Source organism: Passer montanus, unplaced genomic scaffold, assembly GCF_014805655.1.
Source record: "Passer montanus isolate IOZ18808 unplaced genomic scaffold, ASM1480565v1 scaffold24, whole genome shotgun sequence".
NCBI classification, from domain to species: domain Eukaryota; kingdom Metazoa; phylum Chordata; class Aves; order Passeriformes; family Passeridae; genus Passer; species Passer montanus.
Window position 1 is genome coordinate 4357655 of NW_024367037.1, and position 72089 is coordinate 4429743.

At 38.9% G+C, this 72089-nt stretch overlaps 1 protein-coding gene across 1 annotated transcript; it reads right to left on the reverse strand.

Moving 5' to 3' along the window:
• Positions 1-9935: 9935 nt before the first annotated feature.
• ELP2 (elongator acetyltransferase complex subunit 2) lies at positions 9936-47963 on the reverse strand. Its single transcript, XM_039711159.1, has 22 exons — positions 47808-47963; positions 47646-47724; positions 45853-45938; positions 43907-44057; positions 42627-42704; positions 38338-38402; positions 32362-32428; positions 31377-31511; positions 30390-30485; positions 28580-28680; positions 26475-26606; positions 25859-26008; positions 22957-23145; positions 20739-20805; positions 19048-19143; positions 18870-18927; positions 15168-15240; positions 14577-14763; positions 12883-13004; positions 12246-12388; positions 11599-11712; positions 9936-10643 (listed from the first exon to the last, which is right to left on the reverse strand). The coding sequence occupies exons 1-22, from the start codon at positions 47937-47939 to the stop codon at positions 10487-10489; spliced, it is 2478 nt and encodes an 825-aa protein (XP_039567093.1). The 5' UTR covers positions 47940-47963; the 3' UTR covers positions 9936-10486.
• Between the last annotated feature and the right edge of the window lie 24126 nt (positions 47964-72089).

Here is a 72089-nt window from a genome sequence, read left to right on the forward strand (position 1 = left end):
GCAACAGACCTCAATATATCAGGCAGCCTTTTCATCTGACAAAGTAAAGACTGTGGAGTTCCATGTATTCTAGTGAGTGTTTTTTACCTTGTGTGGAAGGCTGTATACACTGACACAAGACTTTATCCTAGTTTGAAGACAGAAGAATCTGATTGTTTTGCTACAGCTTTGTTCATCCCATCACAACATGATTCCCCAGAAGACTTCACTAGGAATGATGCACTGTTCTGTTTGTGTCCTGACACAAACATCTCAGAGATGCTGCAACATGTCACTGGCTTGGTGTTTGTAAAAGGCTCCACAGCAGCCAGACAAGCCAAGGGCTTTAGGAAGCAGAATAACACTGCAGGGGCCAACTAATCCTGTGGCAACCTGGAGAGCACTGTTGCCTGAAGCTGTTAAAGAAGCACCAATCATTGATCTGGGCCTGCAGTGGATCTCCCAAAATAGCCTGGTACTGACTATCCTACTGGAAAAGGGAATAGCTCAGCCAAAAGCCTGCAAGCATCTGGCACCAACATGCCTCCACATGTTGTGAATGCCTGCTAGCAAATCTTCATATGGCCATTATCCTATGAAAGGTTCATTTGCATATCTGTGCCACTTGGGAAGTGAATATTGTTTATATCAGCCAAGAACTGATGACAAAAAAGGGAACGTCTGCCTGGGACACGGTGTGCTTTCAGAAACCAAAGTGCATTAGTCTGCCAACATATTGCCATGAGACATGGCAAACAGCTCACAATTTGAGCACGGGAATGGCACCACAGCCAAAGTCACACTGGCCAGTGTCAGATGTCGACACAATATTGTACATGCTTGAAACAGGGTCTCCACCTGGCTGCATCACAAGGTTGGAAGATGTCTGGAAGAAAAAGACCACAAAGAACAGCCCCAAGCTGCTGCAGCCCAGCTGTAGGAAGACTGGGCTTGTCACCACTGCCAGCTGGGGAGATGGTGCAGAATATGAATCTCAGATCTAAAAGCACGTTGACCTCTACATTGACCTCAGAGCCTACTGCACCTGTCAAGAGCTACTCCCATCACAGGGTAAACTACATCCTGGTGACTCAGAGAGCACATATGGCACCTTTAGAAGGAAACAGGGATATGACAGCTTCTTCAAAAGCATATGTTCACCTTTCTCCCATGCCTACGCAGAAGCACAAGGTGCAGAACATGTTCCACGCACGCATCGTCGTCACAGCCACAGCAGAATAGTCTGCTCCCAGGAGGGGCAGGGGTGCTGCAAATATTGAGCCCTTAGGTAAATCTCAAACTCTGCAGTATCTTCATCTGTTGTGGTTCTACCCATGCTGAAGCTGTGCTCGGGCTGAGACCAACTATTTTTTGTTTGCTTTGGGCTGGCTCTTCAGCTGGGTCTGGGGCACCAGTTCCTATCCTCAATCAACAGCTGCTGGGGAAAATGGGGGTAAGGGACAATTCTGGACAACATTTTTCTAACCTTTGTTTCCTCTTAGAGACATATCAAACACAAGACGTGTTTTCTCTATATGTCTTGTTCCTCAAGACATATAGAGAAAAGCAGGTACTACTTTTTTCACACAACTTCTCTTATTGGTTAAGAGATCACATTTTGGTGTCTTACAGATGACCAGTCAACCCCATCATCACCATAACAGAAGAAGACTCCGAGACCAACAGCACAACCTTGCAAGCCCTTTTTTGCTTTTGGAGAACATCTTTTAGCCATATTATAGTGAGTGAATTGTGGAGGAGCAAGGAGATGTTTCCAGCTTGTTTTGCTTTTTTTAAAGATCTTTCTGGATAACCTGGTTAACCACAAGTCACTGCACTGCTCAGTAACTCAATAGAGTACAATATGCCCTCCTACATTATGCAAAAGGACAAGCTGAACAGCCACTGCACTTTCCTCTAGACTTTAAAAAAAATCAATTATTTGTTTGTTTTTAAATCTGCAAAATCCTATGGAGACTTTTGCCTCTCTGCTGATTTTGTGGGCAAGAAAGGGTTTCCAGCATCTGCTGCGTCTGTGGGGAGGCTTTCCACACAGTGTGAAAGCCCCTCTCCTGACGTGGCTGGAAAGGCTCTCACCACAGCACAGGAGTCACTCACCAGCCTCCTCTGTTTTCACTGAGTCGATAAAGAAAATTCTCACCACCGTGATTGACTGATACTTTGACGGAGCTGCAAAGATGCAGGAGGCATAAAATCAGCTGCTGCACAGACGTCCCAAGCATATGCTGCCAATACCTTCAGTCTTAGGTTGCAGCTACCCTGTTATTTTAGTACTGGACTTATCCTTTAGCAGCAAGTGCTAATCGTTCCACACCGGGCTGCGATGCTGAAGCCTCTGCAACTTGTCACTGCAGACCAGAATGATATTAGAAAAATCAATTTATTACTTAAACAAGGAGAGAACAAAACAGTCTAAAGAAAAGATACTACACTCTGTCACAAATATCCAAAAGACAGCAACATGAGCCTTAAATGCTTCAAATAAGAGAGTTTTGACTTGATTCAAAACAAAACAAAAAAAGAAAGAAAATTATTTGCCAGTACATTAAATAAAACAGATTGGTTTGTTAGGCACTCCCAGACAAACATAAATAAATTAAAAGATGCAAAACCAGTAATAAATATCTCTTTATTGGTAGAAATATTGTAGCACTGGGGAAGAGGCAATAAGTTCAATGAAAGGAAGAGTACAGCTGTCATAAAAAGGACATTTAATTACAGCAGGATCCTTTAAACTGGAAAAGAAACCCATGAGTAGGGAATATGCTAGAGGTCTATAAAATCAGGAATAACAAGGAGACAGTGAAAAACAACTAATCCTTTTCTTTTCTAATATAATAACAAGGAGGCATTAAATGTTCCAAACAAACAAGAGATGCATCTTCTTATTGGCACAGACTTACCCTGAGGATTACCCACTAATCACAGGGGAAATTATGCGTTTGCATGGATTCAAAAAGCAATTAGGCAAACCCATGGAAGGAAAGCGAAATTCATCAATAGCTAATAGGCACCAGAGCTCTTCCTCTGGTTGAAGATATTCCTGAAACATAAGTCACTGGCATCTGGGAGAGTTTGATCACATGATCCACTGTGATCATCCATCACTTAAAAATCATAGAATCATGGAATGGTTTGGGTTGGAGAGAACCTTAAAAGTTCATCACTTGCACATCCAAAGCCACATCCAGCCTTGTCTTGAACACTTCCAGGAAGGGGTCATGTACAACTAGTTCATCATTTGCACATCCAAAGCCACATCCAGCCTTGCCTTGAACACTTCCAGGAAGGGGTCATGTACAACTTCTCTAGGCAACCTGTTCCTGTGCCTCACCAGGCCCACAGTAAAGAATTTATTCCTAATATTTCATCTAAATCTACCCTATAATCTAAATCACACATGTTATCAGGAGGTGTGTGAGATGTCATTAGCTTAAACCCCTCCCAGGGCTTCCACATGGTTAGACAGCCTTTCAGAATTAAAAAAAAAAAACAGACAACAAGACAGACACAGAAAATTAGGTCCCACTTTACACTTCAACAAGGTAAAGCAAGAAGATTAAGATTTTCTTATGTCTTCTTCGGACTGAGTTGTTGGGGTGAGGGACAATGTCTATAGCAGACAGTAAGACCCTGTGTGGTTCGGAGGTGCTCATTATTTTTTGAAGTTTACAGTTTCCCAACTGTGGGACAAAAATGGAAGAATGCTTTCAAAATCAGTTTCACGAGAAATTCTCAAATGCATTGCAACAGTACATTTGAACAACTCAGAGGAGATAAAATACCTGTGTTTGAATATATTTGTAATTTATTTTGAATTTTGGGGTATACATGACAGGTACTGCAAGTACACACTTATCCTTTTTCTTATATTGCCACCTGGTGGTCCTGGGCATGTGGAAACAGCCAACTCACTGATTTTTCAGTGAAATGACCATGGTTCAAGCATTTAAAATAGCATCCATTTCTTTTCCTCTGACAAAGATGGTAAGCAATTTTTTAAATCTAGAATTTTAGGGGTGAGGGGCTGGTTTGGGTTTACAACCAATATAAGAGTGCCTCTGTCAGCTCTCAATTATCTGCATAGATGGCTGCAATCCATCCAAGTCACAGGGAAACAGAGATGGATTGCAGCTCTGCTGTGGGCTCTGGACACCTGCCTGGGCTGGGTGCCTTTCTCCCTGGGGCCAGGCACCCCACACTCAAGGCAGGAGATGGAGGGAGCTTTCAGCCAGAGCCAAACCATCTTTCCTCTTCCCTTTCCACCTCAGCAGTGGTAGAAGCATGAACATGTAGCCAGTATGCCAGGAGCTCTTTTGCTCCCAGAAGCAGCATGCCATGTGGCCAGAGTTCCTGCCTGGTGGGGATGTTGGAATACATTGCACATTGGGTATGGGGAAGTTCCCAGCTCTGCAAGCACACATGAAAATCTGCAGCTCTGTCTTGGGATCACATCACCACACACAGGCAAGTGCATGCAAAGAAATAGTGTAGGAAAATATAAGGTTAAAGAAAAGAGAGTTATAGATTTGGACTCCTAGGACAGGAAATTGTACCACAGACTTTAGACACTAAGTCTATTGTAGAGACTGTGGGCACTTGTCCAGTTCGGGGTTTTCCCTACACAGGAAAGATGATGTTAAACTGGAGCAAGTGCAGCAGAGGGCCACTAAGGTAGAGGGAGCTGGATCAGGTGCCCTGGGGAGGAAGGTGGAGAGATGGGCCAGGTTCAGCCTGGGGAAGAGAAGGCTTTGCAGGTACTTGGTAGCAGCTTTCTGATGCTAGGAAGGAGACTGTGAAGATGATGGAGCCCGGCTCTTCACAATGAAGAGATGAAGAAAGGTAAGAGACAGCTTAAAATGAAGCAAGAGAGGTTCAGATCTGAGAAAAGTAGAAGAAAACTTTTCACCATGAAGGCAGTCAGCAGTCAAACTGTGCAGTCTCAATCTTCTGAGATTTTCAAGACCAGACTGACAGAATTCTGAGCAGCCTGGTGTGATTTCACAGTTGACCCTGCCTGAAGCAGGTTGGAAGAGAAAATTCCTGAGCTCTCTTCCAATTTCAATAATCACATGATCCTATTGCTCTGTGAAACATAATGTTTTTATTACAACTTTGAGCTAGCAATTTTCAGTACTACTAATCTATGGAAATGCATTTTTAAACAATTCATAGGAATTGCAGATTTTCGCATCAGAAACATAATTCCTGTTTTGAGCTATGACAATACCTTTTACATGATAAAACACACCAATTTTCTTTTTGATGGGTAGAAAAAGCTGAAGCTGCCATTTGTCTAGTAGCAGCTAAGTAAAACCAACATTTCTACCTTTTTATTGGCTTTAACAGCCTGCATTCCACACACCTGTAACTACAGGGGTGGTCTGCCAGCCTGAATCAATGCTCGCCAGCTGTAAAGGGGCTTCTACTTCAACTATTCCCAACGGACTTAGTGACCTGGAGCTGAAGGCACAGCAATGTCTGTGATATAAAGAGACTGTGTGCACACACCAAAGAAGGAGCAGTTTGACCAGAACACCCACAGGAGTCTTCTACATCACACTTCTAGAATCTGTCAAGGTCAGACAGACCCACCCTGAATTCCCACACAGAGCAACCTACAGGCATCTCAGGAGCTTCCCTGTACTGCAGCTGTTTCAACCTCCCTGGCTGAACTTCTTCTGCAGAGAGAGAATTGTGTGTTGCACCTTGGTGATCCCTGTGGACAGTGGTGAAAAATTGCAGCATGCAGAGAACTGAATAGAGGAATGCCTGCCATGTCAAAGGAAAAAACGTGAACATCAGGAAGTTCCTACATTCTAAAAAGTGTGTCTGTGGAGTACAGCTATTCTCTCAGAGAGGCACATCTTTATATGATAACTTACAGGAAGGAGACCCTCCAAGATTATGAAACAGAGAGACAAACAGAACAATTGTTTTATCTTGAAAAGCACTTGGAAAGCTTCCCTTGGGGGGACTGCAGTCGATTCATTTTTGTAGAGGAGAAAAGTTCCCCCCACTGGCAGGTAGGCAGCTTATGCTTTAGCAAGGGAGGAGGGTATGCTGCTCACACATATGCCAGTAATTTGTTGTCAGGGAGAAGGAGGTAATGCTGCTGGACAGGCTGTGTAAACACCAAAAGCCCAAAACCTAGCAAAGGAACAATCAGAGACACAGGAGGCAGAACGGAAAATACCGAGAGGATGTTATACTTGATGCACTTGAATTCTCCCAGGATCATATATTAGAAAGCAATGGATTATTTTACAAAAACAACAGGAAGAGAGAAAAGGCTGGTGAGAGAATAAGGATTACTTACAGGAGTATTTAGGGACCTGCAGGAATGGAGAAGGGACAAAGAAAGCAAATTCTATTCTTAGAAGAGGGGGTGAGTAAAGAGAGAAATGTCCTTAGAAAAACAGGACTATGAGGCAGGACAAGATCGGTGTTAGCACAAGCTTTTGAGGCAAGGAGAACAGCTCCTCTGCAGTAAAAAAAAAAATCTGTTTGCTGCATCCTTTGTTCAGCTGTGATCTGCTGGCGTCTATACAAGGGTGACACCACCGTAACATGGCAATTACCTAGGGCACAACACCTAATCTGTGCAGCTGTAATGTTGGCAGAGTCCTGCAAACACCAATTACATGGAGCAGCTCTCCTTGAGGACTTCAAGTCCAGGGCATATCTGGTTGGTAGAGCTACCCCAGGATACTGGAGCTAGCCCCATTGTTACAGTACAGCATCGGGATTTGTCACATGGTCTACCATAAATTCTCTCCAGAAAGAGAGAGAGGTCATTTCTAGCTGCTTTATGACATTACAGCATAGGATGAGTTTCTGCAGAAAATAAAATGACAATGTCTGGATATTGAACACAAACTCCTCAAATACAATCACTAGATCTGGTCACACAAGGTGACAGCAAGAGCTGTGCTTGAGCAAGAGTACAAGGGGCTGGCAAAGGGACCACATAGCCTCCCCCAGCTCCCTACAGCAAACACGCAAGCAGGGTGAGGGAAATCTGGTTGGCATAGGAAAAAAAGGCAGCTCTTGGCTGGGGCAGAAAAGTGTCTCTTTTGTGTGAGGGTGTGCCAGTGCACAGAGTAAAAATGGGAATGTTTGGAAGGTCAAGGGCTGGGCATGTCACAGGGTAAACACGCTGCCCTGCCGCCTCAGAACTACCACTGCAGAGCTAATCTGGTCTGAGCTAATTGTTAAACATATGGTCACATGCCATGGAAGGGAGCAGGCACTGATAAGGACTGCTGATAAAAGAGCAGTAGAGGGGCATTCCTGAACTCTGCTTAACAACTCCCACCTCCACCAGCTTCCAGCGCACAAAAGGCAAATTCTGATTTTTGTCCTGTCAGTGATTTTGCCTCATCTTTTGTACAGCTCCAGATGCTCCTTAAAACAGAGCAAGTAATATTTTTGCTTCCCATTTCAGTTATTTTAAAGTTTCCTTATTTGTAACAGCCACTTCTTTAAAGTGAGATTTGAGTCTAAATGAGGACACAGCTGCTTCCTCCTCTTCCCTCATCTCTGCATTAGCTGCAGTTGGCAGTGAGCCTTGGAGCATTCTCATTTCTTCACATTAAATATTTTGGAAAGCAGAGATTAGTCAGTTACCAAAGCGATGTTTTCAATAGCTCAGAGTTCAATAATCAACTTCCTTGAAATTTTCAAGTGCTTCTAGTTACTTCTGAAGTCAGCCCACAGGAGAGAGAACAGCAGGCTAACACATTTCTAAGGCTTAGCATGATGCATAACCTGCTCCTTCTTTGCCATTTCATAACTGAAGGAATTAACACAATCGATAGCTTGGCAGCAGTGTTTAGGGAGCTTGCCATGCGGAGCCCAGGTAGGAGTTCCTTGGGCTGAGTGTCAGCATCCCACATCCTCCCAGTTTACACAAACAGCTTGTTTTGTCCTCCTCATCCACCAGACACCACAGCATGCTCACCTCTAATGTCAGTGTTAGCATGGCTTGTTGGTGCAACACAGACTTGAAGATGCCTTCACCTGCATCCTGAACTGAAAGATTTAAGATTGCTTTGGACAATATCAGTAACTATTTGATTTTGGTTATAAACAGCAAGACCCATGCCATTTCTTGCTTGCTTTGTCACACACGCCTCAACAGTAAGACGAAATAATCCTCCTCCTTTTGGCCTGATTACATAAAACAGTTTGTTCACATCTTTGACCACTAAGGCTCTTCAAATTTAGCACAAAGCCAGTAAATACTGATAATATGCATCCAAAATCTTCATGGGATGGCTTTACCTCAAATGTATCAAAAGGTAACAGAATGTTCTTTACAAAACTTCACTTTATCCCATCAATTTTTTCAACTCCATTTTCAGTGACACTGTACTACAAGCAGAGAATTTCAGAGCGCCAGGTACATTGACAGCAGCTCATTCCTTAGTATTTTTTACATGCTGATTTACATTTTGAGAATACATGAGGGGATTTATGAGAAGATAAAGGTGTATAGTAAAGTCACACCTACTAAATGCATAGCAAAGTGATGTGTGAGCAAAGAGAGTATCATACATAAAATATTAATCATGTGTCAAAGTGTCTAACCTCTAACTTAATTGAAAATTGAAAGTGTGTATTATAAACATTTAGACTTAGGAGACCAACAGACTAATCTGGTCCATTAAAAGACAGAACAATGAACGTGATTGAGTCACCAAGTCCCAGGGGTAATGGAGTGGATTACTAAATCCTCTAGTAGCTGATGCTTGTTAATGACAGTATTTCACAAAATAAATGAGAGGGACAACTAATATGATGTTTCATCGTCAACTATACCCACAAGTGGCCACATAACAAGATGTACTACTATTGGAAAGAATTGTACAGTATTATCATCAAATTTTAAGATACAAGATTACAATTGTGACACAGAATAAAGACCCACTTTTGGCAGCTTTTTGAAACCTCACAAGTGTTAAGTTACGTCTTTCTCTTGCCAGGATATAGTTGCTCAAAAATTCCCAGACAAGTGAAATACAATACTCAAATGCTTGAATGCTAAAGCACTCATGTAAGGAAAGCACTGGGTACCACAAGTAAAATGTAGCAAATTATCTTTATTAATAAGTTTTTTTTTTATTCCCCTGTCCCCATTTTAAAGAATGGTTTTGGTTTTTTTTTAATGGCTGAAAAAACAGACCTGAAAATAAAGAGATAAAATAACTGAAAATAAAGAGCTAAAATACAAACCCTTTCAAGGCATAAGCCATAATTACTCTGAAGACAGTATAGCCCACTCTGAAAGAGCTATATTCTTAATCTAAATATCCAACACGGTAGAAAGTTAAACACAATTCCAGTTACCTCTGCACTGCCAGTTACATGTAGCAAGCAGTTCTGGAATAACAATTTCACTCTCAAAGTTTAACTAATTTCTAAGTTAGACTTTGGAACCAGATACAGACCTGCTGACATGAAGTCCTTCTGAAGTACTCTCAGTCTATTAGCACTTTCCTTAAATTACACTATGGGACAACTAAGTTAACTTGTTTTCTCAAGAGCAAAGAGGGAGCCCTCAAAAGTCAGGAAGAGCACAAAGGCATTGTAAGAAATGGCTGCCTCCTTTTAGCTCCTGCCTAGGGATATCCATAAGCTTTTCCAGCCTGAACCATAGAGGACAGCCCTCCAACAGTCTCAGGGGTGGCTCTTCTATCACACTCTGCTCAGAGAGGGCTCACAGGGGAGACACCAGAAGATTTAAGTGGTCTCTGAGTTCAGCTTTAAGCCCCACCTGACCAAGAAGCACGAGTTCAGCCCTGCAAAGCAGAATAAGGGAAAAAAAGCAAGCAGGACTCTCCAAGCATCTGAACACAAACTACTCCTTCCAGAGTCAGGTGGCCCGAGACTTGGACCAGAGCTCTAATACACATTCAAAGGCAATCGTCCAAGCATCTGAACACAAACTAACACCTTCCAGAGTCAGGTGGCCTGAGACTTGGACCAGAGCTCTAATACACATTCAAAGGCAATCAGAGAAAGTTCCACGTTTAACCCTGATCTCTGGCTGCACACGCCTGAACACAGACTGGCAGCACTGGCAGGCCCACCAACAGTTAACTTTAATAGCAAGAGGAGATAAGAAAATTCAGTACACCAAGTGGAATCTCAAGCACAGAAGTAGCCAAGTATCAGCAGCTTCCCACCTACCCTTCGAGTCACAGCAAACAGAGCTCTCTCATTATCCTCCCATGCCCTACCCCACCTCCCATCCCTCAATTTCAGGATATATACCAAACAAAACATATACTTCATATTCCCAGAACTGCAGGATTAGAAAAATACTTGGCATTTCAAATTTTCCCTGAAGTTGCTTTAATAAGTTACATGTAAGATATTTTACTTTCCACAGCAGAAAATAGAAAATTCAATAATCAAAGTGGCTAAAAGTTGAAATAAAATGCTGTGAATCTGTTTGGCACAAACAGGCCTGCTGTCATTGCTAAAGAGCAAATCTGTTGACATTGAATATTTTAACACAGTGATCGGCTCCACAACTTGCAAGCTGCAACCACTTGCTGCTGTTCTCATCATTATGTCCAGCTCTGCCTGCATGATGTCTCCAACATAAGCGCTTCACAGCAAGAACATGGCTTTGGCTGCAACACAAAGAAATCCATACGTAACTGCAAAATGTTAAACACAGTTGGGCATGTGAGTGTAAACATCAACATTCATGTAATTAGTACTCTTCAGTTAACACTACCAACTGAGGAAAAACTGACTTGTGACAACCAGCAGGTATTAAGTTCTTATTAAGTAGGGTCATTAACACTAATGACATTTTATCCTCTCACTCATCAATAATTCAAACAGCTATTGATTTTCAGTTTTACCACATTAAGCTGGAGGTCAAGTATCTCAGTTACTTAGATATGACAGATTTCTGGCTTTTAGCCTGTGCTTTCCTGTTATCTGGTGTCTCTTTCCCATTCACTGCAAGCACACACAGGCCAAAGTCGCCATCAACTTCCATTTCTGTTACTATCAATGCCAGTGTGTGATAGAAGAACCCAGGGGAGTGCTTCAAGTGAAACATTCCAAGTCTCTCCACAGAGTCTCTCTAGCTGTCACTGCAGCAGCCCCACACACAGCTTGTCATTCCTTTGGTTTCTGCTGGAAGCTGCTCACGAAAGCTTGCTGTCACCCACTCCTAAGTATTTTGCTGATATAGCGAACCTTTCCACTCTCTCTTCAGTGTTTTCCATCACATTTATGACTATAGATAAAGCTTGTTTAAGTAGGCCAACAAAGGGTAATACTTCCCAAAGTTTTTGCATAGCATGAGGTATTTTGGGGTTTAACCCCCCTCTGGTTTTTGTTCTTATCTGTTGGAAGGTTTTTAACACATCTAAATAACTAATATATTTATTTCTGGGTTTTGCTTCAAGCCATCTTTAAACTTTCAGGGATCAAACTTTTCCTAAAAGGATAACAATTTTTGATATAGAAATAAACTAGATTCATACATTTTATACTAAAAGAACAGAACCCCAGCACTGTTAGTCTGAAGAATAGTATTTCATTGCTTCTAACTCACTTCAAAAGACATACCTGTTACCTATCTCAACACCTGTGGTCCAGTCAGCCAGTGCTGGTTCTTTCCCACTTTGCTTCCATGTGTACAAGATAATCTTCCCATTCTCTAAGCCTACTGCAACAATGTATCTATCAAGAGAATAATTACATTCATTTCATTAGAAATTACAGTAAAGAGTTCAGTGAGGTCAGTTCTAATGCAGGGTAGAAAGAACAGCACTCAAGCACTGTTGTTGTACCTTGCCCTTTAAATCAGTATTTACTTTTCCATTAAAAAAATTAATACATCAAAGATGCTTCACAAAAAAATTAGCAAAGCAGAAACCTGCTACATCTGTGTGGTTAGGAAAAAATAAGGAGGTTATCACAACATCAGATCAATCGATATTTTTGGAAGAATGAATGTGTTTCAGGTGTGTTCATGAATCTCTCCCTCCCCTCTCCCACTTTAATTTTTCTCATTACACTGCTTGGAGAAGTCACCATACACCTGAAAAGGTGGCTAGGAAAGAAGAAAGTAGAGGTCATTCTGTTAAAAAATGGTCAAAACAATTGCCAGATAGATTTAGGGAGCTGTTTAGCTGCAGGAAACTAGTTGACTAAAGGGATAAATACTAATTTCAGATTAAATACAAAATGACAATACAGGAAACCAGCAATACCTTCCATCAGGAGTAAGCACACGGCTGATACCAACAGCAGTCACAGAATCCCCAGCATCCAGCACTGTTGAACAAGGCTTGATTGAATCCAGCTCATTCCCTTCAGTAATTGCTGGCAAATCACACTGGCCCCAGATAATGACCTGTAAGAAAAAGAGTCATCTATGAACTTACACTTCCATCTTCCTGTAAATGCCCGTACAAAAACATAAGGAATAACTTCATTAAAATAATTTCAGGGCACAGTGGGTGACCCTAAACATGGTAAAAAAAACTCTACCTACAAAGATTTGACTTTGTAGGCAGTCTGTCTGATTTCATTAAAGTTACTGACAACAAAACCAGATTCTGTTATGAAAGTTAAAGAAAAACTTGAGACCCATAGAATTATGTGACATATGCTTGTCTTACTGCATGAAAAAAGAAGGGAGAATGTCCAACTGGCAGCCCACAGTCTTGTATATACATATTCAAGCATTTTATTTAGCTTATGAAAGTATCACTGATTTCTGTGCTAATACATGCAATAAGATATTTGTGTATATATAAAATAGGAGCTCATTAGAACACAGTGTTTGTTATTTAAAAGACGTTGAAAACAAATCTGAGCTTTCTGAATTCCTTTAACATTAATTACCTTTTTGTCCCGACTACCAGTAATAAAATACTTGCTATCTGGTGTCCAATCACAGGACCAAATGATTCGACTGTGAACAGCTGTATTTTTATCTGTGTATGCACAGCAAGTGAAGACCGGTCCTGGAATAAAACATGTAGAGGAAAAAGCCTTGTTTCAACAACTTTACACATCAAAAGTGTTTGTTACTCTTAACTCGATGTCAGAACTGCAAGAATACTTTGACATTATTCCACTCATCTTTAAAGCAACTGGGAATACTTAGGACTATATGAGGTTTTTCCCAGCACTTACTACAGTGATAACTAGCACCTGGTCAAACAGTACCAGTAAGCCCTTATAGCCCTAAAGCAGTAGGAACACTTCAATCTTTTAAATGCATTTCTTTTTCAGAAGAATTTAAGTATAATACTTTGAGGTTATTCCTGTCAAGTTTTTTTTAAGAACACTGACTTCAGAAGTCAGTTTACCTTGTGTTCACATTTCCCCAGTAATTTCACTAAAGCTCCTTTTTACCAGTAAAGTACCAACGGCTCAAATCATAATGGCCCAATTGTAAAGATTAATGTGTTCCTGAAGAGACAAGCTTATATTTCAGCATGTATACAATCAGGCACTATATCTGATCAGCACATCAGTAAATGAGAATGCTTTTCCTAAGTAGAAAAGGTTGTAATTTTGGAGCATGGACTTTAAATAACCACTTACTGGGATGCCAATAGCAGCAGTTTTGCTTTACACTATGATTTGCTTTACATAATGATGTTATTTGTAGACAGAAGGGTTATTGATGAACAGATGAAAAGAGGATTTCCTCTACTTGCTATGAGTATTCATGATCCTTATCCTGAACCATTGTGTAACTACTGTAGACAATATGCCAGGCTTTAGAACAAAAGTCTGAATAGAACAGAAATTCAAGCCAGGATACAACTGGACACTGTCTGAAGAGGCCAAAACTCACTGCCAAGTCTCTAGGAACATTCTATAGAGCCCAGCAGTGTTTATATACTATTAAGCCAAGAGTGCAATGATAATCGCTTTCAGCACAAGCATCTGTTCTAGGATTCTATTAAAGTGTTCAATAGCAATCTCCTCATGATTTTGCAAGGCTCAAAGTCTTAATGAGAAAGTCAACTGAATCCTTACTATCAGCTCTTTTTCCAGACATAGCCAGTTCTAGTCAAATTAATCAATTGTGTAGGATTATCAGAAAGCCACACCAAAGACAGAGATTAATCCTGTCAAGAGTCTCAAAGTGTCATGCCATGCAAGGCAGCCTATGCAGGATTTGGGTGCAGCACTGAACCTTCTGGCTATGCCTGCACAGAACTCTGCAATGAAGGCTCTCCTTGACAGAATGCCAATCTGAAGTTCAGCTAGTGTACTTAATTTCAGTAAGTCAAGTATACAATCACATGCAGAAGGCAGGAGGACTTCATTACATCCATCAATTAAACACCATCTAAAGCCTCATTATAGTCTTCTCTGCATTTTAATTTCATTTTTATGTTTCCACACATTAATTGCATTTCTTAAATTCACAAGAGCCTACAACACTAATAATTCTTTAACGTTGCATGCAAAATGTTAATTAAAATATTTTATCAATTCTCTTTGAAATATTTTGCAGCCAAAAATACTGAACAAACAACCAAGTCTACAAACACCTATATCCATTTTATGTATTTTACCTGACTCTGAGGAATCCTGTTTCCTCCACAGTGACCAATTCCTGTCTCGAGAAACAGCCAGTAAAAAGCTGTCATCAGGAGAAAATGCCAGCTGAGTAACAGTCAGATTGTGAAAAGACAAACTCTGCAGTTTCTTCCAAGAAGTAGTGCTCCACAAAATAATTGCTGCATGTTCTTTTTTGGAAGCCTGTATGGATAGAAAAAAAATATCAGAGCAAATTAATGAGAGCAAGAATAAAAGTCACACATTTCAAAGCAGTGAGATATTAGACAGCTTGTTTTTAGGCTTGCAAACCAGTAAGACCCAGCTTTCCTCTGGGAAGTTTCAAGATTGTTTCCCTACTTTCTTCTAATGCTCATGATAGATCAGTAAGAAAACATTTCAGACCTATATTTGTTAGAATTTATCTTACTAATATCTTCAAATGAATCACACACAATTTAGGAATAATAACTCATTGGCAATCCACCCTCACCTTTGCAAGCCAACTGTCACTTATACAAAATCTTTCACATTTTGTGAAAGAAGAGAATTCAGCCCTAGAAATCAGACAGCACTTTTCACTAGGTGGTGCTAGAATCTTTTCTTACCTTACATGCTGAGGCAATTACAGTGTTTGAATTATTGCAAGCAACACAAAAAATTTCATATCCATGTCCATATCTGAAATATATGTGAAAACAAATTTAACACATCATAATCATTTTTGCAGTATGTTCCAAAGTTGTCATATTAATTTAAATCCCTTTTCAAAAATGAAAGGCACCTGGCCAAGAACGCTCTCCACTGCTTCTGTATTACATCCCAAATAATTTGTTCAGCTTTCAGTTTAAACATCTGCACAAATTCTTCCATTAGAAACTGGCTACAGGAAAATCTCTCCAGCCCATTCCATAGTCTTAAAGCATCAGCACTGCAAAAACCACCCTAATGACTAACAAAGCAGATTAAAGCAGCATTTAATGTATCCTTATTTTCTTAAAAAGCAATTTAAACACTACCAATAAAGATCATAAGCCACATATTTGAAAACCACTGAAGAAATATGCCACAAACACACAGTCAAAGGATGCCTATTCTGTGAAATACTGCAAGAAGATTTCTGCACTAAAAGACAAGCATAATGTTAGAAAAGGAAAAAACCTCTGTAAAACCCCAAATATTTCTAGCCTTCTCCAGAAATACATTTTTTAATCAGTCTTCATGAGTTCTGCTGAAATCCAAGCTCACATATCCAGACTGATATTTAACTAATAAGGAGAAATTCCATACAGACTAATCCAAATTAAAATCAGTCACAAAAAAGACTGCAAGTAAAGTAAAATTGGAGATGTAACCTATGAACAGTAGACAAATACCAGCTCAGTACCAGCTGGATGGGGTGGTTTCCTATGATTCTCCTAGTTCTGAAGAGATAAGCAGCTCTCTTAATAAACTCCTTGGTCAGCAGTGTTAACTTCTTACATGGCACTGATGTTCATGGGATTTCACTTGCAGCCAGAACAGCCTTAAATGGCAAATTACTGTCCAGATCTGTTGAACAGAGTTCAAAGCATCATCACTGGGCATATCCCATCAGCAGACTGCCAAAGCCAGGTCTGAAGACTAGAAATGCACTGGCTTTTTTGAAATCTAACTGTGCCTGGACCTTTTAACAGGGAGAGGGACTGGTGTGTACCCCTAATTGAAATGTTAAATTGCGAATTTGAGTGTGTCTTATAACGATGAAGGTACTACTGCATGTCTTACTCTTATTTTGCCACCAGCACGAGTTTTATTATAATGTTTACTTTTAAAGCACATTCCTGGAGACTGTTTTATAGTGAAAACCACTGCAAGCCAATTTTCTAAAACAAACAATATGTATTGTATCAAAAGTATAAATTTCACAAAATTCAATGATGGGAAAATAACCTGTGAAACAAATCCTCAGTTTTTTTTTGTTTAGTCTCCTAAAAGTAGTATTTGAAGAGCAGTTGATTTCAAGCTTCTGCATGCAATGCTTCTTTTGCTAACTTGAAATGTCAAAATGTAACCATTCTTACTAAATTAACAGAAAACATAAAATACTGTCTCTTGCCACATCAGTAGGACTATCCTAGGTCAGACCAGCAGCTGTATAGACCATTACTGTCTCCAGTAAAGAGAACTAAGCTATTGGCAACAGAAGATGCTGTTTGAAAGGAGGGTATACGAGTCTTGACAGCATAGGAGCTACAATATAGTCCCATCGTCTGATCCCATTTAAAAAAATCGGATTTCTTCACTACACAGTACACCACCAAATAAAGGTTCACAATGGAGAGAAGTAACTGCATGAATGAATAATGAAATTATATTTTCAACCACAGGCAATTTTGCCTCAGCACTGTACAATGCACAGCATTTTTTAATGCACAGGTAGACTGAATGGACTTTCAGACAAATGAATACAGTAATTTTCTAGTGTCAAAAAGGATCTCTTCCAACTTCCAAGTGTATAACATGAAATGTACATACAGACAAACATATATATTTATGTGAACACTCAAGCTTTAATCTCAGCATGCTACTTATGAACTCTCTATGATAATTTTCCAAGGGGATAAAGATTAGCATATTCTCACAAGATTTACCATATTTTTAAAGTTATTATATTATATAAAATATTCAGCCAGTTCTTCGTACTAAAACCTCCTCAAGCAAACGCTTTGCAAAACCCCACACTAATCCTTCAAAATTTGGTGTCAAGTTAGAGCTAGGAATACACAAATGTCAATGACAAACGAGCTATTTTTAGCAAGTCAGTACCTCACACTGTTCTTCTGCTGCTATGGCAACTTGAAATCTACATTATGCGATTTCATGTTACTTCTTTCAAGATTACTCTGACCAAAAAATCTGAAAGTCTATGAATGCTTTACATCTTGTTGCTCTTGCATAAAATGATCTATATCATTAGCTGTGTCTCTAAAACCAGAAAAAAAATGCTCAGATAAAAGTCATCTGAAGACTGTCATAAAACAGAGTTATTTTAATGAATGCAGGATATAAAGGCAGATAAGCAGTACTCCCATAGCAGAGTATAAAATATTCATGTCCCACTAGACTTTGTGAAATGTCAAAGGCAAATGATGAAGAATTTTGGCCTTGGCTCCTTTTCACTACTTAAACATCCCTTATCAATCTACTTATGTGAGTGCAGCCATAGAATGCATAGAAGAAATAGTTAAAGTTAGAAATTACAAAATGTGCAGATATGGTCTAGCATCCACTGGCTTTCCTCCTAAAATCATTTTTGACTACAAACACAGTAACAGATCTTAAAAGCATTCAAAGCAGATTTACTGCCCAATTGACAGCAAAGATGAACTCCCACAGAACTTCCCCCTTGGTCCAATGAAAGCAAGCTGCATATCATTCTCCCAAAGCTTCTTATTCCCTTCCTCATAAAACTGGTAATGTAACTGTAATGTTCCTTCCTCAGAAAAGTGGTGACTTTAACCATCAGCAAAGGCTCAACAATCTTCTTGTTCCAGACTGAGACCCCTTTCAGGAGATTCAGATAAATAAACCCACAAGAGATTGAGATTATTCAATTTCTTTGCGTTATACTTTGATACTAAAATTTTAAAGATTTTTAAAGTATAGCCTCATGTTACTGGGATCCTTGAGGAACAAATCATGAGACAACATTCATGTGAAAATTGTTGTGAATTTCAGAAAAGGAAGAAAACACAGCTGAAGAATTCTAAAACCCTGCAACCTCAAAACAATTATCCTGACCATGTAACTCCATTATCTTTGCAACTGACAACCATTCTGTCAGCATTCAATACTCAAACTAGCCTTGTAACCATCTTACTCAACACTTATCACTTTGCTCTACCACTACACACACTAGTTTGGCTGCTGGCTCCATCTATTGCACCTTACAACTCTGACAGGAGTTAGGGGCAAGCTCCTCCATTGATGCCTCAGCCCCTACTTCCATCTGCATCTGCAAGCCTATGCCATGAAGTGGAAAGCAGCAGAAAACTCCTTACACAGAGAGACCTTCAGTATAGACAAAGCTTTAAGGAGAAAAAAACCAACTAAAATAAAACTGTGACACATCAGTTCTAATGGCCACTTTCTTCACTGCTTCCTAATTTTTTATATATATTTAATTTCTTTATTTTACAAGTAATACAGCACACACAAGTAAAATTACATAGTAAAATAGGAAGAGTTACAAGACTAGGCTACATTGACATGTTGCAACAGCTTTCTGGAAATTTTGTAACACAGAAGAGATAAAAAATAAAACTTACAACTTCTGAATTTCAGGCCATAAGGTATTCTGCAGCAAGTGATCCTCTGGTGGAGGTTCTAAAAAAGATTTGTACAGCCTACTCAAATTTGATTTTTTCAAATCAGCTAAATAATGCTTCAATTTTATATTCAATGAACCTCATTCTCTATTATCTATAACAGAAACAATTCTCATACCTGTAAGGACCAAGGGTTGAAAATAAATCTCTGGATACTGATTTGAAATGCTATTAAATGATTCTTCATCCTCATCTGGTTGAACAGCCATATCTCCTATTAAAATAAGGACTTCATTAGGTAGAGAACATACTAGAAAGGAGGGAAAATATGAGGATTTATTATACAAGTAAAAAAAAAATCTATATTTTTTACAAGTAGTCGAAACTAGGTTTCTCTGCTTGCAGAGTTACAATAATATGAATACTAGAAGCTAGTTATTCTAGTGCATATGAGAATGAGAAGGTTTTAAAAAAATACTAATCTAACCTTCATTTTGAAACTGACCTCTCTCCATCAGCACAATCTTTCAGAGATTCCTAAAAATAATTTCACTGTGCAAAGCAGTCATAAGAGCTCAACCTATGTTTCCCTAGTGTTAAACCTTTCTTTCTGTATCTGAAAAAGTTTAAGACAAAAATCTCTGATACAAGTGATGAGTTCCTAAATGTGATGTAGAATCACTAAATGAAAACCCGTATTTGGGCAAATGTAGCTACAACTTGCAAACTTCAGCAAAACTGCTGAGGGCTCAGTCATTAGCTTTAGGCAAAAGTATCAGAGGTAACCAAAACTATTAATTGTAAGTTAAAATTCAGCTCTGTCCTTCATTGACCTTCATTGTGAAGGTATTAAGAAAAAGGTACAGAGATGGGGAACTGTCCCTCCCAGGCAGAATCTACCTTTTTGCCAAATATACCTCTCAAGTACAGCAGTTTCAAAAGGAAGGTACAGAAAAAGCAAAGCAAAGACTACAGTCTCATTCATCCCATCTTTGCTCTCTTTGAAAATGAAATGAGCAACATTCATCTGAGAGCCCTGTCTGACCACCAGGAAGATTCCTCTGCAGAGTGAGATCACGTCTGTGGTATTTTACCCTAAGCCATCAATGCTGACAGCACTGTGTGAGCAGTGGTGGACAATGCAGGGAAGTTCCTTCATGGTGCTGCCTCAGGTTGGGCCACATGAAATCAATGGAAATTAGTTATTCTGTGTGTGGCAATAATTTAGAAGAAGGAGGTTTTGTTCCCTCTCTCATTGGAAGAATTCATGAGTTAGCAGGGGAAAAAACTTTGCCAAAATATATTTTACAAGTTATTTGAAGTACAACCCAGTTGTTTTTTCTCTACAAGTTATTTAGGAAAATTTGGCTTATTGCCATTGAAGACCCTGGAGACAAAGCTTATTAAAATGCTTCCTTTTGTAGATCACACCTTCTGATAAAGCTTTAGGCAGAGAAAAAAAAAACAGGTCTGACCTAATTTGTACATTCCACTATAGTGCATTTTTACCAGAGACTTTATAAAAAACCAGATCCCTGGTCTCATTCTCAGAGTCAGGAAAATACCTTTTATCATTCTAGGGAGATATCTGTCCCTCCTTCCCTGCTCCCCCTCAATGTAATCTCCATTGTCTCTCCAAGATATTAGCTACTTTGGCTAACTAATTCTTCCTTACTCGTGTTTTTTTACTTCAAAACACCACATGTAGGTGCTAGCAAAGAAATAAATACTTTGCATTATTTTGTTTCTAGATTCTGAACTTGCAATCAAGCCTACACTTACAGACCTAACATGTACTAAAACAATCTATCTATGCTAAATAAAGTTTCCACACGAAATGCCACAACCATTATTTCTCACTAGCAATACCTTCAAAAACAGCTTTATTGGATAATCCCAAAGCTGGCACAGTTGCACCTTCTGGAAGATCAGACTGCTGAATAAAAGAAAAAAGAAAGGTTACACACAGATTGTCACACAGGCTTGGATTTCAAAGGCCACAGCTTAAGGAATCCCTGAGAGTTTCTAAAGTTACTTTCCTAGAGAAGTGAAGGAGGCACTTTGAAAAACTCTTGTCTAGAACATACCCTGACAAAACAAAGACCAGTACTCTGGAAGGAAAGGGGAAAAAAACAACAACAACAAAAAAAAACAACCAAAAAAGCACTTTTCTAAGCTTTTCTAAGGCCCCTGCTCAAGGATTTTCTTCAACGCAAATTGCAGGTTTTCTTCCACAATTATATTTATTCTAGCACATACATGACAATTAATCTATTAACTGAGAGCACTGCAGTTTTTAACACAATAGAACTGGGAAATCGTTGTTCTGAAGTGAAATAATAAAGCAGCATTTTGGAAAAGAGAACAGAGGGTGACTGCCTGTGACCACAACTTAAAACACAGCTCAGTAAATAGTACTGAGATGTGGCTGGAATATGTGTCTGTTCAAAGCAGCACAAGGGAAAGACAAATCATCAGAGAGAAAATAGCTCCATAATGGTATAGGAAAAGAGTAAAAGTTTAGAAAGGGTAAGTGAACTTGGGGACCTTTGTGCAGAGATAAAAAAAGATTTAATAGCTGTAAACCCACTTCCTTATGGTATCAGAAAAGTTCAAAGCGAGATTGTTTTACTGAATTAAATCAATATTTTAGCTAACAGCTTAAAATATACTTAAATGTTCATAATTAGATGAGAAAACGTATCAGAGACCCAGACAAGCATAAGTCCTCTAAAACAAAAATGGTTCCTCATTACAACCCCAAGTATAATACAATCCTATGGATTTGAACTGAATACAATCCTATTCAACCCTTTTAGAATATAAAACTGTTTTTTGGTTTCAGGTACTTTTTTGGGGAAGGCATTTAAGCCACATTAAGAAAAAGCTTCCCTGCTTTAGTGATAAAAAGCTTTCACACAAAACAATTTAAAGAAAGCTATTTAAAAGCAGCTATATAATTAGAGCTCATAAAGCCTTCCTCTTTAACCAAAGCCGATGCGAAACACTTTGTGATATGAATCAAAAAACAGCACTCAGAGGAACAGCCAATAAGAAAAGTCTAAATAAAGTAAAATAATGACATCTGCCACCCTTGTAAAAGCACGATGTTATTTGTACAATGGTCATTAATGCAAATGCTTACGAAGTCTTGTGGAATTAAAGCACTAAGCAGCTACTTATGTAACTTCTTACTACCAAAAATGATTCTATTTCTGTTCCAGATATTTCAATTGTTAAATTAATGGAAAGGCTAATCCATCTCTAAGAAACTGCACAGAAAACCCTGCTTTTGAGTGAGATATACAAAGAGCAAGACACTGTACAGAGGCAACTATCTTGAATAAGGTCTGCTCTACAAAATGCAGACAAAATCAGAATTAAATAAACCTTAATGCAAATGGGGAGCAAACAAAGGATAGCAGCACAGGACAGCTGACATACCCATAAAAGAACTGCAATGTAAAGGCCTCAAGAAAACTTCCAATGCCAAGAGGAACTAAAGCATGAGCCAGTACATATTTATAAATATTTGCATGCAAAAACTAAAACTAGTGCTGAAAGCTTCATGCCATTTCCAAGCATGCAATTGCAAAAAAAAAAAAAATAGACAATAATTAGAATTTCCCTTTAATTTCCCTTAAATTAAAGGGAAACACATTAAGAGGCTTTATTGTTTGTTTAATCCCCAAGGGTGTAGAGTGGTCTACTTTGGCTAGGTAAGACTACTACACCCTTAAATTAAAGGGAAACACATTAACAGGCTTTATTGTTTGTTTAATCCCCAAGGGTGTAGAGTGGTCTACTTTGGTTTGAGTTACCTAAAATTACCCACACTGTTTTCAATCTTTTGACACAAGATCCTGTTTGGTTTCAATAGAACCTGTTTCATATAACAACACCATAAAAATACATATGAAACAATACACATGGAAGTAAGCAGAAGAGAAATTAAAAACAAGGTTACGGTTTCAGTACAACTAAAGAATTTTTACAAAGTTTAGTGCAATCTGACTTTTTCAGAAGCATTAACTCATTTTACATCTAACAGGGTTCTCTTCGCATACCATTGCTTTAGGATACTTACATGTGAGCAGAGCTTCTCCATTGGGATACCAGTGATGTTACTGAAGTTTTCTATAAAATTCTTGGGAGCACGAAAAACCCGAAGCACTTTTTCATCTGCTCCTGACACGAACTCAAACCGGCCGATCATTGCCAGACAGCGCAGGTCGTACCCGTGTACTTGAGGCCTGGCAATTTCATGCCACGTTACCTAAAAATGAGCAGACACACAGCTAAAAAAACAATTCTTAAACAGAGAAACAGCGCAATTTCCAAAAATTTCCCAATTTCCAAAAAAGCACCACTACCCACTTGCTGGATTTTTTAACACAAAGCAAAGTTAAGAGCAACCTTCTACTAATATGCATAAAACTGGTGCTCACATACATCAGCTGAATCCTCTTTTTCCACCAAATCATTCCTGTAATTAGTAAACTGTGTCCCTGCACAGATACGTTTAAGGCACTTGCTGTGACTTCTTCATGCTAGATAGTCAGGAATAGAACATAATTTGCCTAAGTAAAAAGAGGTTTGTATCCTACCATTTCCAAGACTGTAGGTCTGAAAGACCTAAGAAAGGTAGTGATAATTATCCTGCTTCCTTCATCTGTCTTTCACAAAGAACAGCAGCATTGCTGTCAGCAGGCTACAGGTTCTTCCCTCTTTTCTTTAAGTATTTCATTCAAGCAAGACCATTTAATAGAAGCTTTGCAGAAAACTGACAAAACCATAACAGATTCAGTGTCATTTGCTATTTCACCCAGATGATACCTCAGTTGGAAAAATGCAGTGTGTACTTTTGAGTTTAGAGCTAGCAGAACCAGAATTAATTGAAATAACTTAGACTACTTCAGTATTCCAATGCCTATAACCAAGACTAGATATCATATGAGTATAGGCAAAGGCATTATATTGACTCTAAACTGCACATATCACCCTAAAAACTCAATTGAGTTTTAAATGTTGAAGTTTCTGATAGGACCTGAATGGGAATTTGAGACATCCTACAAAACCTCATGATTTCACAAGGGCTTGATTATTTTTCAGTGAGGAAAAAAGCATTCATTCTTAAAAAAAATATATAAAATCAAACAGTGCAACAAGCCCTTCTTACCCTTTACTGGGTACATCTTTGCATACAACACAAAAAACTCAAATCCCAAACGAAGACAGGGTTATGTAAGTCATGCAATAAGCTTTTTCCAGAAAGATCAGGATGGAAATTTGCATGACAAATTGAAGCTGATGGTTATCCCTCTTTTCTGATATTCTGATATCAGAACTGAGACTTTAAGAATTTGCATTCCACACTTAGTTTCCTTTTTATAGGGAAAAATGTGAGCTGTAATACTAACTTTCCATAAACACCTGAATCATCCATTGTGTCTTGTTAAGACAAAATCAGATGTCACCTGTTGTAATTTTTCAGCTAAACTCAGTGTGATAAAGAGAGGCATTTTAAAAGCCTGTTATTCAAGTTCATGAGCAGCAGAACTAAAAACTTATCCAGGGTTCAGAAATCCTCAATAAACATCTTCAAATGACCCATTTCTATTCCAACCCTCCACTTCACCCAACCAAAAAGGATTCTAAGGCTTTCTCCCACACCTCATGCAGCAGCAAATCTTGAAACTACTTAGATGTACACCTGGTCAAATTAGCCTGGTGGCTGCTCCGTGTCAGAACAGGAAAGCAAAGTACAAGAATTCAGTTCATGCCATATTTAGATATGAAGACTGCAATCACTCTGCTGAACTGATTGATTCACAAGTTTCAGGGTGAGCTGTGCAGGTAAATCATACAAAGATCAGTTCTTTCAGAAGACAGGATTAAAATTTAGCAAGCAGCATACATAATAGTGGTACTTCAGTAAGTCACAGAGAAAGTGACATTGACAACCCTTGAATGCTGCCGACTTACATCATGTGCTAGTCCTGAACTTTGTTTTGATATATTTAATGTATCCTCCTGAGTGGAGATTAGGGTAGAAAGCAGGGAAGGAAACTGGAACTATCCTTCCTAGAACAAAAGGCAAAACATATCTCTTGAAATAGGACTGCCACCACTCCTGTCTGGCCTGGAAGAAGGAAATCAAAGAAGTGATGGCAAATCAACTCTGTCAGAAACACCAGACCTCCTGTACTGGTCTGCATTACAGAAGCTTTGATGAGAGCTGTAATAGCCTCCCCAGCCAATGGCACAGGGCCTTCTATGACTACAGTCACTCCAGTTTCTGCCAGTCTCCTGAATGGAATATTGATACTGTTCTGCCAGAAAAGGTTGTATTTGTAGATGAGGAAAATGCATGAGAAACAAGAAACAGGAACTTCTGCATTCCTAAACAGACTTTTCCCCAACTCAATGCAGGAGGAGTGAGCAAGCAACAGTGTGCAGTTGCTGGCTGGGAGTTAAAACAGGACAGATACCAGCTGCACTCATGCAGTTCAGATAATCATTCCAGTAAAACAGTGTCATTAATAAATTAATGTAAAAAAATACAGTGAGAACTTCATTTAGATTGTTAGTGTAAAAAAGCACAACCAAAGCTGAGTTACTTTATTATTACCTGCAGCAGTGTAGCCAATTGTTAAACACTGCAATAGGTGGTTATCAGTACCAGACACGTATTCCTCCTTCTGAATTACTGCAGAGTCTGTTTTCCAAGACTCTGGGAGAACACTAACTGAAGGTAATCTGGACATGGACTCAAGATTGAACTGCAATCATACTGTGTGATTAAAAATACTAGTGGCAGAGTTTTTGCAAAGTGAAAACAGCACGTACTCAGTTACCAAACCAAGCAGTTTTAAACAGATCATTGCTTGGGGAACTTTAAGGTTTGAGTTATATTTAGAGAAGTCATTCCAAACTCAGGACTGACCAAGCCCCCTTAACCACACTCACAAAATCTTTGAAGATCATACCTCTGTTTCTTCCTTTCTTTTCCATGGAGCAAAGAGTCTTGTAGTTTGGTCAGAGCCCACACTGATGACAAATTCTCCTTCTGGATCCCACTTCACATCTTCTACACTGTTAAAATGTCCTGAAATCACAACTTCTGGTGTCCATTCTTTCTATGAGAAGAGTTTCACAAAGAAGTAAGAAGTTCTTCATTTGACTGATTGGCATTTGACTAATTTTAAGCACAATAAAACTATAAACGTGCTTATTAAGAAAAAGACATTGGTAAACAGCAAATTATTAGAACTCAAGAGAGGCTGAAGAGAAACAAATACTAATGTATTGCTCCCATCTGAAAGAAACTTAAGTGATTTGTTCAGCTGTGAAAAAAAAACAACCACAAAGGAGTTCAATCTATTCAACTGACTTCATGATCCCAACAGGTAAGAAACAGGGTTTAGAGCCTAGAGGATTTCAGGAATGAGACTCCTACAGATTATTACATTCAGAAAAGGACCATTTCAAACACTAATTTTAAATTATACTGTTACACTTTTCTATTAATAAAAGAAATTTACCTCAAATTACTTAAAAGTACAATTCTTTTAAGTCATACTACTAACAAAAAAACCAACATACCTTGTCAACTGTAGCCTGTTTCCAAAGGTGTAGTGCTCCATGAAAAGCATGAGCGATGATCATCGAACCATCTGGACTAAACTGGCAGTCAAAAAATCCAAGAGTATTGCCACCCACTTCACCTACCCGCACCTAAATTAATGAACAGAAGTGAAACATACATGAAAATGGCCTTCCACTCCTACAAAATCATTCTTACTTCATGAGATGAAAAACTACCACTAGACAAGAGTTCACATTACACACACAAACACATTTGAAGAATATTTTAATTGCAAAGTTAAGCACTGAAATGTCATGGGAATTAAAGCTGCATGCCAGTTGAATGGATCCTCCCTTCATCAACATCAAGGTAGGATTCCCCCAAGGGAAAGAAAACACTGCAATAGATGAGATGCAAACCCAAATGTTTTGTGTTTCAGTCCAGCTTGTTGGATGCAACAATTCTTTATCATCTGTTGCCTGATTAGTGCTCTGTTTCACAATAAAGAAAAATTATCCAAAGAAACAATAATTCCCAAGTACATTCTTTTTTCCTACCCAATTTCCAAGATTCCCTAGCATACTGTCACTTCCCTGTTTCTCCATGAACAGCTGCAGTGTGATCCACACTCCTTCTGTGGCATATTCTGGCCTCTGTTTTGTGCTTCTCTTACAACTTCTCATATATGCACACACACACACATAGGCCTTACAGTTGCTCTAGTGCCCTTCCACTTTTTAAATTTTATTAAAAGATTAATCAAGTTACATTTTCAAGTTCTATTCGTTCTATTCAAGACATAAGACCACAATTTCTTTCAAGATTTCAACTCCCCCATTCTTACACTCTTTTAAGACCAAACCAAAATGAACCAATGTCCCATTTTAAATGGCACTGCACCAGTAGTTCCATCTTATTAGCACTCATTCACAAAAATACCATTCATATTGAAGTGACTTTGACATGCCATGCTAGAGGCAGAATTCTAGTCTCACCTCTGAGCAGGGGAATGAATTTCTGAAGACATCTTGTTCATCATATCATGATGAAAGAGAGAAACTGGGATGTTCCCCTTGTGCCCTTCCTCCCTGCAGGCTTCCAGCTCAGATTTTCCTATCTTGATGCAAAATGGATTTCTGCAGTTAAAATATCTGATCTGAACTTGAAGCTACACATTTGTGGTCAAACCAATGCGAAGAGAATGTAAAATTAAAGAATCATAACTTGCAACAAGCTTTACTACACAATCCATTTTTAGAAGCTTGTGAATTTAGCCACAACTACCTGTTACACCTAGGGACATCAAATGGCATCTCTATGTGATTGCCCTTTTGTGAACTAATTTCTACTTTAAACACAAAGGCATGGGAATTTTTCAATGAAACAGAGGAAAAATTAAATACCCTGATGTAATTCCCACTTTTTCACCCAAGAGACAATTGGAACTTTCTTTGTGACAGGAAAGACCACAAACAATGGGTGGCATAACCCAACACAAACAACTTCAACTGAACTACTTCAATTTGGAAAAGCAGGTCAACTGAAAAGACATCAATCAAAGCACTAGAGAAATGTGGTTGTACTACCTGTTTATTTAGGATGATCCACATCTGAACAGCTTTCAGAACACTACTTGAGTGACACATGAGTATTCAGCTCGAATGGAAAACCTCATGACACAGCCAATGATCAAGTTACTATGAGAAAAACCAGGCTTGTGAATTGCGTGTCGGCTGCTCTGTGGTAACTGCTTAGGTCACGTTCCCACAAGGATGAACTGCAAATAGCTCAAGAGGGTTTCCTCTTCCTCTTACCAGGAGCACATACCCTGCATTACTATGCAGCCCCTGCCTTGTACACTGAGAAAGACAGCTGAGCACAAACACTCCTTATAAACTCCTCAGTACAGTAATAAGAAACAAACAAGCAATAAAAATCGTATTGTATCCATTTTTTTAAATACAGTTTTACTCGCAACAGAGCATCAGAAGGAGTATTTTTGCAAGAAAACACTTTGCCTTTCTCTGCCAGAATTTTAGAGTTTTTGCTCCCTAAAGTACGCACATGATGCTGGAAACATAACTTGCATACAGCACATATTGTGAGAAAGATTGACACTTGCCTGTTCCAGCCAGACTCCAGATTCTTTATCTGGTTCCCAGATGATCACAGTTTTGTCCATTGATGCAGACAATATCCTCATTGGTTGTTGCATGCTGCCATCTACAGTACAAGGAAAATTATTACCCTACAACCTAGGAGCATATGTTGTGAAGAAATTAGGTAATACTGAAATATAAACACATTAAAAAATTGTTCAGCATCAGAGACATGCAATACATTTCTTATATGCCAAATTTACAGGCTCTACATTCTCGCCAGGCATTCTTTAGGAGATATTGTATTCTCAGCCATAATTACCCAAAGAAAAAGTAAAACACATAAATGAGAACAACCATATTCCAGTTTTCTCATCCAAACTTATACTGAATTAAATATAATTTGGAGGAAAAGCTAGAGTTTCACAAAGAGAATGCACAGCAGTTCTCGGTTCCATTCCTTAAGTAAGTTTTTACTGAGACATTTACAGTTTAAAATAATTGCCCAGTAGTCACTGTTTGGGATTTATTCCCAAATTGTTAGGTTTGCTACTGACTTCAGCAGACACTAGTGCCCTGTAGTACATACAGCAACTCAGGACTGCTCCCCAGAATGCAATGAAACACTCCAGAAAAAAAGCCCAACAAGAAATAAAAACAAAACAAAAAAAGACCAAAGAATGGGAAAGAGGGAGCTAGTTCATCACCAGTTGTGAAACCTGCAGGAAAATCATTGAGGAACCACTTTTCTTAAAAATAGAGATATTGGCAGGCATCTCATGAGGTGGTATGTTAGCAACAGACTTCCCATCTCACCTTCTGCACTGAGAATATGTCCCTCAGATCAGTCTGCCTCTAGTGAAAATCTATTTTAGGGAACCTAGCATTGGGTAGGCCACAGAACACAAGCAGCTTCACGTTTATGCAGAAGCACCTGGAAAACTTCATGGTCTAACAGGACAGTTTTCAGATTGCAGTGCAAGGCTGACAGGCCTGCATTGTGCCTAAACCTTGTTCTAAAAGGCTAAATATTTTACTGGCATCTAATTTAGAAAAAAGAGAAAAGTTTAAGGACCAGATAACTAAACCAATATTTTTAAAGCATGTCCTGTTGTGTCTTTCACTAAGTGTATTTTGACATTCTAGTGACACTCTGCTGTTCAAGTGCTGTATACACCAGCAAAGCTGTCCTTTGTACTGCTGAAGTCACCTGCCATCAGTAACTCTAGAATACATCAGAAAAAAAGACACCTTTGCAAGTACAAATAGTCAAGGGTGTTCTGACTGTGCAATGTCAAATCAAGAATCTCCTTCCCTTATGTCAGGTAGACACATAACAGCAAACCAGTACTGCAAACAAGGCTGTCAGAATTTAAGGATTTCAAAAGAAAGATAAATACTAGAGCAAAATGCAAAATTAAACTATAAATAACACTGTTTCAATGGGAGTTTGCACTAATGCCTTAAAGTTACATGCTTGAGAAAAACTGATACTCCAGGAATCTACATCACTAAAAAGAAAGGAGAGCTCTTGACAGTTCAAATACATATATCAAGGTAACCTATTAGAGCTATTAATTCTTACTGATTAATTAAACTATTTGTACACGATACCCAACAAATCAATTGCAATAAAGTCTTTACAGCTCTGTAATTTAATTTCATTCCTTAAAGAAAACTTGAGTACAAGGCAACATCTGTTTACTCATAAAACATTATTTGCAGAATTTAAAGACTGTCATCTCTACAGGAACAAGCGAACACAAAACAAAGACACATGACTGTACTCTGTATACGACACTTAACATTGGTAAGTGTTTGATATCTTTTTACCGTTGGAAAATGAAGGTTGCCAGTGAACTGCATACACCCAGTTTTCATGGCCAGCCAACACAGACTCCAAAGAAACTGCATATGATGTGTCAGCATCTGCCACAAATCAGAGAAAAGCATATTTCTTTCTAAAAACCAAGAAAGACCAGGGAATTTCTGGTATCTTTGGTGAAAATAATCAACTGCTTTCAACATCTCAAAAGCTTCCTCACACTGAACAGCTCCTTGAAATACTACTTTGGCACAATCCCTGAAAACCAGATTCACAATCCCTGTGACCTGGTCACAGGTCAGTGTATTGCCTCAGAAGGGTCTCAGAATTCCTGGAGAACTCTCAAGCAGTGTTGAAATAAATGCTCTAAATTGGCACTATGCTTACTCTTACATATATCTGCATCTCCAAATGACTGAAAACACAAGCATTAAGATACTTCAAACAATGAATCAGGATCTGCAGGAAGTAGCATGAGCACTTTTTACACATAACTTCCTTATACTGACTAGGTTGCCAAACCATTTACCCTACAATGTCAGTAATGAAAGCATCTGATGTTACCGTGCTTAAACAGCTTGTTGAATGACCATAAAGTAAGACAGCACATGCTTACCTGTTATTTGCAGTATGTTTCTAATCTTTAAGTAATAGCAGCACCATTTAATTCATTGAATTCAAAAGAAAATGAAAGCTAAGCTATTAAACTGGAGAACTACAGAACAGCTTCTCTTCCACAGACAAATAAGTGTCCTACATATTGCATTTGGAATATGCATAACAACAACAACCCATGTTGGTATTAAGCCCTCTCACTGCTTTACCATTTTGTGTAATGTATCATTAACTTTTGGCTTTAAAACAGTAATTCTGCTTTTTTAACAGCTAAAAATAATGCAGTCAACACAAAACAAACACCTTGTCAGCTTCCCCAGAACCATGAAAAGATACACAAATGAAAAGTTGTGCCAGAGAATTTTACAGCTGTTACCTACCTTTAACAGTAAAAATATTCTCTTTCAGTTTTATGGAATCATCTTCAGTTTCTGGAAGCTGCTTTAATTTTGTACATACTTTCCAAATTCTTATCAAACAGTCCTGAGAACAGCTTGCTAAGAAAAGGTCTTCACCTATTTGTTTTCAGAAAAAGAAGAAAAAAAAAAACCAGAGCCACATTTTCATTGCAATCACTGCCATGACTAACCTACAATCTTTCTATACGTGAACCTAACAGCATTATCCCAATTTTTCCTATTGTACACAGTATCATAAAAAAATTCAGTTTTATTTCAACATCAATTCATTTTCCCTACTATTCAAATTCAAATTTCCCTACTACAATTCAAATTCTCTACTATTTTATAACACACTAGAAATATGTCCATGATTGTAAGATATGGGAGATATGGTAAGTACTGTACATGTTATACATATACTTCCCTACTATTTATGGGCCTTTGCTTTTGGAATTCTATCAGTCTCAATACTTGTCAAAATCTCTTTTCCTCCTTTTCTTTCTCCAAGCTTGGAGCATCCTCAAATTACTTTCTTTTTTGGTGCCATTGCAATAACTATTTGATTAGGTAATGTCTGAAATGATTCTCCTCATAATTTCCCAATTAAAAAAAAAAGGGGTGGGGAGAAGCAAGAAATAAAATATAAACATACTATTTCCCTCTACTCTTCCTCACTCAGATACAGACATTTTTACACTGAGAAGGACAAGTTGCTAAAACCCCATTTTGTTTGCATTTAAGTACCAGTCAGGTTAACATACCTGAAACAAGCAAGAAAAATGTTTTTAAAGGATACCAAGTTTCATCTTGATTTTTAATATTAATTACCACCATCTCAGGAAAACAAACACCACAACCACAAGAGCTGAGGTGCTACAGTGCAACAAGGTGAACTGTTGGAGGGGGTAAAACACTAGTACTGCCATTAAACCACTATTCCTCTTTATTCATCTTGCATACTGACCACAGATTGCCCACTCAACGCCTCTTATCCAATCTTCATGACCAGGGAGTATTAACGTTTTCTGAAACTGAATAAAAACTCCTGTTACATCACAGAAATGCACCTAATGACCATGCACATATCAGCAATAAGCTTTATTTTCTTCAATTTTTTTATATTTATAGCATCTATTACCTAAAACAGAAAAAAAATGCGCCCCAACAAAGGATTGTAATTTACACACAGATTCAAGATGAGCCTTTTTTGTTTTGCCACCATTGGATAAAGCACAGGTAACCCATATATGAGCAGGAAAGGATGTGAATTTACAGTGCACACCTTCAAGAGGCTACAGTCTCTCTATGATACCATTGAAATTTTTTTAAAGTTTATCAGGCTTACTGTGGTACACAAAGAATAACATAATGCAGGTTTGAGGTGACAAGTAATTTCTCATATTTGTGTGAAGTGGATGCAACCGCAGATGATGAAGAAAATGAATACATGTAAAATGAAGTATAAAAAGAAAAGTAAATGCTTTGACATTATTTTCAAGAATTAACTTATATTTATAATAGAATATGATTAATAAGAATCCATTATGGCACTGGAAATATTCTCTATGTTTCTTAAGTTTATCGACAAAATTTCTAAGGAAGATATACACCAAGAACTGCTGATGGAAAACTCTGCATGAACACAGGCTCAGGAACACCAGAATGCAAACACAGTCTGGACCCCCTTTTAAGAACTTCCACTAGTAATTAATTTTCATTTATAACATACGTAACATTACTGGGTTTTTTTATTCAAGTTCAACTATTTACTACTTACTTAGCATTTAACTCATTTCTACATTTCTTTGCCCAGAAACAGCCCTACTTCCACAACATTTTTTATTCCAAGCTGAATTAAAATGTCTGAAGTAACTATTACAGTTAAAACACTAGTGTAGTTTAGTATAAATAACTTATGACATTATTTCTGGCATTTCATTCTACTAAATCACTTACCTAGGCCTACTTAGAACTATGACTAAATGACAGCCTTTGCAATCAGCACAAGTCTGCAACTGAGGTCTCTCTTCCAATCCATGACAGGAAAAAAAGGAAAAATTTATATGCGTATGAAAAAATCCATAATCAGAAATTGGAGCCTTTCTCTTTGATCCAGCATTTCTGATATCCTCCAAAACCACCTTCCCATCAAACAGTATTACTCTGCCCCTGCTCATCACACATTTCCAGTCACAATCATAAAATGGTTTAGTTTAGAAAAGATATTAAAGATCATCTAAAGATTCACCCTCTCCAGTCATTAGCAGGGACACTTTCCACTAGACCAGGCTGCTCAAAGTCCCAACCAACCCAGCCACAAGCTACTCCAGGGATGGGTCATCCACAGCTTCTCTGGGCAACTTGTTCCAGTTTCACAGTAAAGAATTTCTTCCTAATATCTACTCTAAACCTACCCTCTGTCAGTTTGAAGCCCCATCTCCTGTAACTACATGCCCTGGTAAAACACCCCTAAAATTACACGTCCATCCATACATGACCAGAACAGGATACACCATCAGACTAACATGATCAGATACTTCCAAATCAGAAAGTTTAGGTCTCAAAAATGTGTTTTCACAGCCACCTAAGCCTCATTTGGCTGGTCACTTCTGCAGCCACTGGCACTTGTAGATGGGGCATTCCAGAGAGATGTTTATGTTAAACACCTAACAGGTTATGTGTAAAGGCAGGAAGGAACAGCCCAGGAAGTGACATTAAACAGCAACCTAAAGATTTTTCTGAAGATGACATGCTTCTGGCAATACATAAAAAATATCTTTAGCAACTGATATTTCAGATAATAGATAAAACACATTTATTTATTCATTTATATGATCTTTGAGAAAATGCTCTGTATGTGATAGTCATCAAGGTTAGTTGCTAACTTTTCTTTCTAATTGAAAGACTGGCTCAGGTTGAACTGTTGCTAACTTCCTTCTCTTTTATTGTTCCTTTAACACTGTGTATATCTCCTGAAACTTGACCCTAATATTAATCTAAACACACATCTAATAATTTTCCCTTTTCAAGGTGTTGTGGTGTGCATTTTTTTTTAATTACCTTCCTCATCTTACATCAAAGAGATCTATTAAGAAAAGCAGCCATTTGTTTTCCCTTAAAATAGTAAAACTAATTATTTTGAGATTAATACCTTTCTAAGTCATTTCCTGAACAGGCTTTTAGGAACTACTTAGCTTGAAGTCAAGCATGTAGTTCTTTTGTGCTGCAGAACAAACATGCTTAAACAGTCAGCTAGAAGTCTGCACTAATTTTTATATGCTTACATTGAATAGTCCCACTGAACTATTCACATGATTTATAAGGTGGAGGCTGCTGAATTTTATTACCTCATATTCACTCGTGGCCGTAATACCAGCACCAGATGGTGCATGAGGCCTCACTGCTGAAGAGAGATATCCCCAAACCCCTGAAAATGCATCCAGTCCCTTAAATGGACTCATGCTGTTTCCCATCCCTATAACATCATCCTCCACTCTTCACCCATCTGAGCAGGGTCAGTACAATGGCTGGAAAATAGAGGCAAACACAAGGGCTATTACCATACACAGAAGTGAAGCACAGGAACACAACATTCTTAGTCATTGATTTAGCTTTAGGTGGTCTGTCAGGACCAAGGAGTTGGCACCAGCAGTCCTTATGGGTCTCCTCAAACTTGAGATATTCTAAGATTCTATGATACAGTCAAAGTTTTCAAGATATTGGTTGCCATGAAAATAAAAACTGTTGACTGAAACTGAGCAAGGAGTAGTGTATGCTGTTATGCTAGGATTTTCAGAATTGTTTTTGCCCTTTTCTTAGAAGTTAATGTCTCCTGGCATCCTACATTCAGTTTCTTCAGATATACTCGGTTCTAAAATAGAATTAATATAAAGGTATGTCCAGATGCACATGGTCATTACTTTTAGGTGATTCAGGCAAAGTTTCTATTATTGTCTAGGTGTTATATACACCAGTGTTTTGAGCTGTCATTCTTATCTTTTTTTACAGATTTTGTTTTTATAGTCTCATATTTCTTTGTTTCAGTTTCCACTTGGTCGTCACTGGATACACAAGAGGTTACAGTACCAACAGTTAAAACTAACAAAACCTCCTCGTCTGACTACTTACCATGCCTCTTACCTAATCTCTGAACATTGTTGCTTAGCAGCAATCTGGTTTCTTTCCTTTTAAGCAAAGAATAAAGCTGTTCTGTAGGCAGCACAACTAATGAAGCTGTGGACATGTCCAGCACACTCTGCAAAACTAATCCTGCCCACACTTTGGGTACATCTCTTTCAGGACCAGGCTAGTAGCCTGGCTAGTAGTTTGGTAAACTTGGCAATAGTGGTCCAAGTCTTCTCATTTTTTCTCCAGCAGACACTAGATTTGACATCCCTCCTCTATGCAGCTGTTAATCTTAACAGATTAGAATGAGCCTTAATTATCTTTGATTCATCCCCCTGTTCCACTTCTCAGCTGTGCCAAACTATTTGAGTGGAACCCAAAACACACAGTACACCATCTTCTCAGAAAAACAAAGCTCAAATAGAAAACTTTTGGTTTAAAACTCTAATTTAATCTGCCAGTTTACTTGCCCACCACAGGCCACATCTGTTGGTGTTCTATACCAAGCAGGAAGACATATTATGGTTTCTGAAAGATTTTTCCCTGGATACTTTTATAAATCAATACCCTCTTCCAACAAGTCAGAAAAGCAAGGAGTTCATTTTCTCTCTACTGTATAACACATAAGGGATCTATGGGTAAGGAGTCTCAAAAGATGTAAAGCGTGCCCACTCAGTTCTAAAAACCAAGTAGTTTTTACTGAACAAATACATTTGGACTGCAAAATTAATGAGTTTACCAAAAGGTAGCCTGAATAGTAAAGATGCCTCATCCTCCCTCAGAGTCTAACAGTGCCCTTTAAGTTTCATAAGAATGCCCTGTTATGAATGCATATTCTACCTCTGGATTCACACTTATATTCATAACAACCTTTAAAGGAAGTGCTTTACAAAAGTCACTGAATTAACTGAACAGAGCTACAGGCCCCTACCTGTAAGACATAAGGAATGACACAGGAGCTAAGATTCTAATCACTCTCCTATGCCAAGTTCCAGTAAAAAAATGGCAAGGCTATAGTAACACTTCCTTCAAATACCTTTAATACTACTAAGAAGCCATAAAAAAGGTGTCAGTAGATCTTAGAAAACTTGATGAAGGAGATTCAGCAGCTAGGCAGGAATTCATGTCAGAGGGCTTGCAAGGATGTTTTAATTCTGTTAATAGTTGTAAAGCACAACACAGGCTCTTCTCTTCGAGGCCTGCACTGTCCACATAGCTAGAAGAGATGTTCTGGAAAGTTAAGATAGTCACCAACAAGAAGTCCCACCTCATTTAAGAGATATTCTGAACAACAACTCTGCCACAACAGCTGGTGAAAATACTTTCTGAAATTGAAACTGTGAAAAATATCACATGCAAAACAAAACTGCTCATCCCATGTATAAATCAAGTTTCCTACCTCCAAAAAAAGACAGCACAAACTTGCCAATGAAGCTTAAAAGGAAACTTGTTTATTCAAGTTACCTTCCTTTGCCCTCCAAAGACTGACTGCCTTTTAAAATGGCAGATTACTGTTATACCAGAAAGTTTGGCCAACAATGGGCAAAATAAATTATGTACTTCTGAACATTTTTGGCAGTTAAACTGTATATAATTTGTAAACCGGAATCATACAAGAAAACAAGTTTACAACTCTGAATGAGAAAAATTGATCACACAGTCCCTGAGATAAAAGTCTTTCTTTAACACTTCAAGAATCAGTAGTGGTATTTTGCCATTGCTAATTCCCAGAGAATTCATTAAACTGACATAACTCACAAGCTACACAGGAAAAAAGAAAAAAAAGTCAAAAATCTAACTGAGCACGCTTCTTTTCTTCTGAGTGGTCAAGAAATCATTAAACATAGAAGAAGGGGATGAAGTATTTATCTTACTGGCAACATCACTAACCAAAAAAATCTTACTACTGTACATGGCAGCACAAACAGGCAAAATTATCTATAAAGTAGCTTTTATCTCTCTCAAAAAAAAAAGAATAAAGGAGTATCTATTCTTTAATCCCTAAAGGGAGCGTGACTGAGCAATTGCAGCAGACTAAGAGGTTCTATATATGCCGGTTTCAAAGAGGAGTTCTAAATGGTAGCTTCACTGGTGCAATGGGAGAGCATTTGTGATCTGAAGGGTTTTTTTAAGGGAGTGAGAGAAAGAAAGAAGTGATACTGAGCTCTGTTTTGGAAAACAGTCATTCAACACATGCTTTAGAATCTAACAAAACCTCTGAACAGATGCAAGAGAGGACATAACGTTTTTCTACTCCTCAAAAGGAATATTTATCTGTATGAAAAACTAAAATTTGCCAGCTTCCAAATAACATATGAAAAATATGTGCTTTTATAAGATCCAATACTCCTAAAAATACTTTTTTTTGATGTTCAAAAGCAGTCAACCATAAATGGCACACTTAGCAACAAACATAAAACTCCTCAGATAGAAGTCATAACAGTTTTATTATAAGAATTTATAGAATGAAAAGAACATTATTTCCATATGAACAACTCAATGCCTGGATACTTCGTAAAGAAGGACAGTTGCAGGTATTTCGTAGCAGTGGGAATAGAAACAGGCTATCTTCACACAGGGGAAAAAAAATCAAGAAAACACTCTCATGCACTGAATTCAACTTCAATATTCTGTATGTGCATTTCATTATTACCTAAAAAAATAGATGAACTATTTGAAAAAAGGTTGTTGTATGCAATGGCTACATAGAGACAGAAAGGACTTACTGAAGAACTTGGAAAAAATCACCAGCACATTTGAAAAGAAGCAAAAAAACTCAATAACGCTCTGAGCAAGAGACAAAAATTGCAATTACCTGACCATTCTGCTGTATAAACAAACTTATTTTGCAGTCGTCACCACCACAAGCCAGTATTGGTACTAGAAAGAAAAAGCAGATCTTCATTTTTTTATAAGATCTCATATTCCAGGACATGAAAAAATATAAATAATGTAAAAATCAATACAGAAATATATCAAAATATAACAATGCTAACAGACAGGCAAGTGTGATACCACTTTTTAATGTTTTCTGCATTAGCTGTCTAAAAAACTGGTATCTTAAGAACACAGAACTCAAAAGTAATTTCAACTGCAAATAATATCTATAAATATTTAAGATGCTAAAAGAAGTAGCTTGCCTCAAGCTCATACATCTGTAGGAAGTTCAAGCAGTAGCATTTTTAATTAATTATATTTCATTTATATCAACAGGCATTTGCTCTAAATACAGAAGAAGGAAAGAACAAAACAAGATGACTCAGAACTAAGGCAATTCAAGCTCCTTAATCAACTAAGATAGGTTTAGATGGAGTAAGCATAATTATTATACCGCAAATAAAAAGACCAGAATGGGAAGACAGATCACCACTATCTGTACCCAAGAATACGAACATAATGAATTGTTTTTCACTCAAGACTGCTCAAGTCTTCAGTAGTAGTTGACTTCCAGTGGCTAACCTAAAAAGTCCACAGACCCTGTAAGTCTATTGAATCAAACCAGAGAATGTTATGTGTGAGGGAGATAGAAAAAAAAGAAGTTAGGCAGTGTATTAGCTCCTCTCTACAACAGAAGAGGATGAGGAAAAATAGTTAACGCTTACTCTACTCTTCGTTTTTTATGTCATAAGGAGGAAGTGTTACTGCTAGGGACTGAAACAGTAAAAGCAAGTAAATTTAGTATACAACTATGAAGAAATAAGTTATAAGTTAAGGGCTAGACATTTGCATTTCTCAAGTCTGGATAGAAAACCAGATACTAAACTTCACTAAAATCAACTACTTCTTTTAACAAAAAGCCTCCATGACATCCCTTCATATAGGTAATTTTATCTTTACTACGGATAGATCAAAAATCAACTTGAATATTCATAGTATGTTTATCCTCTATACTACTCTTCTAGTTGTACCAAATCTGTGCCTAGTTATCCACTGTTCCTCTTGCGCTTCTGAGTCACATGCCACATTCTTATAGCTCCATCACTTGCTTCCTCTCTCCAACCTGTAAGCCACAATTCACCTCTATCTCCTCCTCTCTTTAACAGGTCTAAAAAAACCCTGCTTTGGATTGAAGATGATGAGCTGCTTGGAACAGAGACCTGTTCATCAGGTCTACAGAAATTGGGCAGGAGCGACGTTTTCTTCCATAGAACACAATCAATGGATGTTCTTGAAGACAATATCATCCTTTCCTGAGAAGCACATTTTATGGGCCATTACTGTAATTACGTATTTATTCAACAGAATGAAACTTTAATTAAGAAAACCAAAGAGAGAATTATGGTTTAGTTGCTGTTGCAGACAAATACAAATACTTTCACTCAAAAAGTTCTAACCAGAAATTATATATATATATGACAAAAACAGACTAGTATACAGTTTTTCACATAAATGCTTTGTGATATTAGAATTTGGATCTGACTAAGATAAAATTCCTGCACAGGAAATAAGAAAAGTAAGTCGGATAAGCAGAGCTTTTCCAAGTTTACTTGCTCTGTTTTTTTCACCTGTTGCAATTCAGTCCTGAGGAGACAATTATTTACTGTCAGAGGCCACGCTACATCATGACAATTATCCAGGTCATAGGAAGAATCAGATTATATGACAAATAGCTGATGGAGATTTGTAAAAAATAAATCCTATTGCCAGCATTTTAGAAGCAGAGTTTGTGCAGGCACTGTAAGGCAAAAGGCAAGCAAGGAACCAAAACTGCAAAAAGTTCTTCAAGGCTAAACAGCAAATATACAGAAACTCCTTAACAAAGAGGCTGCCAGAGAAGTGTTTAAGCTGCATTCCAGCTGCAAATGACTGGACGGGTTTTTATGAGCAGTCTGTCAGATTTCCCTATTAGATTTCTTGACAAAATAGTTCAATTTATTTTTTTAATAATTTATTTTCAAGGACAATCAGTTAAAATCCTAGGCATCAGGAACATCTGAAAGTTAAAGCATCCATTGCATATGCATCAATTTTCAATGCAAGCCTCAAATTTCTTTTCTTGCTGAAATTAGAGGTTAGTGTAAATGCTTCAGGAAATGCAGTTTATAATTTTCAGAAAAGTAATTCTGTATTTAGTTCCTGACTTAAGAAATGCAGATTGTTCTCAAGAGAATAGCTTCTCTGAATCCCTGTGCAGCTGACAACACAGCCTTCATGAAGATTTCTGAGCAACTCCTTATTTATGATATTATTTATCACAATCATTTTTCCCTGAAGATCATTAAAATTCCAAATTGCCATTAGAGATCAATGTTTCTGACAAATGATCAGCAGTGATTTTTAATAATACATTTTAAGCTCCTTTATTTAGATTTCAGAATTAACATATTCCTCAGCTATATGGACTACTATGTCAGGTTTAGGGAGAAAATACTGGCTATGCTTTATTAAAAGCCCCTTTACAGATTTCTACAGGAAACATTTCTATGCATTTACAGTTCAAAATTTAAACTGTTTCTTTGCCATTTTAGCAGCATAGGTCATCTGTATTGGAACTGGAATTTAAAAAAGCAAATGTCTAGAATTGTTTTTTAAATTCCACACAAAATTAAATTTTTGTGTAAATTGAAATTAATTTCAGTTCTTGAGAAAAATAAAGAACTCTTTTTCAGTTTATGAGCACTGTACTGCTTTGATAACTGATCTGAACTGGGATGGGAAGAGTTCATAATAAGGGATTGTCCTGCTCTCAATGTAACTTTAAGCAACACTGGTTTTGGGGCTCTGGAAAACAAAATCCTTGCTATTCCACTATTCAAAGAAGCTTCAAACATTTCATGCAATTTGAGTTTCAGAAACACTCAGTTTTAAGAACTACTATGATAATTTTAATTTATGGTGCTTTCAGAATACATGGTTACTTCTCTTACATACAACACAATTTTGACATTAAACAGAAGCACTGCTCTAGAGCATTACAGTGAGAATTTCTACCCTGTACAGTGTCATAAATGAAGATATAATCTATTGTTTTATAATCTGAATGTCATACTCATACACACCACAAGCACTTCACTTCTAAAGAATATTCACACTTGCAGTAATGATTTTAATTCACTCTCAAGCCTTTTAACTTCACCTCAACAAGCATATGTTAGTGTATTAACAGGAAGGGAGAGAGAGGGAGAGAGAGGGAGAGAGAGGGAGAGAGAGGGAGAGAGATGTAAATGTTCTTTAATGGTGCAGATGTTGCTTTTGGTATCAAACATGCTCTGAAAACAGACACTGGCATTTCCAAATGATTTGGACAACACATCTTGAGAGAGCTTTCATTGCTCCCAGAATTATCAAAGCCAAAGAATAAAGTATGCTTGTAGGCATATAATCAAAACAACACATCAGTGTGGAATGCATGCAGCAAAGAGCTGAAAATTCCAGACACACTATGAAAATTTATCACTTTTTCAGCTGGGAGCACCTCGCAGGCCTCCATCCAGGTGAAAGACTCAAATGATACTTAAACACAAATTTCATTCAACACACACATGTATACATACTTGAGGATACATCTGCTTTATTAAAAAAAGCTTCTACCTATTTGCAGAAAAAGAATATGTCTGTGGCAGCCTACAAAGCCTAACATTTCTATTAGCAGAAACCTACATAAACCATACTGAACAGTCAGGTTAAAGTAGCTCAGCATCTCAAATTTTTTCACATTAAACACTGAACAAATAGATGACAAATACTGCTTGAGAACCTATGGTTTTCAATGCAGGCCTTCAGATTTTTTTTGAATTTTGCCCTTCAATTCAAACAAGAACAAACATGTGCAGCAGCACTGCAAGGAGCAGGTAGAACTAACAGCATCATCCTATCCCATTCATTTACAGCATTGTTACACTGGTTTAAAGCTTTCCATCTCAAGAGTTCAACTAAACAACTCCATCTGAATGCCATTTTGAAGACACTGTAATCAGTCTTTGTTTTTAATTACTGAGAAGAGTTCAAATAAAATCCTTAGATACAAGAATCAGCTTAAGCAGATTTCATAGAAAACAAAAACTGTGGCACACAGGTCTGGAGTCAGTCAAATGAAAATCTGTTTGGGGGATTTCTTAGGTTTTTCTTCCTGCATTGATATTCAAGATGTGCAGCTTTACTTACCATCGCTGCCAGGCAAGAAGGATAAGCAGACATCCATAACAAATCCATTTCCAAACTGCAGGATTTCAATGCATTTAGCTGGAAAACAGGAACAGACAGCGTTCATCTCATTCACTGTAACTATTACAATTACACTGTCATTTTCTTCTATATTATATTGTTTAAATTTCCCATCCATTTTTATTTTAAGAAGCTGAAAAAAATCTACATTTTTCCAGAAGCCTAAACAATATCATCATCTTCTGTGAGTGAATAAAAATTCATACATTTAGTTAAGTTAGAAAATAATACCGAGTCTTTAATCTCTACAGCTTCACTGTGGTAACACACCAGAAGCAATAAATATTACAAAATATGTCCTGTGGCAAAAGCATTCACAACACAGGAAGATAAAACTGAATCCATTTTCTACAACAGCAGCTAGAGAGATGACCAAAAATCTGCAAATATCCCTGAGATCCTGGAAACTGTTAAACTAGTAAACTAGTAATTGTTAAATTAGTAAAGAAAGAAGAAGATAGCAGAAAAAAAACTGTCTACAGCAGAAGAATTAGTCCCTCTATCACTGTAACCCACACCAGCAAGACAAAATAGAAAAGATGAGACTTCATGGGGTTCTTTGGGAGCACCAAAAATGCCTTCCAGAATATGGGACTGTAAATTGGCAACTCCCACCTTTCTCATGTAGGCAAGGCAATAGGAAACCTTCAAAGGAAGAAAGTAGCTAAAGAAATGCAGTCACTATAACTCAACCAGCAAATACTTAAATCTCAGTTATCTACCCAATTTATTTCTCATGTATTTTAGAATGCTGTTTTCTTGTATTTCCATGCAAGAGCCTAGTTCAACAGAAGGTCAAGATCCCATTATCCCAAACTTTACTGGACTCAAGCCAACAGGACAAAACAAGTGACTAGTTAAACCTCATCTTTCTAATGCCACCATTAATCATTTTACTAGGTAATTCTACTTCACACATGCACACAGACAGTCTGCCTCCACATTACAGAGCAAAATGCTTCAGATTATCATAATCTGAATACATATTTTAAAAAAAACAAATTCAGCCAACACACCCCTGATGAAACATAAAAATATATCATTCTGCAACAAATCTGACCCAAGGCTTTCCAAGAGTAATAAAGTGCTATGAGGTACTAAAGTCTGAAGACAAATCAATGTAGTTGCATTACAAGATGTTAGTATTTAATACCTAATGGATAAGTGTTCACCATTCTTATTTAGCCAGTATTGTATCCCTAACAGTAAAAAAATGTTACCTTCTGAACCATGCCGAGACCAGATTCTCACAGTAGAGTCAGAGGCTGCAGAAGCTATTAGCAGATTTAAATCAGGTTCATCTGACTGGTAGACAGCATCCACAACAAAAACAGCATCCGTGTGGCCTTTGAGAGGAGTGCTTTTCACAAGCTGAACACATGAGAAAATTTTACAAAATTTTAAATTCCAGAAACTTATGTGAGAGAGCTTTTAAAGCCACTTTAGGAAGAAAAAAAACTTAATACTGAAAATTAGTTCTATACCTGCAATGGGAGAGTGTCTGCCAAGCTATGCTTAAGCTAGAGCATATTCCAGGAAACCCAGAGAATGGACACAGCAGCAATGAATATTAACTTAGTAAGATTTTGCTCAAAGCTGAACAGAATTAATGTTCCTGTGTACACTATACCCTTACTATACTATAACCTCACCCTTACTTGAGGGAAGCTGGAAACAGTATAGAAGTTAAGAAGAGCAGTTTTCCTTCCTTTTTCTCCTTCTCTTGTCCCTCACCCTAAGGAACATCTCACAAAAGTTTGGAGAATCTTAGTGAAGGAGACAGAGCAGAGAACACAATGGAATAAGCAGCAGCTACAACAGCTCTAGCAGAAATGTTTAGAGTGCTCTCACAAACCAAAAAGCTTTTCACTCCTTCAAAATGCCAACATGAAAAACAAAACCACTAAATTTAGACAATGAATACAGGTGATTCAATTTGCAATCTGTTCCTCATAAACAGAAAGATCAAAGTGAGAAGCTTTTAATTTTGCAACCAGCAGTCATCCAACATTTATTCAGATTTTATCATAGACAGACTTGACATCTATTTCCAAAATACAGCCTGGTAGGCCTCAGTGAGAATTTTTGATTGGTTAATACAGAACTTTGTTTTTAAGAATTTACACTAATCTAGCAATCCTATTAAAATGTGCACATGTAGCCACATTCTTTGGAAATTATTGCCATATGGCTGTGCATCACGTCAGCAGAAAAAGTTTATTAAAAAGTCCGTAAGTTAACTTAAATAAATGCATGAACAGTTACAATGGATCAGGATGAGAAATAACTTATTTCTGAGAACTTTCCCCCATCAAAGGTTAATTTCCCCCTACTATGCATTCTCAGGCATTTTAAAATGCCAAGTCTAATAACCTAATAATTTGACACAGATGATGAAATGGGTTACCTACACAGCTGGTCACAATCCAGTGCTTAATAAGCATGATATTAAAAGCTAGATAATAAAGTGGGTTTTTCATCAAAATTTCAGGTCATTCAGAAGGCTCTTTCACACAACACTGAATCTCTTGCTTTACATTTTACAGTACAAATAATAAATTAGCATGTCTCCTTACTTTTCTCCATTTCTCTGAAAAAAGCCAATTGTTGCACAGATTTTTTTATTTTCATTTTTGTTAAACATCTACTCCAACTTGTATATCATCCTGGTAAGACTACCTATATACAAACCCCACACTGTTGCACAGATTGACCAGAAATCACTAGAAATGGATACAAGGAAACAAAGAAGGGTACACAAAATGCCTGCTCGGAATGGGCCTCATGGTTTGAAGGTTTTAAGGTGGTTTAAAGAAAACTGCCACGTGAGATCAGAAAGCTGATGAGTTAAGAACAGACAAACAGGTCTTTCAGACACCTAAACAAATCCCCTCAACGACTGATGGGTTTGTTAATTTCTTTACCAATGCTGATTTGAAAAAGATGAACCAGAGAAAAGAGGAAACAACATTTACAGCAGTACATAGCAAGACAGAGTACCAACAATTTCAAGGATATACACACTGGGTTCAATTTAAAAAAAAAAACCAAAAACAGTCGAAGTGAAACAAATAGTATGAACCAGAAATACAAACACAACAGATAATTTGTGATATGTGAGAAACTAGCTCAGAGGGAGATTTGAAAAGAGGTTATCCCTGCTTACCTGATTATTCCATGTTACTGTATCTTTCCATTCCCAAAGAATAAGTTGTTTATCAGATCCACCAGAAATTAACTCTGTTTCAGAAGCTAAAAAATACACTTCGGTTAGTTCAGTGTACACTTAACTTTGTAACAGCAACATAAGCAGTTCTGCTGGTTACTACTCACAAAATATCACTACTGGTAAATGTCCTGGCTTGTAAAATAAGCATGTATTTTCAAACCAAGACAGTAACTAAAGCTTCCACCAAAATAAGGTATGGTTAATAGGAGTTGCACTGTGCAGAACAGGTTAAGAGCAAAGATATTCCCTAAGAAAATACAAAGAGAAAATTGACAGGACTATTTAAAGTTCTGTGTGAAAGTGGTAAAAATACCTTTCCAGAAGGCTCTCAAATCCAACACTGTAAATTAATCTTTTGGGGTTTTGTTTGGTCTTTTTGGAACATAGGAAAATAAAGCAAGAGAATTTAAACAAACAGAATTCAAAGCTTCATAAGAAAATTGAAATCCCAAGTTCTCTGAAAATAATTTCTTTTAATCATTTTTAAGAAGAATATGTTTCACTGCAACCCGTTGAAAGGATGGCAGTTCATACCACTATTAAAAACTAATGTTTGCACCTCAGTACTTTTCAAAAAAAGGAAGCAGCACATTACATTAACAGTCTAATCAACAGTCACATTTCTCTTCTTCAGTGAGTTTCCATAAATGCCTAAGGACAAGAATACATGCCTATGAAAAGCCTGCACTAAACAATGTTAAATCCTGGAATTACTATCCAGCAAAAGCCTCATAAGTGTCTCAAACATTGTTATCTATCTAAAGAGTCCTTTTGTCAAGCACATAACCTCTATGCAACTTCAGAGCTTTATACTCAGAGATTGCTGAAAAGGCATTGCAAATTAGTTTACAAAGTCAGAACACGCAAAACCCCAAATGTTACTGAAGAGACTGGTAGAAGAACAAGCAGCACACAAGCCATGGACCTGTGTGAGCTGCCCAGCCCCAGGCAAACACTCTCCTGGGCTGCCCCTGGCTGTGGGGCCAAGAGCAGAGATCCCCTCACCATTCAGCTCACCTGGGTTTAGCAGCTGGCATTCCTGCAGACCTCTGTGTTAACATGAGGCCACACCTCAGCTACTGAGCCTCTCAATTCAGGAAGGGTACTAATGTGCTGGAGCACGTCCAGAGATGGGCAACAGAGCTGATAAGGCTCTGGAGCACACATCTTATGAGTGGCTGAGGGAGATGGCATGTTTAGCCTGGAGAAGAGGAGGCTCAGGGAAGACCTTATCATTGCCTACAACAGGAAGGAGGAGCCAGGTGGGGGTCGGTCTCCTCTCCCAGCTAGCAAGTGACAGGATGAGAGAACACAGTCTTAAGCTGCACCAGGGCAAGCTTAGGACGGACATGAGGGAAAATTTCTTCACAGCAAGGGTGCTTAGACATTGGAATGAGCTGCCCAGGGAGGTGGTGGAGTCACTGTCCCTGCAGGCATTTAAGGAAAGACGGACGGAGCACTCAGTGCCATGGTCTAGTTGACACGGTGGTTCTTGGATCATAGATTGAGCTCAATGATCTTCAAGATATTTTCTAAACTAACTGATTGTGTGAAAATCCCTCCTGGAAAACTAGGCTTAGGGCCAAAGATGCACTGCAAGGCTCGCAGTTCCCAATTTCCCCGAGCGTCCAGCGCAGCCCCGCTGCTGCCGAGCCTCCCCCGCCCGCCCTGTCCGGCCCGGCCCGGCCAGCGGGACCCGGCCCCGAGGGGACCCGGCCCCGGCTACTCACCGCGGTCCCGCCGGCGGACCCAGCGCACGCAGTTCACCCTGCCGGCGTGCCCGCGGAGGGCGGCGACTGCCCGCCTCACCTGCGGGACAGACAGACAGCACCGCGCGTCAGGGGCTGCTCCTGCTCCCGGTCCCGGCCGCACCCCAGAGCGCATCAACTCACCGCCGGGTCGTAGAGGATGACATCGTGGCAGCTGCCGAAGGCGAGGAGGCCCCCGCGGCCCCAGGCCACGGCGCCGCCGCCCGCCCGGTTGGCGCAGCAGGCGATGTGACAGAGCGACACGGGCGCCGCCATCTTGGCCGCCGCCGCCGCGTGCGCGACCCCGCGCGGCTCCCGTGGCAACGACCCCGGGGGCGGGGCCTGAGGGGGCGGGGCCGCTTTCTTGCCTCTTTGCCGTGAGGGCCCCTGGTTTTGGCGTGTTCAGTGCGGGTTTTTGCGTGTTCAGTGCGGGTTTTTGCCTCTCTTGCAGCTTTTGCCGAGACCTCAAGGGTTGCAAAAGTTTAAAGCTTTTCTGTTTGCTGGCTCCTGTGAAGAAATTCCTCCTCATGCCCAACCGAAGTGTCCCCCGGTGCAGTTTAGGGCTGCGTCCTCCCATCCTGTCGCTGGGTGTCTGGGAGAATAAAGCGACCCCTACCTGGCCATAATCTCTCTTCAGGGAGTTACAGGGATCGATAAGGTCTCCCCTGAGCCTCCTTTCCTACAGGCGAAACAACCCCAGCTCCCTCAGCCACTTCCCGTAGGAATTACCCTCTGGACCATTCACCAAGTGGATTCCCTGAGAGAGCTGAGTATCGGCTCGGTGTCGCTGATACCCATTCCTGGGCTGCTCCCATCACCTGTGAAAAAGGTGGTATCACCACCTGATAAAGAACCATGCTCAAATTAGGTCTCTGAAGTTGGGATGTGTATATTATTATTAATATTTAATTTATTATTATGTCCCTAAAATTACTGTCGTGGAAAGCATGAGAATTTGCAGCTGAGCAATGGGCAGGCTCAACAGCTTGATCTGAATATGTTTGAATACCTCTGCTTTCAGGGGGAAAAAAGAGATGAAAACAGAGCAATTAGTGAATTCCATCTGTTACATTTTTATTTTTTTCATTCTTTGATATATTTATTGCCCTTCCTGCACAAGAAATTGAAATCAAGAAAAAAATAAATACTGCAGTGGTACTATAGTTTTAGTTGCTTGGTCACTGGCTTTGAAACAGGGTCACAATGTGTATTACACTGCACAGGTGTGCTCAAATTGTATCAGCCACTTGTCTGCACAGGCTGGAGGGCTTTGTTGGTTCCCAGCAGCCGCAGGTGCAAAGAGCTGCCCCACAGGCTGAGCAGGAGCCTCAGCAGGACCTTCAAGACATCCACTCTGCCTCCAAATGCACTGCCCCACACACACAGAAGGCCATGGAGCAGAAGCCAGGTTGAAGTATAAATGGAGAGCTATGCAAGCATGGAATACCACACACAGAAGGCCATGGAGCAGAAGCCAGGTTGAAGTATAAATGGAGAGCTATGCAAGCATGGAAAAAGAGAGAAACAGAGATGTGCCTCCTGTCCCCACACCTAAGATATCCTGAAGTAATTTAAACTGAACTGAAAAGCTGGAAAGTCTGGGCTGGAGGGAGAAGCCGGCTTTCTGGGCTTGTGCTTATGTGAGGTGGGGGCAGGAAGAGAAAGCAATGAAAAACAAGCAAGCATCCAGAGGAAGCACTCTGCATGGCACATGGAACATTTTGGGCCTAAACCTTTCCTGCCAGGCCTTTATCTCCTGGTTGTTCTTGAATCCTGGCTGTCGGCAGCGCTGTAACCTGACACAAAACCACTGCAGATAGGCACACTTGTTTTCCAGTGGGTACAAGAGGAAGGAAGCTGTGCCTGATCACATACTAGATACAGCCAGAAATGTTAGCTGCTAGGGGAACAAATGACTCCTTGCAGAAAAATGCATGGATCCAGTCATCAAAGCATGCCTTGACTGAGGAGCGCTGTCTGGAGCTGCCAAGGATGGCTGCACAGCAGCCAGGTTGCACAGCAACCCCTTCTCAGCAGGCCTTGCCAGGGCTGGAGTCAGGGCTCTGGCAGAAGGAGGTCGGGCACTGCCAAAAAGCTGGGTCATGTTATAGGAGTTTCGTCTGTTGCTGTGGGAACAGAGCTGGCTCTGGCTGTGATTGTAGGCATAAGTGTAGACTTTTCCAAGATGGATTGGGTGAGAGACTCCTCTGTGACACAAAAAGTTAACCCGACTGATAGATAACCTTTTGCTAAACTGTAAACAGTTTTAATGGGGTGCTGCTTGTATTGGAGAGATTAGAGGTGGTGTCCTGCCTGAGTGTGCAAAGGCATTGTGGCCCTGTGCCACAGGGTTTTGTGGGGCTGGTCCTTGCACACCTCGGGGTGCTTTCCCAGCCAGTTTGAGATACTACATTGTGGAAGGCTGCTAGTGCCAAGTATTGACAGTGATTGCCTCTTTTCCCCCAAAAAAGGTCTGTCACTGTGGGGTGCTTTCCCAGCCAGTTTGAGATTCCACATTGTGGAGGGCTGCTAGTGCCAAGTATTGACAGTGATTGCCTCTTTTCCCCCCAAAAAAGGTCTGTCACTGTCACCCCTGTGCCACCCTAACAGAGTCCAGCACTGAGAGAACTGGGATAAGTCAACACAGATTATGGACTTAACAGTGCCATGAGGAATGCTGTAGCAGCACCATGGTGCCATGGCTAAAGAAGCACAGGAAGGTGGATTTATGTCAGGACAGATCAGTGCAGATGGGCCTAGTTTCTTACTTGTCATAAGTACTCTCTCTGCCCAAGGCCTCATTCAAATGAGACTCTGAGCTTTTGGTCGAACCCAAGAAAGTTTTTTTGTGAATTATAATGTTACAGGATCTTCTCTTGAAAACTGAAATATCTGGAGGATATTGTATGAGAAGTTAAGAATATCAGATGAATTACTCTGGAACCGTATGCCTTTTAGGAACACATACTTTATGTGTAGTAAAAGGAAGTAATAGTGATGGTCAGTGGTGTTGCAAGGATAGAAAAGGACATACTCTAGACTTGTCGCCAGCTGCCAGTCTTCATTCATAGCTAATGTCCTCATGAAATTAAAATCCCCTTTAGAGACCCAGATGCTTCCTTCCCATTAGAGTGGGTCATCACATCTGTCCTTGTTTTCCTTCATATTCCCAGAAAAGAACTTCTTTATTTTTCAGAAATATATGTAAAAATAATCTTCCTTTTTTTCTCCCTTTTGTGTAACTTTTGAGACACAGGAAGAAGTCAGTTCATTGAATGTCAGAGATGGTTATTATGGTGCCTAAGCAGACTTCAAAAAGTCACTCCATAGTTTTTTTCATGTCTTTTATGTGACCCCATTTGGTTCTTCCAATGGAGATACATCAACAAGCTCTGATAAGGGAGCTACTACTTAAACAAAAGCTTTCTTGAGCTGGAAATAATTTTTCTAGTTAGTTAGGCATTGGAAAACTTCTGTTTCAATAGTAATTTAGTAGCCACACAGTAATTTTGTATAGTAATTTTGATGGTAAATTCATGTTTACAAGTGAGGTTTCGCAGACAGAGGTGGCTTGGTGCCCTGCATGTTCTCCCTACCCAACTCAGTTATGCCTACAACTTTATGAGAGAGATGGAGAAAATACAACACTAAGCAAAAAGTTGTATTTAGTGTTTAACATACTTATCTAACTATGTCTAAACATTGATATGAAAATATAACAACTTTGCAAATATGTTAAATCAAAGTTTAATGTTTTCTTTCATTGGGTGAAATTTTCTTGATTTACAGGAATATGTGTTAATAGACAGGAGTCATTCTACAAGACACTACGAAAAGCAGCAGTCACATGTTAGGTTTACAGTTTAATTATACATAGTTAAGTTAAACAGAAGAAAGTTCAAAAGTTGTTAAATGAGCAAAGCCAGTACTCAAAGGTTGGGGGCCTTGTTCTTGCAAGTTGTTGAGCTTAGCCTATCTTTATGCGTCTTCATTGTATACATGCTTACGAAGTAATCCCTAATGAAAATACAATTTACTGTTTGCTATTTTTACTTTAGGTTGTATGCCTCCAGTAGCAGCCTGGATGAGAAGTGCCTGATAAATGAGACACCTATTCAGTATTTTAATGTCTCCTCATTAGCTATATCATGGCCCTGGTCTTAATTTGGTGTACAGTAGTTTTTTCTGTACAGCACAGAATTATCTTTTTCCATAGCTGGTTTTTTTTGTGGTTTTTGATTTTTGTGTTGGTTTTTTTGGGTTTTTTTTGGTTTTTTGGGAGGGTTTTGTTGGTTGTTTTGGGTTTTTGTTTGTTTGGGTTTTTTTGGTGCTTTTTTTTTTGTCTGTTTGGTTTTGGGATTCTTTTTGTAACTTCTACTGCTACAGCACCTGAATGTCTCAGGAAAAACTTTACCAGTTACAGTTTCTTTATAATATAACTCTTAGGCAGAGGGGTATTATTGTATTCATTTCCTGGGATCAGTTTCACCTATACCAGAATTCATAATAAAATCACAGACTCATAGAATGGCTTGGGTTGGAAGAACCTTAGAAATCATCTACTTTCAAGCCTCTGCCATGGGCAAGGACACCTTCCACTAGACCAGGTTGCCCAGGCCCCATCCAACCTGGATTTGAATACTTCCAGGAATGCAGCATCCTCAGCTTCTCTGGGACACCTGTTTCAGTGCCTCAGCACCATCACAGTACAGAATTTCTTCCTAATGCCTAACCTAAACCTGCTATCTTTCAGTTTTAAGCCATGCCCTCTCTTCCTATCACTACACTCCTTGATAAATAGTCCCTCCCCTATTTTCTGTAGTTTCCATCCACTTTAGGTACAAGAAGGCTGCTCCAAGATGTCCTCAGGGACTTCTCTAAGTTAAGCAACCTGAAATCACTTAAGCACCATAGTGACAAACTATCCACAGCGTCCTTTGCCTCCAGCTTGGATTGAGAGCATTCAAAACTTGGAACTCAGTTTCCAGCTCTGGGACACTTCTGATGGCTGTGCCAAGGTTTCATCTGAGAGAGCAGAGAACTGCAAAAATGAATATTAAACAATAATGACCAAAACCATAAAGATGAGTTTAAATAATTTCCCAGCTTCACAGAGGATAGTGTGTACAACATCTGGGAACAACTCCATTGCCTTTGACATCTTGAACACAGATCCAGCCTCTTCCTTTTTGCCAGCTGTGGGATCTGTGTTGGAAGGCATTCCACTGCACGGGGAATACTTATTTGTGGGTTTGCTAGGATTTCCTTCCCTTGAGCACGCACCTACCAGATTTGATGCCAGAAGGGGTGATCAAGGAGAAGTGTCATTCTCAAAGTTACTAATTGAGTCCATTAAAATTCAGCATCCGACTGTTTTTTAACTGCCACTGGAACAATTCTGGAATTGTGGGTCCTGCATTCAATAAAAGTTAAGATTTCTAGTGCATCTTGAAGATAATGTAAGCCTGAGGCATCCTTTCCAAATAACTTTCTCAAGATAAAAAAGCAGATATTGTTACTTGAATAGATTTAATTTTAAATGTTTAGAGTACATTTTTAGAAATAATTTCTCCCTTAATTCATCTCACTGAAGACTGAAGGTTGAATGATGCTGGTGAAAGAAGTTGAACTGAACAAATCTCAACTATAGCTATTCCCATTTTTCTTGAAGGCTCTATTTTAGGTATTCTATGAATAGCTTAAATCCCCACTGCCTAAATGGATTTCTGATTTTCTAAAGAAAAAAAACAAACTAATTATTTAGAAATACAATTCAAAATTAGTTCTCCAAACAATTACTCTAATTGCTGGCTGAAAGAAATTCTGCATAAAATCTTTCTGATATTATTTTTTTTAAAGGAAGACCTAACACAAGCATGACCTAGAAAATTGCTTGGGAAGAAAAAAAAGAGAAAAAGGATGAAACAGCTTGTCACATAATCAAACTGATTATGCATTATGTTTTTGAAACAGAAGCTCTAAAAAGAGGCATGATAATGGGCATTCATTCCAGAGAGCGTACGTGTACAAACACACATGCACACACAAAAGAAAAAGTACGTGGAAATGCCATCTGGAATAATTAAATTAATATTTTACACTTAAATTCTGTATTAGCAGCAGTTCTTGTAGGACTTGTACAGGATATTTATCCATATCATAGAATAATATCTCCTGAACGCAAAAATAAGTTTTGTAATAATCTCCTGATGCATCTCTTCATGCCCATTTAAAAAAACCAAACCTAACACGTTGAGTTAATATCAGTTGGTCATTTTATTTGCACACACACGCATTTATCATGTAGCCACATCCACTGCATATATATTTAAAATAGGTTTGATCATGAAGGGTTTCTGTACACATTACATGCCCTCCAGAAGGATATGCCTGATCCAAATCCTTCAGCTTTCCAAAGCAGACAGAGATTCCCAGTATTAGATGAGGCTTTGATTCAGAGGTCTAGTTACTGACACTAGGAGCTGGCAACCTTTTTTATTTGTGTGACAATGCCACACTTCCCTGCTCTTTGCTCTTTGTCACCATCTCACTGGTGGGCACTAGTAGGAAAATTAGTATCAGGGTCTGGTCCTGCTGGTCTGAAGCTGTCATGGGTTTCAGCTCAGGGGAAGTACAAACAGCATTATGAGTTTGTATGAGGAAATCCCCATTCCCAGTGCTGAGTTCTCAAAGGCACATGTCTGCTGAGTCTCATAGCTGCAGAGAAGAGAGGAACATGACACAGCATATCTGCACTTACAGCAGCCTGCTTGTGGTGGGTGAAAATTCCTCTCCTAGGAAAGATAATGAAAAACTCTCTCACTTCTGTCAAAATTCCTTTTTAAAATGGGCGGGATGTTTATCTTTTTTTGGTTTTGGTTTTTTTTTTTTCACTATTGGTGTACATTGGTGTACAAAGTTTCTGTAGTAGACAACAACTTCTTTGGAGAATTTGATGAACTGCTTTACTACACATTGTAGACAAAGTTATAGGAAAGGCTTGAACCTGTCCCACCACAGGGGCCACAAAGTGCCCTGTGCCATTCAAGTTGGAGTTGGTGTCACAGGTGATTCTGTTGCTTTTTCCCTGTAACCCAGAGCAGGACACAGCCCAGTCAGATGCCACAGGCGACAGAAGAGAAATACAAAATACTTTCTTATGCAAGGGTGTAATGTGCCTTCTGTTTCATGTGGTTCAGCTCAAATAAGCACCTCAGAGGAAGACTTCATACCACACCAGCATTAAGAAAACATTGCCAACAAGAAAGGTATTTCCTACCAAGATATAAGACTGAATAATAGTTGATGGTAAAGAAATTTAGAAGGGAAAAATATTGAGTGGACATGAGGGAAAAAAATCCCACTCATAAATCAGTTAAAGCATACCAGGTTAGGAAATTGCAGTGTCATGAGCAGGAACTTGTGATATCTCTTCAGATTCAAGGTAGTGAGATATGCTTTGCCCCTAAACCTGCCTCCTTCTTCTGCATAACAATTCTCAAAAACATACGCTTTGGACATCGAGCAATTATTTTGATACTTAAAATTAACTCATGGGATAAAACAGAAAATAATGGAAATGAGTTTGCCTAGGAAAAACGCCATGAAACAGAGAGAATGTGAAACATGAAAATATAAAAATCTGCATCATTTTAACCATTTAGAAAAACACGTACAACATACAGCTCAAGCTGGCATTTCCAAGCACATTATTTTTAACTCTCACATGCTAAAGTGTTTTGAGGCAAAGTATTTTGTCTACTTTTCCAGTCATAAATTGAATCATTTAAAGAGGTAAAATACTGAAGCAGGGATGTCTAGGGCAAAAGCAATCTCTGCACCAGTGAGCCTTACAGGACATTCTGCAAATAGCTTTGCATGAAAGAACCGGGCAGAAGGCAACCAAGTTGACAAAAGTTCTTGAGGACAAGACTTCAAGGGGTGGCTAAGGTCACTTGGTTTGGTCAATTTTGAGAAGAGAAGGCTGAGGAGTGGCCCCATTGCGGTCTACAGCCTCCTCGGGGGGGCAGTGGAGGAAGAGGAGGTGCTGAGTGTCTCTCTCTGGTGATCAGCAATAGGACATAGAGAAATGGAATGAAGCTGTGTCAGGGGAAGTTCAGATTCTTCACTGCAATGGTGATTGGTCACTGGAACAGGCTTCCCAGGGAAGTGGTCATGGCACTAAGTCTGTCAGAGTTCAAGGAGTGTCTGGATGATACACATAATTATGTGGTGTAATTTTAGTAAGTCATGCAAAGAGCAGGGAGTTGGACTCAATGATCCTTATGGGTCTCTTCCAACTTGAGGTATTCTATGATCCTTTTCCTAGTTTGTCATTACCTTCTAGAAACTTTTTCCCCCTTTTCATATCCTTTTCCCTCCCCCATTCACTTCCCTGCTGCCTTAACTTTTGCACTGTTTTGCAGAGTGCATTGTGTTCAAACAGCCGGCAATCCTGAACATCCCTGTTCCACTGGACCTTGTACACAGTGCTGCAGCAGCCCATTCATTAGCGTGAGCAGCCCTATATGGGAGCCACCCCACACCAGCCTGAGCTGCATGGTGGGATGGAGATAACATTCCAAGCCATTGGAAGTCTGTCTATTAGCTGTAATTTACAGATTAACAAACTGTAGAGAAAGGTGACTTTTGTGTGGATCAGGGGGTGGAGCACAGCTCTCCTGCCTGGGAGAGGGCTGCCCATGGAGGAGTGAGTGATTAGCTTAGTAGGTTGGAGCATGATGCTGATAACACCAAGGTCACTGTTTGATCCCCTTATAGGCCATTCACTTTAGAGTTGGACTTGATCTTTCTGGTCCCTTGCAACACAGAATATTCTGTGTGACCACATTTCTCTGTGACTCATGCCACTGTAAGCAGGCACAGGTGGGTGCTGGACTGCCTGCCCAGCAGGGTCCTTGGGCTGTGCCAGGTTGCACAGGGCCCCTGCCTCCAGTGTCACCTCACCTGCATCCCAGTCACAGAGCTCCCTGCAGGCAGCTCCTTCACCATACCAGGAACTGTGCCTCCTATGTGGCTTTGCCATGCAGCAAAAAGCTCTGTGACATCCTTCAGGAACAGAGTTTTCTGGTGTAAAAATCCTATATTAGCTCAAAGAATCAAAAGGGGGAGGATGGGAGAATCTCTCTCCATGGACAGTATCTGCTCTGCGTGGAATTCCTTGGGGAAATCCATCTGTCTCCATCAGATGCTGCATGAGCACAAGAGTGCCCAGCATCTGAAGAAATGTACTCTCTGTATATATATTCCTCTTATCGTATAAAACCTGCTTTTTTATGAAGTTGTTTAATTTTCTAATAACCTTTCTTGTTGATATCTACAACAAGCCTTGCTCTGTCCCTTTCCCCCTTCCTCTCATCCCCTCCCCAATGCAGAACAACCTCCTCTGCCTCTTCCTCACCACAGGTGTAACCCAGGTGTAACCCTGCCCTCTAATCCCACCATCAGCTCACTTCCCTCCTCAGCCCTGAGAGCCAGGTCATAGAAAGGCTTTGAGATGCTCATGAAATGGCATAAAGTCCAGGTACAGGGGACTGAAAGATTCTGTCGCCCACCTCAGTGTGTTTGCACTACATTTATATTTCTCATACTATAAAATATTCCCTTTAAAAAAAGTGCTTTAGAAGTTGAGAGATCTGCACTGAAGAGTTGCATACATGCCTCGAGCAGAAACCAGCTACACCAAGCTGGGGAGCTGTGTATCATTCCCAGACTATTGATGTGCCTACTACCAAGTCACCCAAAAACATATAGCAACCAAGATAAAGGAAAGCTGCTGAGATGACTTCTGCTTGCACACTTCTCTGCTTTTTGTTGAGCTCTTTATGAGAGTGGCTTGAAATTACTCTGTTTTCAATGGCCTTTTTCCTATTTTTTTTTCCTGACTGTCACTAGTCATTACCTGACTTGGAAGTGCTCAGGATCTGGGGAAGCCAAGGCATTTTGGTTCATCTGTCAGGTGAGGCTTGTGACAGATGGCAAAACTTTATTCTTAATGAGAAGTTTTTCCACCACAGGTCTCCAGCAAGGGAGTCCTCCCTCCCTAAGCCTGCAGAGAGCCCAAGGTCACTGTGGCAGGACATGCTCTGGTGAGTACCAGGGAAAAGCACAAGCCCCAGGGGGGTCTGTAGCAGTCTGCAAGTGCTGGTGTTACCCTGAGGACCGTTCTACCTTTTGAACACCAGGGTAATAATAAGGATAGCAACAAAAGGATAAACCTTTAGCCTTGGGGAAAACTGAAAAAGGTGCCTTCACATTGGAGCCAAGAAAACAACACAAAATTGTGTCATTTACTTGGACTTTATTACAGCCTGCATCCAACTGCATCAAATATTAGTCATCTTTATAGAGTTTTAGTAGAAGGAATGATTAAATTATGATAAGCACAACATTCTTATTTTATAATGCAGTACAAAACCAACCAAAGTATTAGCAGGTAAGCTCTAAAACTACAGACCCAGCTTCTTATGGTCATATTTGAATTATATCATCTCTGACAATTCTTTCATATTTTTCCAGATGTATACCAATGGAATTGTTATCACAATCTTTTCCAAATTCCTAATAAAAGGCATCAATGTGAATAAAAGAATTATGGCATGGTCATGATTACCTTCAGGATATGTAAGAGTCATGATCTCTCTGTTATATATTTGTAAATTTCTGCATAAAAAATTATATCTAAACAATATTTTCTGACCCCTTTTTGAATATGTAGCATCTCTTAGGAAGTAAACACAGATTTTCTTGTACTGTATAAAAGATGTCAATGTTCTATAAAATGCTAAGAACATGTTTTAAACATATTTTTTATTTTTTTTTTACATGAGCCTTTTTTCCCTCCTTAGATCTGCGAAGAGAATATGTTTTCCTTCTTGCTATTTCCATCACATGCAGGAAAATTTAATTTTTTTTAATTTAATCATAATATCAGAGAATGGTTTGGGCTGGAAGGGACCTTGAAGATCATCTAGTTCAACCTCCCTGCCATGGACAGGGACAACTTCCACTAGACCAAGTTGCTCAGAGCCCTATCCAGCTTGTCCTTGAACACTCCCAGAGATTCAGAGAACTCCTAGAATAAATCTAATCTCTCCTTACACGTAAAAAGCATCACAGGAGTTGTCCTAGGCTGATAGAAATTGTTATACTTCTCTTGGAGCAAATCTTTGATTGTTTGCATCTTCTGAAGGCTTGCTTCTTAACTGTGGTACAAAAAGTGGCATTTTATTCTGTAGTAAGTGTTCAATATGCCCAGTAAGCTATGATATGAATCAATTTATTGTAGCCCCAGTACATTATAAAAATCCTCTTACAAATGTTGGAAATTTATTCTACCCACTGGAAATTTATTCTGCCCATTTTCAGAGCAGCAGTTGAAAAACAAATTGAATAAATTTTAGGTGGGTGTTCATGAAATGGAAAAAAAAAAGAATCAGCAGGCTCTTAGGCAGATTTTTCCCTTTCTGTTTTTTTTTTAGGTTTTGTTTTTATGACATAGAAACAGGATGTACCTTCCCTATTTTATTATAGATAATTGCATCCAAATCTTTCCTTATATTAAAAATAACTCACTTTCATGCATCTTTGTAAAATACCTGGTGGGCTTTTTTTTTCTATTTTCTGCATCATTATTATTCCACATTTTGTTATATCTATTTGTCCAGAACTATACCTTTTTTCAAAGGAGATCATCATATGCAATTTGACAGTATGTTTGAACTGAAGCTCTGATAAACAAAGAATGACTAATAGGGGTTTTACCATTATTTCACATCACTGTTCACTTCCAAGTGAAGACCTCAGCCTACATTTTTAAGGATGCTATTTGTATGAACAGCCTATTTGTTTGTTTAAAAATTTTCTCACATAGTAATTCCTTTTCTTTCCTTTCTTTCCAGTTACTTTCAGTCCAGTTACTTGATACTTACATGCACATCATTACATGAATATCTTAATTTTCAGTACATGGATATCCTTCTGCTTTTAGCCTGTACATATTTTTTTGTTTTGAAACTTTAGAGAATATTTTTTATGTCTAAGAGACTTAAATAGGTTAGCTGTTTATTTTGCTAAGCCATGTGCTTCTTTCTGAGTAAGACCAACTTCTAAATAAGATTAGTAGTAAACTGAATATTATACACAGTTTTGAAATATATTATATATTAACCAACAGAATTGAATAATTTGGCAATAATTTAGTATTTATATGTATAATAGCCATAAAATTAGAATCATATTAAAGCCCAAAAATTTTCATGAGCATTGGAGCCTGACATAGTCTGATTTAGGATTTACATTTCGTGATGGTTCCATTGATTTATGTCTCATTTGACAAGAAGGTACCTGATGAAGTGTCCTTTGAGTCATAGGACAGGAAGATTAAAGAAATCTAAAGTTTTCATATCTTTGGGCTCCAAATCCAAATTAAGCATTGTAAAACAGAGATGACCTACCTTGCAGGGATGCTGAGTCGCAGCTGGTATGAATGTGAGTTGTTCTCACTCATCACATTATCCCACTGAAACCCACATGTCTTGCCCTGTCTGCTCCCTGTTACATGTGGCATGTCTTCTCTGATCACGCATTCCTTCAAATTCTCTTGCCCAGTTGTTTTTCCCCAAACCTCTTTTCTCCTTAAAACCTTTCAACAAAACTGTGTATGCTAATAAATATTTCTAAATTCCATACAGAATTTTAAAAGGCAAGACACTGAGTAGAACCTTGACCATGACCTTTTCTTCTAACTTTCTTCTTCCATAATCCCCATTTTTCCCATGGTGTATTATTTCCCCTGCTTATATCCTATTTAGAGATTTACATTATTATGCTACTATAAAGAGATTTTGAATTTTTCCTTCTTCACAGACAATAATTTATTCCACACAATGAATTTTTTTTTTTATCTCTGAGCAAATATAGATTAAGACCACACTTCAGTGCATGAAAATTGTTGATGATCCTCCTGTTGATGATCTGAGTTTAGTCATTTGTAGTTCTAGGTTCTGGGGCTCCAGTTGTCCATATGCCCTTTCTGAAGAAAGAGGAAGATAACTCCTTGTTCCCTTCCACCTTCCCCCAGTGCATCAATCCAGCCCTACTGTGGCTCCAGGGATATTTATGAACCCTCAAGACTGAAGGTGATGTGATATCCAGTAACCAGAAATCAGCTGAAGAACTCTGGTTTTGCACAGAATTTCTAAGCCAACACTCCTGTCCTGCCAGCTTTGCTTTGCACTGGAGAGCTGTTACCCACAGCTGAAGTGCAGAGTGTGTTGACACATTTTGTTATTTTCTAAATTGTTGCAACAAGTTTTGTCTGAACTTTTTTGATCTATCTCCTCAATCCATAGAGTGAACATAATAACCAGGCAAAACACAATATTCACAAACAAGGAAGCTTCTTATCTGTCAGAGACATTTTTTCAGTCCTGTTTTCATTCCCAGCAGCCACATAATGGAACTGTCATCTTTTATCAAGAGATGTTGATACTCCTCTGTTGCTTTCCTAAGCAAGAGTTCCTTCAAGACAAGTACAGTTATGTTTTCAATTAAAGTACAATGTCATTCATTTGTTTCCATTTCCATCTCATTGAAAAACAGTGGAGGTAAAGAATATATATTGTATTTTCATCCAGTTTGTTCAGGAATTTGAAAACCACTCATAGGATGGCAAGGCCCTCTATCAGTGCATATGTAGTTTCTCACACTTATCACAAATTTGCACATCTAGCTCTCAAAAGCATATCCATCAATGTCATTTGATTTCAAGTAGTCACTGATTTCACTCTGTATCATTTAGGTAATACATTTTGACCCCAGTGTTCTCCTCCACTTTTGAGGACTGTAATAATTTTGATCCATTTGTGCAAATGCCCTCCCACACAAAGGCAAGTCAGAGGTGTGATACTGGTCTTCACTACCTGGAAGCCCATTGCTTTGACAGAGAAGTATTTTGGTCCCATTCCTGAGTTCAGCAAATATTTTTATATTTAATGTACATATCTCTAATAAAAAGAATTGTCCTTACATTAATTATTTTGGGGACTCTGAAGTACTGCAGGTTTTGTTTTATTTTTGACTGAGTACAGTTTGGTTTAAAATTAACTTGGTTTGTTTTGCTGAGCATCATTTATAAAGGCCTGGAAGGAGAAGATGATGGGATGTGACGTGCTCTGAGCCCTTTGTCTGCTGATGTGCCCCCGTATAAATAAATGCTGTAATACAATATACAGCATTTGTGGTGGACTCTAGGTAGCCTCTAGGTAGGACTTTACCACACTCCACTGAGGTAATAAGTTGGCAAATGGCAAAAGTTAAATTATTTCATTTCCAAACTAGAAGCTACGTCCTTTTGCTGTCTTTGAATGTAGGGCTGCCAGGAATCCCAGGGACCATTTACAGAAAAGCAAAGCACCCAACACTGTATGAGACATTCTGGAAAATTTTTCCAGAGCTGCTTCTGTACCACCTACACAGGCTGTCCTCAGCCTGCCACCGGCAGGCTGGCCAAAGCCCTGTATGGCTAGTTTTCTTAAAACCTGGCATCTTCTTATTTCTTTCCCTTGTTGAAAAGAGCTTCTACCTGTAGGTTGCTTTTTGCTGTGCTATGAAGGCACACACATTCTCTGCTAATAAATATGATGATACCCTTGCTGATCTTTGCCTCGCTCCTTGATTTTCTTCCTTGTTGTTCAGCTGAGGCTGATTTTCAAACCTTTTCAAGAAACTTTAATGAGAAAGAATTTTTGCATGGATCATCCTCCCTCCCACTTACAGCAATTGTGATTTTCTCCTGTTATTTGAGGCAACAATATTTCTAAAGAGACATTTCTTATGTGGAAAATTATTGCTTGGAAAAAGGTTTCTTCTCCTATTACTATTTCACAGTTTATCAGGTAGGAACAAGCTAAAATGGCTAATCCTATATCTAGTTTTCAGGCTGTAAACCACATATAATAATCCTATTTTGAAGTCCAGCAGCAGACATAGGAAGGATTAGATTACTCAGAGGAATAAAAAAGGCTGGGTGAGTATCTGGAAACATTTTCTTGGTCAGCCTGTAAAATAATGAACAGACTTTTCCCCAGGAGGAAGAAAAAAATTAGTGTAGCTTGAAACATTGAAACCAAGTTTGGATGCAATGGCTTGTAGAAGAAGAATGTTATACTAAAGCAGATAATAAGCAAAGGGGCTTGAGAGTTCTTTCTGTTTCTTCTCTGTGGAAGTGTAATTAGGTATGTGCACAATTACAAAGCAAGTGGCATGCATGATGATGTTTTCCTCAGTTAGGTTTGTTTTTCTGTTCTTCTAATTTGGCTTTAATTGACACTAATACAAATAGAGATTTTCCTGAATATAAGCACACATATGTACTGTGGTTAAGGTTTTAAATAACACCTGTGGTCCACTTAGGTAATTTCTACTGGTATTAGGGAGAATAACACTTTTTTTTTTTATGTGCCACTGGAGCAAATGGTACCCAAGTATGACACTGATAGTCATGCTTTGTTGAGTGTGTGAAATTTAGCAAAGAGAATTAACAACCCAAATGAGCTCTCCCACATGAAGGATAGTATTAAACAAATCTAGCTCTAAGTCTTGACCTTCCTACCCATAATTCCTGTCAGGAGACTTTGAAGTCTGATACTAAAAAGACTGTGGAGCTTGGAAACTGAAAATGGCATTTCACAGGTATTAGCATGATAATTAGGAGTCTGTTTAACACATGATTTTAATTTGAAAGTAAGTAATCAGAGTTTAGATGACACTTCACTTAATTATATTGAGTGTTTGACATGAAAGTAAATTAATAGCAAATTTATTTCCACCATCTGCTACTATTAACACTGGGGAAACCAGAAGAACTCCAAATGTCATATCTGTGTCTTATACATACATTTTTAATAGTATTATCCAAAAAAGAGGTTGCAACTTTGTAAGAAACAGCACAGTGCTCTCAATGGAAGAATAAAGAAGCCAAAATAGTTCCCTAGAGAGCAGAAGACAGTGTGGGATGTGATTGGGATTGAGCCTGTAGCACCACCACTGCACAAGCAAACACAGTTCCTGATGTGCTGCATGTTCCAGACTGTGTCCTGGAGTAGTTTGAGTATAACTGGATTAGAAAGGGAAACAGTCCCACTAAAAACACTCAACACTTTGCAACATGGAGAGAATTGGAAAGAGAGTGCACATGTTCAGATTTGTTATTATTCCTTACAGTTAATCAAGGCTCCATCCACCCCAGCCTGAGAAAACTGTCAAGTGTTATCATCCCTCAGTTTTACAGCCAGGTTGTTAGAGAGAACATTTTTCTTTGGAAATGTTCTGCCTTTGGCATTGTTAGGAGGATTTTTTAATCTCAAAATGCAAATTATTTCACAATTTAAATGTAGGAACCATTATCATTCTAATATTTCTGTTATGAGGAATATATAATTGGAAATTGCTTCCTCTCCTGAAGAGGAAGCTTTCTATACAAGTTATACAATTCATATCTAATAAAAAAGACTACAGTAAGAATGAATTAGCAATAAAATGCAAAGGTATTTTTAAATGTGAGTGTTTAGTTGCTTTTACAGCACGATTTGAAAAAGCTGGACAAAGTCTGGAATATTTCAAAGGGAAACACCATCCCCTATCTAAAGCTGCTGTTCCTGTGGGTTATCTCCCACAGTGGGTATTTTTCATTTAAAACCTAGAATAATATTGCATCCAGCCAACATATGCTATTACTGTGATCTGGTTAAAGCTGGGACAGGTTGTGCTCAATTTGTTGAGGAGTGGAAATTTTAAAGTATTCATGACCATAATACTTTAAATAATAATAATTATTTATAATTATAATAGAAGAGGTGCATGACAAAGGTGGGTCAGGTGTGGTGCTGGTTCACAGTAGCTTAGGGGTAAAATAGAACTGCCATGTTATATCTCTTGAGATTAAGGTACTCTGAGAACACTTCTTCACTTCTTCAAATGATGTGAACACTCCAGCAAGAGAGCTCTCTTGTCTCGTGGTGCTGAACAGCAGCAGAACGACTGTGCTTGTGCTGTCTTCTTTACACTGCCTTTGGGCTACTGTTTTTCAGACTATTTTAGAGATCAGATTAGCTAAAAGAAATTATCTTAGAGAACCTGAAAAATAATCCATCCTGAGAAAATAAAAAAGTCCAAATAAAAAAACCCAAGCAACTACACTGAAAACAGCCAGGTTGCACAGAGACAGAGCTCAGAGTCCTGCAGCCAGCAGTCAGCAAGACACTTAATAACAACTTCTAGTGCTTTACCAGATGCTTGCAGAACAGATTGGAACAATTTCTTGTTGCTCTTGTTTTGAACTACCTGAGCCTTCTCTCTAAAACTCTTGTCACGGATATGATAGATGTTAACAGTTGTGATTCTCTAGGATCTCAAATGGGCATTTGTTTCACTCCCTAGGAGATTTAAAAAAAAAAAAAAAAAAAAAGAATAGTGTTACAAGTTCCTGAAAGTGGAAGCAAGGCAATTTTCCCAACAGCTTCTGAGACCTTATAAAGACATCAGTTTTATGAAAGCATCAATAAGAATTGAGAATCTCCTTGCAAGGAGCATCCCTCAGCAACCAGCCAAATGCTCTTTGCCCTGTTTTTTTCTCTCACCAGTAGTAATGAGAGTACTCCCCTCCACATCAAGAGTGGGGCAAGTTTCCCCTCTGCAGCAGCAGATTTCCTGCAAGGGACACTCTGTGACCATCAGCCACCTCAAGGACACTGGCTGTTCAGGCCGTGCTGTGAACGGGCTGGTCTTTACAGGGAACAGCAGAGGCAGGAGCTCCTTTAAACATACATCTGGGCTTTTTACTCACAGTGACAGTCTTTAAACATACTAATAAGGAATATAATTTTTCAAGCTGCTGTGCACTCTCCTTAGAGAGTACATTTCCCAATGCATATTGCATCTTGTTATTATGAAATTTAATCTACTCTATGAGTATAGATATTTAACATATACACCTCATATACCTCTACACCTCATATACATCCTCAGAAAGGGATGTTGAAAGCCTTTGATTTATGCTTCAGTGGCAATTTAAACTACATGGATTGTAGGTCTGTGAAGACAAAAAATATCAACATTACAAATTACTGTACATTAGCTAACACTTTGCCAAACAAATTAATTTTGGCCATATAACTCTGAGGACAAAATTGAGGTGATTCCTATATAGGAAATATCCTTAACATCCAATTTCATTTTCAGGCAGGGTTCAGGGAGCTCCTGAGAATGGCTGTGAAATCAGACCAGTTTATCAATTACCACTTTGACAAAAGGGTTGTTTTAAATCCATTTTCCCTTGAAGGTATCTCAGCTCTTCTCAGTGAGAGAAAAGTTTGAATGGGGGAACTGGAAATAATTTCTCTTTGTCTCCCCTTCCATTTTTTCTTTTTTAAACATTTTAAAAAAATCAAATACTATTCATGACCTAATTTTTACTCTCATGAACATCTCACATCTGATTTTCCAAAAAGCTAAAATACCCCAGATTTTTAATCTGTAATGATTTTTTCCCTGAGCTTTACTTAGTAGTCCCTCACAGATTTCATTGAAGAGGAAGAACATCCTATTAGGTGACACATTGCTGTAGTTTTCATTTACACTCTCATACAGGATGTTGGAAAGGATATTTAGGTGCAGAACACTTGGTTAAAAATTCAAGCAAAAAGATCTGGCCTTCTCAAACAGTCCTCAGGTTTACACTTGCAATGAAGTATTAACAGAAGGAACCCAGAACCCTTTGTTCTTCTTTTATGATTCTTTGTGTCACCACATATAGATGTGTTTTTTTCAGGTCTTTCACAGATCGCCCTGTTTTTCCCATTCTAGTGGCGACTTGCTTTGTTAAACTCTAAAACCAGAGAAGCAAGACATGGATTTGTAAATTAGAATTTTAATGGGACAAGTATATGAGGAGAAATGAATCATATTACCATAGCCAGAAAATAAAGGTAAACCCCTTTTTTAACAGAATAAATACATTTCTATACTGAATTTCCATGAGAAGACTGGAGTGTTTCTACTCCTAAGAGGGAGCAGTAGCTGCTGTGCTTATGCAGTACAGCTGCAGAGTCAGTGTAACATCCTTGGGTGGGCTATGGGCCTTCCCTCTGACAGTGAGATTCTGTGTGATAAAAAGTTGAGAGATGAAATTTAGAGGCTTAGAGTTTTACAAAACTGGTTTGGTGGGAAAGTCTCAGGGGACAATATTTGCAGATGATGTTAGAAGTAGGCAGAAATTATTAACTACTCTAGCACATCTATTTGCATCTTTGAAAAGAATTTGTCTTTCTTACTTCATTAAATATGTAGCAAAAAAAAGGGGATAAAAACATAAGAAGATGTTTCCAGCCTATTTTACAAAGTCACCTGAACCACAATAATATCTGAATTTTTATGACTAGCTGCTCTTACCTCTGTAGTTAACAAAGAAACAGTCAAGGAGAAAGAGTATCTTACTCTCATGGGTCTATCTGTACTGAGAATTTGGATTATCATACTTACTGGAGCACAAGCAGACTTACCTTCTCTTTACAAGACAGTAAGGGAAAGATGCACCTGAATTGGAGGTAAGCCTGCACAGTCTTGTTAAGTCAATGGTCATATTAAGAAGCACAGATTCATTTCCTTGGTGGTGATCCTGTGAATAAAATATCAGTCTATTAGACTTGTGCTATACCTACATGTTAGGTATAATGCTGTTGTTTAGGTATTTATAAAAAGTTATGGGCCTTCAGGATGGCCATCAAGGGCAAACTTGGCATTATACTTACTGATTCTCATGTCTGATTGTAATGCTGTGACATTCAAATGCAAATCCATGTGGGAATATAGCCTCTCAAACACAAAATATGTTGCTGAAGTGATTTTTAATGTATAAGAACAACTGCAATGGCCCTGACTCCCAGGGCATATTTTTCTAGTGGTCATATTTGTATGAATCCCAAATTGGAAGCAGAGCTCTTTCTATTAAACAGGCAGTCCTGTGAACACCTGATCTCAGGAGTCCTGCTTGCTTTCAGAGGGATCTCCCTGCCAAGGTGCAATCAACAGAGACACACTCTGAAAACTGGGTTCCCTGGCATCTAATAAAGTATGAATTCCAGATTAAATTTTCCTAAAGTTGTATCTCTCTCCTTTTTCACCTGCTTTCTTCAAATGTACTGAAAACTTGCACATGTGAAACATCTGTTCTTGACATACAGTGACACAGAGTCCTTGGTTGTGACTTGTATTCAGAGGTCATTAGGGGGAAAGTGAAATAAGTACACAACAAGCAGTGTCACACACTCTGTATTCATTCATTGGAGGCAGTGTAGAGTGACATGGGCTTTGCTGTCACACATGTGAACAGAGGAGTTAGCTCTTAGGGCCAGGATGTCAATGTATTTAAATGTTCACTGACTTCACAGTAGATGTGGTGTTTCATACAAGTCAGAGACTTTGACCCCTGCATTTACAAAGTGCAAACTCATTTAACTCAGTTGATCTGAGAAACACTCCAGATTAAAAAGACTTTATTAGGGATAGCTGTTCATTATGCATACCCACAGCTTCCCAGAGAAACTCATTCTCAGCATCCTGCTGTGACAGAGATTAGTCATTATGCAGTAAAGCTGTACTGCTGGGACCACATTTGCATTATTAAATGAATTAGAGTATTACTTACAAAAATAGCAGTCCCATAGCAGTGATCACCAACCCCAAACCTAGGCAAATGTGCCCAGCAAATGTTACAGGACACATCTCAGCATTTGGGAGGAGGACTGCACCCTCAGTCATCTGTCACAGTCAACCAGACTTACACTGGCATCTATAAAACACAATAGAAGGGAAACCTCATAGAAACTTCACATTAATAGCCAAGTGCCTACTATCAAAAGCAAACTGCAGTAGATACAGCTCATAAAATACTGCAGTAGTGAGGTGGGTTTTCTCCCCCACTGTACAAAGCCTGCAGCACCACTGAAACACAGCTACATCCAAACTTTGCACAGACCTTTCTTCCAGGGCACTGCCTGACCCACTGCTGCCCTGGCCTTTTCAGCACAGAGCTGGGTATGGCTCAGCCAGCCAGGAGCAGCTAGCAGCTGAGGAGCAGGCAAGAAAAGCCTTTAAGTGACCATTTTCCAGGCATCTCCTCTCTTTGAAGTTCCCTTCTCATCTTAGAGCAAATTTAAGTAGGTGTGTGGAAAGCATCTTTTTGAGTTTTAACTAAAGTGAACTAGAAGGACTCACGCAGTCCACCTTTGTTGGGGGAGAACACAAAAATGAGCTGAGGGCATTTCGCTTTTTTGAATGCCTCCTGACCATCCTATGACACCAAAGCTTTTTCCAGCCCTTTTCAAGGCAATTTTAAACACAGCTTTAATAAGGTAATGTGTTTCACTTTGAACCTTGGTGAATTAGGAAACTCCACATGTGGTGCAATTAAAAATAAGTCCTTATTTCTGTGCAGCTATAGACTGCCAACTTTTACCTTCTGTTTCTGCCTGACTTATTCAAGCCACACAGCATGCAGAGCCTGGGTCATGGCCATCTTTAGAAATGGGGCTGCTCTTGCCTCTGCTCTGAACCACATCCTCAAGGAGCTAAGCCAGTGCACACCACGGTCCAGGGCTGATAATGTGGCTGGATAGTAAATGAGGGTATAGGCTTTTATTCAGGTAAAGGTCTAGCAGTTCAGACATCATGTGCCACAATTCAGGCAGCCTGGAAAACCACGTGAGGAAAACCAGGAAGGAAAATTGAGCTGCCAGCACGTCCTGGCCATCCAAATGAATGAGAAATGGATGGTGGCCAAAGGCAACGAGCTGGTGCACTTTAGAGTACAAATATCAAACTCAGTAACATTTTGGAAAAAAGGCCAAAATCATGCACTCTGGAAGCACACAGTCCCTGTCTGAAATGAAGACAGCTTTTTACCCCCTGCAGTAGCTATTACTGCAAGCTGTGAGCAAACTGGTGACTTGAACTCAGTTTGTATTTTCAAAGTTGTCACCACAATCATAATTCCCCAGATCCAGACACAATAAGGTGAAAATCCTAACTGTTACCAAACTCTTTGAAAAGTAAATCAAAAAGGAATTTACCAGTCTAGAAGAAAAAAATCACAAGCCTAAACAGTTTATTAAATCTGTGCCCAAAAGCTTGGACTCTGCAGGCTTTGGGCTGTTGCAAATCTATTGTAGGACTTCATGGGTCCAGTCAGACTACACAGGCTGAACTGATCCATCAGCTCAGGGCTGCTAAAAGAAGCAGTTCTTCTCCCTCTCCTCCTTTTTGTCACCTTCTTAACCTCCTTCTTACTCTTACTGCACTGATCCCCAGCACTTCCCTGGAGTAACTTGGTGCCATCTGACCTTTCAAGGAGGCAGTTGAGCTCATGAAAGTGGTAGAAATTAAGACTGAAAAAGAAAGAGAGAGAGAGAGAATTATTTTTTAGACATAGCAAGCTGTGAAGTCAGCTCAGCCATCTCATTTGATTGTACCTTCAGACCTGCTGAGTACAAAACAAGCAAACACTGGCTACTCTTGAAAAAAATCTGCTGAGTTTTTCGAATGCCAACATATGGCATTTATTAATCTTACGAAATTTTATGAAGGTGCAAGACAACAGAGTCTGACTAAAAATCTGTAGAGTTCCCTTGTGCTAATTGGAAGTGGCCTTTCCTTGTACCATTTCCAAGATGTTGCCTGAACTTTCAAGTGTTTCTGGAGACAACTGCAATTTCTCTACTTGAAAGTTAGGCTCAACAGCTTAATATTTAACCTGTAGCTATTGTCAGCTATTTAACCTTGTCCAGAAGTGAAAGGGTAATTCCCTTTTGCTAACAAAAGTGTAAAAAGCACCTTAAAATGACCTTGTGCAGAGTTTATGGTGAAAAGTCACACTTCAGTAAAGCCACACAGTGAGTAACAATGTTGACCTTTTGTTCTTGGCCATCGGAGGACATTAAAATCTGACTGAAACCTGATTACACCATCTTGGACTCAAAGTGCTTAAATAAAACAAGGGACAGTGGTAGGGAGGACCAGGCTGAGGCAGATTGAGCTGAGCCCTGCTCCAGGCAGCCCTGAGGAAGAGTTGTACTAATTTTACCTCACTGATTCTTGGCTGGTTTTAAAATTTTTGTTATCAGAATAGACTTCTTTATTTGGGCAAAAGCCGACTAAGAAGGGGGGATTTATTCACATTAACAGGCAGTCAGTATTAATGACTCATTAGCATATGATCAGAGAGGGTTTATAACCCTGCAGGCCTGTGAGCAGGGCTGAGAGAATCAATAGAAGGAGAAAAAACAATGATGAGTTTGCATTTGAAAGTTTGTTTTAGGAAAATAATCCAGATAAGAGGGTCATCAGTTATTAAGAAACTAGACTGGCTAGTGGATATTCCTATTCAAGGAATGAACATATTAAGATTTCTCAAACTGTAGTGTCTGTGTAGTCTTATGAAACTTAGACTAAGCTGCCAGCAAAAGGCAAAGGACCTTACTCATGACCCATAGAGCAGACTGGGGCTCTTGATGTCTTGGAGATGTCAGCCTAGTTACTCACACATCTGGAAGAAACAGAAGATTTTGTAAAAATCTTCTCAAGCTCATCAAGCTTGGTTCACATCCCTGAAGGGTGAAACATGCCTTTTAATTTCACTCTGTGAGAGTGGGATCTACCTGATGTAGCCCTGTGAAAGCTAAAAGGGGAAATTTGGATATTAGCCCACTGCTCTGCTACAGCCTCTTGGTACTCTTTAGCACAATCAGGCTCATCTGGAGAAGAAATCCCACTTCTTATGAGTCTTAGTAATGAAGCTTTCCACTCAATGCCAACCATGCGAGGCCTTGCTTCTCCAAAGAAAAAGCTGTGCAGCTCTCTACAGAGAAAATCCCACTGCCTTCTGACTCAGCCATCTTAAAAAAATCCATTTGCTTTGATGCAAAATTGTTCCTGGATGCACATAAACAGGCAGGGTTTGAAATTTCGGTGCAGAATTTGTCCTCTGGGTGCAGTTTACTGTCTTTGCCATAATTATGTTTAGGAATGCTTGATTTCATTTGTACTTCTGTCCAAATGAGCTCCTATCCTCTTTTTCTGTAACCAAGCAGATCCATTGTCACCAGAGTGGTGGCTTCTCATTTTAAAAAGAGAGAAGGTGTGCTTCACCCTGCATGTCAGAGATTTCCACTGCAGTCTCTTCAAAAGTTTCCAGCAGCCAGAAGCAGGATTACACTGCAATTCCTTCTCCTCCCTGTCACTCATCCAGGGGAAGGACTGCTACAGAAAACAACATCCCACTCAGCACTGGGGGATGAAGTCTTGGCTTTTCTACCATGGGCAGCACCAGCTCTCCTGAGCAATAGTCCCAGC

What these genes read in the sequence shown, in the direction of transcription:
- ELP2 (XM_039711159.1), bottom strand. Translation starts at nt 47,939, where the DNA reads ATGGCGGCGCCCGTGTCGCTCTGTCACATCGCCTGCTGCGCCAACCGG. An exon ending in CAGTAACATGGAATAATCAG is followed by an intron (nt 44,058 to 45,852) that starts GTAAGCAGGGAT and finishes TCATGTGTTCAG; the next exon opens with CTTGTGAAAAGCACTCCTCT. An exon ending in TGGAGAAGCTCTGCTCACAT is followed by an intron (nt 20,806 to 22,956) that starts GTAAGTATCCTA and finishes TCTTTTATTCAG; the next exon opens with CAGTCTGATCTTCCAGAAGG.